A 62,019-nucleotide genomic window follows, 5' to 3' on the forward strand; every position below is an offset into this window, starting at 1 on the left:
TCTCATAGGGCGGCGCACAATTGGTCCACCGTCTTCTGGGTTAGGGGAGGTTTTGTGAATGTATGAAAGTTAAATATTTCAAATAAGTGTTTTTTAATTTCACACTCTGCCATTTCACCGGATGTTGTCAAATCAATCCCGCTAACGGGATTTGATCCATAAGAATTGAAATAATGATGGACTGTCGTTTCTCTTTGCTTATTTGAGATGTTCTTGCCATAATATGGACTTGTTCTTTTACCAAATAGGGCTAACTTTTGTATACCATCCTTACTTTGTCAACACTGCTGATAGACTCAAACTCATTAAGAAGGAAATAAATTCCACAAATTAACTTTTAACAAGGCACGCTTAATTGAAATGCATTCCAGGTGACTTCCTCATGAAACTGGTTGGCTACTTTGAAGAATCTAAAATCTGTTTTGATTTGTTTAACACTTTTTTGGCTACTACATGATCCCATATGTGTTATTTCATAGTTTTGATGTCTTCACTATTATTCTACAGTGTAGAAAATAGTAAAAAATAAAGAAAAACCTTTGAATAAGTAGGTGTGTCCAAACTTTTGACTGGTACTGTTTGTAATGAGTATTTGCTTGTCTGTCAAGACTGATTTATCTTTGCTAAGTAAATACCGGAGGAAAGTGAAAATCCTACTTGAGCGCGTGTGAAAAACTGCGCTGCATCTACCTCTCACTTTGATCTAACTTTTAATGGATGATGCGATGGAAGCTATTAAATCATTCTGAATTGATTTCGACATCCCAGAAAAGTTCCATATGTTCAGCAAGTGAAGCATCGTAATGTGCAATTACCTCTGCAAACTCCTTGTAGTTCCACTTGTTAGAGAAACTTTCCCTCTTGTTGTGTCTTCTAAAAGCCAATTATTGCATACCCAAAAACGCAGTGGTGTAGATTTGTCGCTTGAGAACATCTCTGTTTCTTCTTACTTTCTCGTTGTGTTGCGCAGTTTGAAATCGCAGACCTTCGTCATGATTGATGTGGCTTTTTCTCAGAAGCTTGAATCTGACGTGGGCATTTATATGCTCCCTGCTTTTGCCGTTTAGCTGAACAATCAATGTTCTTCAGGTCACTTCTTCATGAAACTGATCTCAGGTAGAGGTCGATCCTCGGTTTTAATTCAAACCTTTTCCGTGTACCCCAGAGAATGAAAGTGGTTCTGCAACAAAAAGTCATCAACATTTGCGATAGCATTGGTGGTGAAAGGTGCACACTCGAGCTGGTAGCTCGAAGTTGGCAAGGCAAATTTGTCACATTCTGACCTCTATTTCTGTTGTTTTGTATTTATTTAGTATGGTCAGGGCGTGAGTTGGGTGGGCAGTCTATGTTTGTTTTTCTATGTTTTAGGGCATTTCTATGTTTTCGGCCTAGTATGGTTCTCAATCAGAGGCAGGTGTCATTAGTTGTCTCTGATTGAGAATCATACTTAGGTAGCCTGGGTTTCACTGTGTGTTTGTGGGTGATTGTCTATGTTAGTGGCTTGTGTCAGCACAGGTCTCATTTTTTGTAGCTTCACGGTCGTATTTGGTTTATTGTTTTCGTTACTCTTTTGCATAGTGTTCAGTCTTTCTTTATTAAAGATTCACCATGGACACTTACCACGCCGCATATTGGTCCTCTGATCCTTCTCGCCTCTCCTCTTCAGACGAAGAGGAGGACGATCGTGACAGAATCACCCACCAACCAAGGACCAAGCGGCGTGGTAGAAAACAGCGACGACAGCAGCAGCAGCAGCAACAACAACAGCGGCCGGTATCACAGGACTCCTGGACATGGGAGGAGATACTGAACGGAGAGGGACCCTGGGCACAGGCTGGGGAATATCGCCGCCCCAAAGCAGAGCTGGAGGCAGCGAAAGCTGAGCGGCGGCGATATGAGGAGGCAGCACGGCAGTGCGACAGGTACGAGAGACAGCCCCAAATTTTTTTGGGGGGGGGCACACGAGGGGTGGAGCTAAGCCAGGTAGCAGACCTGCGCTCACCCCTCGTGCTTATTATAAACAGCGCGATACTGGGCAGGCACCGTGTTATGCGGTTAAGCGCACGGTGTCGCCAGTACGTGTCCATAGCCCGGTGCGCTATAGGACAGCCCCCCGAGAGTGTCATGCGAGTGCGGGCATCGAGCCAGGGCGTATGGTGCCTGCTCAGCGGGTCTGGTCGCCGGTACGCAGTTTTGGCCCAGGGTATCCTGCGCCGGCTCTGCGTGCTGTGTCTCCGGGGCGCTGGGAGGGTGCAGTGCGTCCTCTGCCCGCGCTCCGCTCGTACCGGGCGACTGTGGGAATGGAGCCGAAGGGAGAGGTGCGTGTAGTAAGCACTAGATCTCCCGTGCTTACCCACAGCCCGGTTCAACCTGTGACTGCACTCTGGACGGTCCGGGCTAGAGTGGTTATCCAGCCTGGGGAAGTGGTGCCAAGGTTGCGCACCAGAGCTCCAGTGCTCCCCCACAGCCCGGTCTTTCAGGTGCCTCCTCTTAACCCCAAGCCTCCTGAAGGTCTTCCCAGCCTGGTGGTTCCTGTGGCAGCCCCACGCACCAGGCTGTCTCTCTGTCTCCTCCCTGCAGGTGGTCCTGTCTGTCCGGCGCCGCTGCCGGAGTCTCCCGCCTGTCCGGCGCCTCTGCCGGAGCCTCCCGCCTGTCCGGAACCTCTGCCGGAGCCTCCCGCCTGTCCGGCGCCTCTGCCGGAGCCTCCCGCCTGTCCGGCGCCTCTGCCGGAGCCTCCCGCCTGTCCGGCGCCTCTGCCGGAGCCTCCCGCCTGTCCGGCGCCTCTGCCGGAGCCTCCCGCCTGTCCGGCGCCGCTGCCGGAGCCCCTCTGCCCAGAGCAGCTGTCTCTCTGTCCCGAGCAGCTGTCTCTCTGTCCCGAGCAGCTGTCTCTCTGTCCCGAGCAGCTGTCTCTCTGTCCCGAGCAGCTGTCTCTCTGTCCCGAGCAGCTATCGCCCCTCTGTCCCGAGCAGCTATCGCCCCTCTGTCCCGAGCAGCTATCGCCCCTCTGTCCCGAGCAGCTATCGCCCCTCTGTCCCGAGCTGCTATCGCCCCTCTGTCCCGAGCTGCTATCGCCCCTCTGTCCCGAGCTGCTATCGCCCCTCTGTCCCGAGCTGCTATCGCCCCTCTGTCCCGAGCTGCTATCGCCCCTCTGTCCCGAGCTGCTATCGCCCCTCTGTCCCGAGCAGCTGCCCCTCTGTCCCGAGCAGTTGTCCCTCTGTCCCGAACAGCTGCTTCACCTCTGTCCCGAGCTGCCCCTCTGTCCCGAGCAGCCCCTCTGTCCAGTGGGGTCATTGAGAGGGGTGGCCATGGTGAGTAAGCCAGGGAGGCGGACAATAAGGCGGACTAAGACAATGGTGAAGTGGGGTCCGCGTCCCGCGCCAGAGCCGCCACCGCGGACAGACGCCCACCCAGACCCTCCCCTATAGGTCAAGGTTTTGCCGCCGGAGTCCGCACCTTTGGGGGGGGGTACTGTCACGTTCTGACCTCTATTTCTGTTGTTTTGTATTTATTTAGTATGGTCAGGGCGTGAGTTGGGTGGGCAGTCTGTTTGTTTTTCTATGTTTTAGGGCATTTCTATGTTTTCGGCCTAGTATGGTTCTCAATCAGAGGCAGGTGTCATTAGTTGTCTCTGATTGAGAATCATACTTAGGTAGCCTGGGTTTCACTGTGTGTTTGTGGGTGATTGTCTATGTTAGTGGCTTGTGTCAGCACAGGTCTCATTTTTTGTAGCTTCACGGTCGTATTTGGTTTATTGTTTTCGTTACTCTTTTGCATAGTGTTCAGTCTTTCTTTATTAAAGATTCACCATGGACACTTACCACGCCGCATATTGGTCCTCTGATCCTTCTCGCCTCTCCTCTTCAGACGAAGAGGAGGACGATCGTGACAAAATTGAAATAAATTGCACTAAATGGACACAAAAATAAAGTTATAAAACCAAGAAAACGATTTAAATCTACCTCCTCCGTCTCCTGTAATTTGAAGAAACAAATTTAAATCCCCCCACAATGCTCTGCGGACAACCCCAATACAACACACTAGTTATATTCTCTGATTCTAATGCTATGATTGGATGGACAACATGTCAGTTCATACTGAAAAAGCTTTGATTGGTTGGAGCTCGTCCTCCGGAAGTGGTCATAATTACCTTGTAGGTCTATGGAAGGGGGTGAGGCCTACGAGGCTCCCAGGTTATGTATTGAAGTCAATGTACCCAGAGGAGGACAGAAGCTAGCTGTCCTCCGGCACAATGGTGCTTCCCCAGAGAGTGAAGTTACTTTAGACCTTCATTGCAAAACACTGTGTTTTAATCAATTGTTTGGTGGCATATGAACATATTTAGTATAGTTTTATCTAAAAATGATAACTTTAAGTGTTTCACAATTTTGTTTTCCATGACATTTCACTGATGGGAATATAGGAGCAACTTAATGTAAAGTGTTACCAGTAAATCAGCTTTAATTTTTTTTTGTGCTTTTCATGTGGAATGATCTATAAAAGTCTTTAAAGTTGGTGGATTTGGTGCCTCTAGGGCTTGCGCAAAACAAAAAAACTAATAGCAGATTTACTCAAAAATACTTTACGTTGTGACTTGGGGGCAGTATTTTCATTTTTGGAAAAATAACGTACCCAAAGTAAACGGGATATTTTGTCAGGACAAGATGCTAGAATATGCATATAATTGCCAGCTTAGGATAGAAAACACTCTAAAGTTTCCAAAACTGTAAAAATATTGTCTGTGAGTACAACATAACTGATATTGCAGGCGAAAGCCTGAGAAAAATCCAATCCGGAAGTGCCTCATGTATTGAATGCGCCGCGTTCCAATGTGTCCCTATTGAGCAGTGAATGGGCTATCAACCAGATTACTTTTTCTACGTATTCCCCAAGGTGTCTACAGCATTGTGACGTAGTTTTACGCATTTATGTTGAAGAATACCCATAAGCGGCTACATTGTGTAAGTGGTCACCTGATGGCTCTCAGAGTGATTCTCACATAAAATACAGAGGTAGCCATTTTTCCAATCGGTCCTACTGAAAAACCAATTGTCCCGGTGGATAGATTATCGAATAGATATTTGAAAAACACCTTGAGGATTGATTATAAACAGCGTTTGCCATGTTTCTGTCGATATTATGGAGCTAATTTGGAATATTTTTCAGCATTTTCGTGACTGCAATTTCCAGGCGATTTCTCAGCCAAACGTGAAGAACAAACGGAGCTATTTCACCTACAAAAATAATATTTTTGGAAAAAAGGAACATTGGCTATCTAACTGGGAGTCTCGTGAGTGAAAACATCAGAAGCTCATCAAAGATAAACAATTTAATTTGATCGCTTTTCTGATTTCCGTGACCAAGTTACCTGCTGCTAGCTGGACAATATGCTATGCTAGGCTATCAATAAACTTACACAAATGCTTGTCTAGCTTTGGCTGTAAAGCATATTTTGAAAATCTGAGATGACAGGGTGATTAACAAAAGGCTAAGCTGTGTCTCAGTATATTTCACTTGTGATTTTCATGAATAGGAATATTTTCGAGTACTATTTATGTCCGTTGCGTTATGCTAATAAATGTCAGTCGATGATTACGCTCCCGGATCCAGGATGGGGAGTATCAAGAGGCGCATGTTAGAGAACCTTTATACTGAAGTATGTATTTGTTTCTTATGATTGTGTTTTGCTCTTCGTGTTTTGTTTGCTTTTCAAGTATTGTGTAATTGATGTATATATAGATATGTATTGTGTAATGGTTGTTTATGGTGCTTATTGATGTATTGGATAGGTAGTCATTGTAAATAAGTATTTGTTGTGCCAAATAAAGTAACAGGGTTGTCGATTTGTTCTTAAATCACCCATAAATCCCATTGAGACAGGGGGAATGGAAGCTTGTTGTGTGCAGCAGGAAGTGGCAATTGAAAGCAAGCTTCACTAAAACATCTTTCTTGTTGAAAAATGTCTGTCCTGTCTATCTACGGGTAACAGAGTTGACATGTTATGCTCGACCCGCTCAGTTTTCCACCACTAAACACCAGAAAATGGGTAAAAAGAGTATAATCAGATCACCTGATTTTACTCTATGATTTGACTATTAGATGTTCAATGTTTGTATTGAAATAAATATTTTAAAAAGGAATAGTTTCACCATATTAATACGAGAGTTCAGTTCACAACAGGCTTGACCTTAAAATGAGGGCCAGACGTAAATGAATTATTAATCATATGAAATAAATAATTATCTTCAGGAATTACTTTGTCAAGCAACAAAATAACTAGGGCTTTACAATGATGGTGAAACTTAGAGACATTTTGGGGATTAAGTGGGTTAAAATCTTCCTAGAAGTGACACAGGGTTGGCGGAAGGACGTGTCAAAATGCTGAATATTGGCACTTTAGCATGCCTTTTTTCGTATTTAAAATTTGATTTATTGAATTCTCCATCTGGACTATGTTAAAGGGCACTTTATTTAATTTAACAGGACTTTAAAATTCAATATTGGTGTACAATTTCTACTTAAAATATCAAAAGGAACTCATTTCGTGGAATGACCCTACAACCACTTAGAGAAAGAAAGTTGTGGTAGAGGTTTATCAGATGAAAACTGAATCAGATGAGCAGCATGGAACTGGAGAGCTTGACATCGAAATAAGTGAGTATACACTGAAGTGAGTTTTGTCAGATGAGGCAAATATTGGAGGGTTCAGGCTTACCACTAAACCAGGCTTACTTACAGTGCCTTGCGAAAGTATTCGGCCCCCTTGAACTTTGCGACCTTTTGCCACATTTCAGGCTTCAAACATAAAGATATAAAACTGTATTTTTTTGTGAAGAATCAACAACAAGTGGGACACAATCATGAAGTGGAACGACATTTATTGGATATTTCAAACTTTTTTAACAAATCAAAAACTGAAAAATTGGGCGTGCACAATTATTCAGCCCCCTTAAGTTAATACTTTGTAGCGCCACCTTTTGCTGCGATTACAGCTGTAAGTCGCTTGGGGTATGTCTATCAGTTTTGCACATCGAGAGACTGACATTTTTTACCATTCCTCCTTGCAAAACAGCTCGAGCTCAGTGAGGTTGGATGGAGAGCATTTGTGAACAGCAGTTTTCAGTTCTTTCCACAGATTCTCGATTGGATTCAGGTCTGGACTTTGACTTGGCCATTCTAACACCTGGATATGTTTATTTTTGAACCATTCCATTGTAGATTTTGCTTTATGTTTTGGATCATTGTCTTGTTGGAAGACAAATCTCCGTCCCAGTCTCAGGTCTTTTGCAGACTCCATCAGGTTTTCTTCCAGAATGGTCCTGTATTTGGCTCCATCCATCTTCCCATCAATTTTTACCATCTTCCCTGTCCCTGCTGAAGAAAAGCAGGCCCAAACCATGATGCTGCCACCACCATGTTTGACAGTGGGGATGGTGTGTTCAGCTGTGTTGCTTTTACGCCAAACATAACGTTTTGCATTATTGCCAAAAAGTTCAATTTTGGTTTCATCTGACCAGAGCACCTTCTTCCACATGTTTGGTGTGTCTCCCAGGTGGCTTGTGGCAAACTTTAAACGACACTTTTTATGGATATCTTTAAGAAATGGCTTTCTTCTTGCCACTCTTCCATAAAGGCCAGATTTGTGCAATATACGACTGATTGTTGTCCTATGGACAGAGTCTCCCACCTCAGCTGTAGATCTCTGCAGTTCATCCAGAGTGATCATGGGCCTCTTGGCTGCATCTCTGATCAGTCTTCTCCTTGTATGAGCTGAAAGTTTAGAGGGACGGCCAGGTCTTGGTAGATTTTCAGTGGTCTGATACTCCTTCCATTTCAATACTATCGCTTGCACAGTGCTCATTGGGATGTTTAAAGCTTGGGAAATCTTTTTGTATCCAAATCCGGCTTTAAACTTCTTCACAACAGTATCTCGGACCTGCCTGGTGTGTTCCTTGTTCTTCATGATGCTCTCTGCGCTTTTAACGGACCTCTGAGACCATCACAGTGCAGGTGCATTTATACGGAGACTTGATTACACACAGGTGGATTGTATTTATCATCATTAGTCATTTAGGTCAACATTGGATCATTCAGAGATCCTCACTGAACTTCTGGAGAGAGTTTGCTGCACTGAAAGTAAAGGGGCTGAATAATTTTGCACGCCCAATTTTTCAGTTTTTGATTTGTTAAAAAAGTTTGAAATATCCAATAAATGTCGTTCCACTTCATGATTGTGTCCCACTTGTTGTTGATTCTTCACAAAAAAATACAGTTTTATATCTTTATGTTTGAAGCCTGAAATGTGGCAAAAGGTGGCAAAGTTCAAGGGGGCCAAATACTTTCGCAAGGCACTGTACCACTTACTTCTACATATCCTACAGAGTAATTCCAACCCCACTTTAACTTTGTACTTTTATATATTTTTCTCTCAAAGCCAATATGTAAACCAATATGTAATTCATAGGCCTATAGTGTGTTGCATTGCAGTGAATGGAATGGGTGGAGTAGAATGTGTTGCTGGGTATTTAGACCTAAGTCCTCCATGAAAAAACACCATATATAGATTCTACAGACACTACTGAGTATTCCCAATGCCACATTTACATCAGCACATTGAATAGTTCTCTCTATAAGCCAATATATAGTTTATAGGCTTCCAGTGTTTTATTGGGACCAATTGAACTGGTGCAGTGGAACGTGTTGCTGGGTATTTAGACCTCAAGTCCCCTATGAAAAAGAACCATATATAGACTCTAGTGCTAGATCAGTAGGGTCTGAATATTATGCTCTTAACTTTCATTTACTTCAGATCCAACCATTTCTCAATATGCTGCACTTAAAATGTTATTTATCTCACAAAAAGTATTAATTATCTTTAGTTTAGATTTACCCCCGAAGTAGATAATTTTGTAACAGCATTTTCGTATAATATCGTTTTGTCGCAGACTTTTATTTTGAAGGCAAAATCGGAAAACCAGAAGTCTTAATGTTGCTGCAGGGACGCTAATGTTGCCGTCGTGACGCTAATCTAGACTGATTTGCAAAAGCACAAAGGCTTCTTCTGACATGGGGAGCTGACGAATCGTAGCCTGCTATTTTCCGTTAGTGCTAACTGGAATGTTTGGGACGTCCCAAGGATCTCTTTTAGACTTTACCATTTTCCTCCGGGTTACCGGAGGGTACAGTTTAGAAGATCCGTTTTCCTCTTCGAGATAGTTTTCTTTTAGTTTGAGTTTATTTAAGATTGTCAGTGACAATTGCATGCATTTAAATAGTGAAATCTATGTAAACAAGTGCTTGTTATGGGAAACTTCACTTTGAACAAAAATGCTGGACCATATTCAATCAAAACCGGTAAGTGGCATTCAGGTGTATAACATTTAAATTATAATCGATATAGTTACACACATTACACTGTTGCATACAGCACCAATTCTACTTTTTCTGTTATGTTAGTTTCCCTCTGTGCAGCCTAGATTTTGGTTGGGATAGCCTGAGAGGATTTAAATAGACCAGCTTGTAAATGGGTGTAAATATGTGCATAAAAGGTAGTCTTTTGATGATGTCATTTGTTTTATTTAAAAATGTTTTTATTTATGATAATTGATATATATTGATATCATCATATATCATGATTATAAAGTACATTCAGTCTGGTTTTAGACAATCCCATTCTGCCGAAACTTGTTAACTATACTTGACAGATTTATCAAATAAGAAATTGACAAGGGCATCTTCTGTGGTATGGTCATGCTTGACCTACAAAATAATTTGATACTGTGAACCATGTATATTTTATTGTAGGCCTACCAAATGAAAGCAATTGGTTTTTGCACCAACTCCTTATTATGGGTGACGTCATACCTAACTGATAGGGTCCAAAGGGTGGATGTGGGCGGGAAACTGTCTGATGCAAAGGGGATAAAATGTGGTGTCCCCCAGGGGAGCATTTTGGTGTCTTTGCTTTTTTTGCTCTACATAAATTACATCGATTCTGCCTGTTCATGCCCTCTGTTCCAGTATGTGAATGATTCTGCCCTCTTGGTATCATATAAGAATAAGGAGACCATTGAAAAGGCATCCTGAGTGACGCACTGATCGGGAGTCCCATAGGGTGGCCCACAATTGGCTCAGCGTCATCCGGCTTAGGGGAGTGTTTGGCCGGGGTATGCCGTCATTGCAAATAAGAATTTGTTCTTAACTGACTTTCCTAGTTAAATAAATAAAAAAAAATATGAAAAAGACCCTAAGCAGTGAACTGACTAAAGTCAGTAAGTGGTTAACCGATAACAAACTGTCTCTGCATTTAGGCAAGACTTAATCTATCCTATTTGGTTCCAAACACAAAGTGAGAAACTCTTACAACTTCAGTCAAGTGTAGTAGTGTGGCAGTGAAGGAAAAACACTCTGTTACATACTTGGGATGTGAACTGGACCAACACATGACAGGTCAGCTCATGGCTTTGAATGTCATTGGGAAGGTTCACTCCAAGACAAAGTTCCTGGCAAGGGTAACCAAGTTCATGGATACAGAGACTATGAGGACCCTGGAAACATTATGATGCAGTGCTGCAATGACTATGCTTGCATCTCATGGGTCAGGGGTATAACCAAAAATGTAATTAGGCAAGTCAGGTAAGAACACATTCTTATTAACAATGACGGACTTCCCCGTCCAAATGCAGGCAATGCTGGGCCAATTGTGCACCGCCCTATGGGACTCCCAATCACAGCCAGATATGATGCAGCATGGATTTGAACCATGGACTAGAGTAACACCTCTTAGACCGCTGCGCCACACGGGGGCCCCATTCAGTCCTTGTCCAATTCTGAGGCACACATTGACGATATATTGGAAGAACTGTCCACATGTACTTTTCATCAGCCAACAAGATATTTATTTCTCACACAGAATAGAATATGCCAACTTTTGTACTATGGGGGATCCCCAAATTAATACTACCACTAGTCTCAAAAAAGCGGCTGACGCAACAGATCAAAACATTTAGCTTAAAATGTTGATGAAATATTAGACGATTTCTTCAAATTATGAGCGCAGAAATACGCACATTGCAGTAGACTATGAGCGTGAATGTTCCGAAGTGCAATCAATTAGTGGGAAAACACCATTCTCAAAAGTGACCGCCAGTGCGATTTATGCATGCAAAGCTTTTATTATAAAGGTGCATTTTTATGGTGTAAATTATCTTCCCCAGACTTGTGCTGTGTATGTATGCCAGTTAGGTTCTACACCTGTTGCGAAGTGGATTAATGTGCTTAATTTTAAGAAGTTATTTGGCTACTTTAGTTGTGATACAAACCTTATCAAAACATACATCATTCACCAGTGATAATATATAATTCACAAGTGATAGGCTAATATTGTCAGCCAACAATTGGCCCAGTTCTTGATTTAATCTCGTCTTTACATATACTAAATAATATATGTGTGAAATTTGTTTTGATTTTGAATGGACCATTATCATGCACCTGTCACAAAATACATGTCATCCATGGACTTTGATGGCCACATGAAAAATGTTGTGCAACATGAGCACATGGGCTCTCATGTGTTTGATTGGATTTTCAATGACCGGGACAATAGAGTACTGAGTACCAGGCAGATATCAATTTTGGTTGGCTACTATTGTCCATTAGCAGCATCAGAGCTTGGAGAAGCCTAATTACCGTGACTAAACAGTCACCTGGAATTTGACTGCCATCATTACTCGTGACCACCTGTGTGGCGGTAATACGGTACCAGCCCTAGGTGTACCAAGCCATGTAACATCCATCCCTAAGCTAGGGAGTTTTAAGATAATCTTAAGAAATGGTTGATGGGAAAAATGCTTTTAAACTGCACAGGTTTAAATAAAGTATAATTGTTGAACATTACATAGTAATATATTTTATTCCTTTTACAGTTTCCATGTTATAATCTGTAAATGTTGAAGGCATGGATGTATTTTCATGACGACCACAATGTAAATATGTTTTTAAACTTGTTTGGGTCATCATTGATGATTTTAATGCCATTTTACTGTATCCGCATGTGTGGTTGTATTATGTTTTGAAATGGTCAAATAAATAAAATAAAAAATCTATTTAGCATATTAATCCTTCAAGGATGAAGGTTAGGGAGTGAACACTATTTATAATAAGGGTTACATGGAGAAAATCGGACCTCTCTGAAATGAAAATGGATGGCCTTCCCTTCAGCAAAATATACACTGAACAAAAATATAAACGCAACATGTGAAGTATTGGTCCCATGTTTCACGAGCTGAAATAAAAGATCCCAGAAATGTTCCATACGCACAAAGTTTATTTGTGCACAATTTTGTTAACATCCCTGTCAGTGAGCATTTTTCCTTTGCCAAGATAATGCATCCACATCACAGGTGTGGGATATCAAGAAGCTGATTAAACGTCATGATCATTACACAGGTGCACCTTGTGCTGATGACAATAAAAGGCCAGTCTAAAATGTGCAGTTTAGTCACAGCACAATGCCAAAGATGTCTCAAGTTGAGGGAGCGTGCAATTGGCATGCTGACAGCAGGAATGTCCACCAGAGCTGTTGCCAGAGAATTGAATGTTCAACGTTGTTTCAGAGCTTGTTTCTAGCATAAAGCATTGAGGACCAAAGCGCTGTTATGGATAACTTTATATAATCAGATCAGTTTTATTTTCTTCCTAATCTTAAACTAACAAGGGGTTTGCCTGTGCTTTTTGCCATTATCTTTCATAAGAAAGAAACCCCCTCAATTCGAGTCTTGGTTTTAACTTAACATCCCTTCACTGACATGAGGTAGGCTATTTAAAAAGTGAATGGTGGGTGGAGAAATTGACCGACAAAGCTATGGATATAGCCGCCTACAGCCTAATTTTGTCTGTCAAACACGGCCTACCCCTTATTTCTTAAATAGGCTCCAACACAACACCGTATTGTTGTTAGTAAAGTCTAATTAAAATGAAGATGGTTTAAATGAATTATGCCTACACGAATTGACCTACTTTCAGAACCATGAGCTGTCCATTTCCGATAGATGGTGCTGCTGCTTTAAGTTTCAGCATCACAATGTAAGTTACTTGAATCTGGCTTATTGTGAGGGTAATAACTGATAAATACATCATAGGCAAGAACTTATTTTTTTAATAATATAAATTATAGTGGTATTCAGCTATCAAAGTTGACTTCTGGTCCTCCTTCTCATCTTCAACTCTCCTTCTCAAACTGAACAGAACATAGGCTATAGGCTAGTCTGTGTGCAACAGTCCTCATAAAAACATTTTGGCGGAAGAAACCTTTAACTCTACTCCTGAACTGCCACCATAGCCCAACACAGGTTTTTGATCCACAAGAGCAGAGCCCTAACCAGCACAGCCATTGGTTAAGCAGTGCACTAAACACTTTTTGATCAGCAATAGCAGAGCATTCCGGGGCTCAGGGTTGGAATGTTCACTGTAGTGTGTAGTGCAGCCTAGTTTTATTCACACCATCCCAGCAGCTATCTTTGGGCTCCCGAGTGGCATGGGGGTCTAAGGCACTACATCTCAGTGCTTGAGGTGTCACTACAGACACCCTGGTTCAAATCCATACTGTATCACAACCAGTCATGATTGGGAATCCCATAGGGCAGCGCACAATTGGGCTAGCGTTGTAAATAAGCATTTGCCCAGCAACAGCCCCAAAACATCACTGCTCTAGAGGAGACCTGCATGGAGGAATGGGCGAAAATACCAGCAACAGTGTGTGAAAACCTTGTAAAGACTTATAGAAAACATTTGACCTCTGTTATATACCCTTTGTTGGCAATGATAAAGTATTGAGATAAACTTTTGTTATTGACCAAATACTTATTTTCCACCATAATTTGCAAATAAATTCCTTAAAAATCCTACAATGTGATTTTCTGGATTTTTTTCTTCTAATTTTGTCTGTCATAGTTGAAGTGTACCTATGATGAAAATTACAGGCCTCATCTTTTTAAGTGGGAGTACTTGCACAATTGGTGGCTGTCTAAATACTTTTTTGCCCCACTGTATATCAATCACACATTGAGTATTAAACATCTATATATCAATCACACATTGATATATAGCCTAATAAGCAACTAATTCTAAAACACTGAGAAGCGTTGACATTTCATCAATTACAAATTTCATGATCCTCCCCTGAACTAGATTTTAAAATACTAAAAACTCTTGTCTGAATTTGAAAAAGCATGACTCTCCCCCATTTTCCTCCAGGTAGTCATTCTGTAAATGTCTATCCATCCCTAAGGAGAGAGAGGAAGAATGCCAGAGAGTTCAGCAGCCAGCAGCTATACAATGTTCTCCACATGTTGTCTTTGTGTTTCCTTCTTTGACATATACAGTGAACGTATGTATGAATGTACTCTGACAGTGACAATTGTTTTTGTTGTTTTGGGTCTGTACTCCAGCACTTTGAATTTTATGACTGAGGTTAAAGTGCAGACTGTCACCTTTAATTAATCCATATTGGGTGAACCGTTTAGAAATGACAGCACTTTTTTTTTTTTGAGTCCCCCCCATTTTAGGGGACCAAAAGTATTGGGGGAAATTCACTTATGTGTATTAAAGTAGTAAAAAGTTAAGTATTTGGTCTCATATTCATAGCAAGCAATGACTACATCAAGCTTGTGACTCTACAAATTTGTTGGATGCATTTGCTGTTTGTTTTTGGTGGTGTTTCAGGTTATTTCGTGTCCAACAGAAATTAAGGGTAAATAATGTAGTGTCATTTGAGTCACTTTAATTGTAAATAAGAATAAAATATGTTTCTGAATACTAATACATTAAATGTGGATGCTACCATGATTACAGATACTCCTGAATGAATCACGAATAATTATGAGTGAGAAAGTTAGAGGCAAAAATATCATACCCACCCATCACATTCCCAGTGGGTCAGAAGTTTACATACACTCAATTAGTATTTTGCCTTTAAATTGTTTAACTTAGGTCAAATGTTTTGGGTAGCCTTCCACAAGCTTCCCACAATAAGTTGAGTGAATTTCAACCCATTCCTCCTGACAAGGCTGGTGTAACTGAGTCAGGTTTGTAAGGCCTCCTTACGAGCACACGCTTTTTCAGTTCTTCACACATTTTCTGCAGGTTTGAGGTCAGGGCTTTGTGATGGCCACTCCAATACTTTGACTTTGTTGTCCTTAAGCCATTTTGCCACAACTTTGGAAGTATGCTTGCGGTCATCATCCATTTGGAAGACCCATTTGCGACCAAGCTTTAACTTCCTGACTGATGTCTTGAGATGTTGCTTCATTATATCCACATAATTTCCCTTTGGTCATGACACCATCTATTTTGTGAAGCGCACCAGTCCCTCCTGCAGCAAAGCACCCCCACAACATGATGCTGCCACCCCCGTGCTTCATGTTTGGGATGGTGTTCTTCGGCTTGCAAGCTTCCCCCCCCTTTTCCTCCAAACGTAACAATGGCCATTATGGCCAAACAGTTCTATTTTTGTTTCATCAGACTAGAGAACATTTCTACAAAAAGTACAATATTTGTCCCCATGTGCAGTTATAAACCGTAGTCTGGCTTTTTTATGGCGGTTTTGGAGCAGTGTCTTCTTCCTTGCTGAGTGACCTTTCAGGTTATGTCAATATAGGACTCATTTTACTGTGGATACAGATACTTTTGTACCTGTTTCCTCCAGCATCTTCACAAGGTCCTTTGCTGTTGTTCTGGAATTGATTTGCACTTTTCGCACCAAAGTACGTTCATCTCTCGGAGACAGAACGCGTCTCCTTCCTGAGCGGTATGATGGCTGCGTGGTCCCATGGTGTTTATACTTGTGTACTATTGTTTGTACAGATGAACTGTAACGGTTATCTTCCTGGGAGGGAGAGGCGGACCAAAACGCAGCGTGGTTATTTGTAAACATCTTTAATGAAAGATGAAAACGTGAACACTATACAAAATAAGAAAACGTGGAAAAACCGAAAGTACTAACTAGTGCAAAACACAGCGACAGGAACAATCACCCACAAAATACCTTAAGAATATAGTTGCCTAAATATGGTTCCCAATCAGAGACAACGATAAACACCTGCCTCTGATTGAGAACCACTCCAGGCAACCATAGACTTACCTAGAACACTCAACTGAACACAACCCCATAGACTACAAAACCCCTAGACAAAACAAGACACATAAACCACCCATGTCACACCCTGGCCTAACCAAAATAATAAAGAAAACAGAATACTAAGGCCAGGGCGTGACATGAACATGGTACCTTCAGGCGGTTGGAAATTGCTTCCAAGGATGAACCAGGTCTTGGCTGATTTATTTTGATGTCCCCATGATGTCAAGGCAAGAGGCACGGAGTTTGACAGTAGGCCTTGAAATACATCCACAGGTACATCTCCAATTGACTCAAATTATGTCAATTAGCCTATGAGAAGCTTCTAAAGCCATGACATAATTTTCTGGAATTTTCCAAGCTGTTTAAAGGCACAGTCAACTTAATGTATGTAAACTTCTGACTCTCTGGAATTGTGATACCATGAATTGTAAGTGAAATAATCTGTCTATAAACAATTGTTGGAAATATTACTTGTGTCATGCACAAAGTAGATGTCCTAACCGACTTAACAAAACTATAGTTTGTTAACAAGACATTTGTGGAGTGGTTGAAAAACAAGTTTTAATGACTCCAACATAAGTGTATGTAAACTTCCGACTTCAACTGTAAACACTTCCATACATTTTTTCAACTGGTACCAGGGGACCTTCAAATGAGTGCTGTGAGGCCTGTGGGCGTCCGAGAGCAAAACAACGTATGTAACTTTCATCAAATGCTCCTCCATTTCACAGGTTCCTAAATAGGGTGTAGTAAGCTCACTAAACAAATTGTGGAAGAAAGGTTTAGAATTTAAGTTGTAATATTTTACACAGAATGTTATCAGTGCAAGATCAAATTAAACCAAAATATTTTCTGCAATGGTATTTTCCGGCTTTGTTATAAAATAAAAATGTCTAAGTGCTTATCGAAGACTCACTTAATATATGTATACCAGCATAAACATTCCACGATTTAAAATCCAAAGAAGAAAGCAATTTGATATAAATATGTCAACATTTATTTGAATAGGCCTATTACCAAAAACTCTCAAGAATATTGATGGCAAACTCACCTGTTGCACTGAGGAGACTAAACATTTCTTTGATTATCCACTCTGCCGATGTCGGCTGAAACAAAAGATTGTCTATTATATTGACAAGATATTCCAGCGACTCCTTTCACAATGGAAATACATGTCCTCAAAGATGGAAGGCAGGTGGGAGGAGGCGAGATCAGGTTGGACCACACTAGCCAATGAAAGGACAGATACACGTGTTAACAACAGGCAATAGAGATAGATAGAGGACTCATCTTTGTCTGTGCTATTATAGCAACTGTCAAAGCATGGGCAGCGCCATTGAGGCTCTCCATTTGAAAATAGCCCATTTTCTTCTTAAATGGCTGATTTGCTCCCAAGTCATAGTAATCCCCACGCAGTTGACTACTTTTAAATGGTGGAAGCCCTCAATGGCTATGTCCATGCTAAAACGGGTTATATCCATGATGAGTTATCTATCTCAGTGACAACTCCGATATAATTCTATTTTTTTCGAAGTTTTCAAAATGCCACGAGTCCACTTATATCAGTGCATTCTTAACCACCTAAGATTACAAAACTTCTATTCAATCAAATAAGCCTCACGTAGGTAATACCTATTCAATGTTTGTTGACCAAATTCGACACTCTCTTGTTGACCTCCATACAAAAATTCCTTACTTCGTGTGCTTATTTTTGTGGACAGATTTTGGGCAGAGTAAAACCTTTCACTTTGCCTCTTCCTCTCTGCTGAAACTCCTATGCTAATATTGGTTGCGTTCCCAATATGCGTTGCCCTGCTCAGACATTGTATGCATCATCAATGGTTGCGTGCCATGTCATCGACTGTGTCATCGACTGACAGATTGCTTAAACATAATGAGTCGGCCCGAGAATTGAACCCTGTGGCACCCCCATAGAGACTGGCATTCCAAAGGTGAGGGGCAGTAGAGGAAAAGGTCCTTTCGCCCATGGTGCGAACCCTGGTCTTTGGGACCAATTTTCAAAGCGTGGAAATAAATATTATGAAAATTCCAAAAATATATATTTTACCTTAAATGTAATTTTCTAGCTCAAATGTACTGAACAAAAATATAAATGCAACATGCAACAATTTATGAATTCCTATAAGCAAATCAGTCAGTTTAAATAAATTCATTAGGCCCTAATCTATGGATTTCACATGACTGGGCAGGGGTGCAGCCATGGGTGGGCCTCGGATGGCATAGGCCCACCCACTTGGGGCCCAGGCCCAGGCCCAGGCCCAGCCAATCAGAATTAGTTTTCCCTAACAAAAGGGCTTTAATGAAGACAGAAATACTCCTCAGTTTCATCAGCTGTCCGGGTGGCTGGTCTTAGACGATCCCACAGGTGAAGAAGCCGGATGTGGAAGTCCTGGGCTGGCGTCGTTACACGTGGCCTGCGGTTGTGAGGCCAGTTAGACGTACTGCCATATTCTCTAAAATGACGTTGGAGGCAGCTTATGGTAGAGAAATGAACAATTCAATTTTGTTGGACCATTTTGCATTCTCGTTCCCATTGTTGTGATAAGAGCAAGCACGTGCCTGCTCGCACACAGAATTGTATCGCTTGAGTACAACAAAATTGCATATAATGTTGTGGATAAAGTTAGGAATTATACAATTTAATATGTAAAACATCTAAAGACCTGCGTCACTATACTGAGAGCTTTGCAGTTTCTAAAAGGACATATTTACGTTTTTTTGGAGCCTTTGTTAATTTTTATCCGTGGCCCGTATACTGCAGAATGAGCAATGAAGAAGTCTTGCTGGTGCAGTTAGTTTTTCAAAACCGAGTGAAATTGTGTCTGGATACATCTATATGATAGTAAAAAAAATGGAACGACTCCTTTAACATGTGTGTCTCTCGCTCTAGCTGAATCCATTATTCCAGTCCATGACTTTGTTGTATTCGCTGATCTTGTGTTTTATGTGGGACAGTTTGCACTTCAGGTACTCGCAACGCTCCCTATTCTCCGGGAATGTGGGGTCCTGACAACAGGGACGGGAGAACAAGAGAATGAGTGACATTCTTACTTTTGTGAACTGCCTCCAACTCTCCATTTTGCTGTCTGCCACACACCATCACACGCACAAACACCCTCCTAAGACATCAGTAGAAAAAAGTCCCATATCATGTCTTGCAGTTTCATGTGTTAAAAGCTGCATTTGATCTTTCATCTAGCAAATTTCCTAGTCTGTGATGTTTGTGTGTGTGTAGATGGGACAGAGATTTTGCTTAAAACAAACAGGAAGTCTGAGGAATGAGTGGAGAGAAGAAGAGCTTTTACCTGCTATCAGTCTGTCGCACATCATTGGTTTGGCTGAAAGGGAAACTATGTGAAACTCCCATCCTACGCAAACAGGTTCTACAGTACAACTTCTAATGGGGATCTTCCACAAACATATTCTATAACAAAAACTATTTTAACAGATCATTATTGAAGCTCTGGAGTGTGTCCAGATCCTATACATATTTCTCAAATCCAGCAGATTTAAAAACCCTTACCACGTTCTTCCTCTGGTACTCCAGTGCTATGGTATTCATGCATTCCTTCTCTAGAAAGATAGAAAACATATTTTAACTTTGAACAAGTCATTGCTAAAACGCACTATGATGGGCATTAGGCTATGTTACGGTCGCTTTGTGTTTGTTAATATGATCGGTGTGTGTGTGTGTGTGAATTTGAAATGTGTGTGTGTGTGTGTGTGTGCGTGCACATGTGAGAGGTGTGTGCATGTGACAGGCGTGTGTGTGACATGCTTGTGTGTGTGTCTCTCTCTTTGTCTCAGTACCAGTTGGCTGGAGGGCCGAGGAGGCAGGTTCTTGTCGAACCTCTTGGCCATGGCCTGGACCTCAGCGTGCAGCTTCTTGTACTCAGAATACTGGTCTTTGAACACAGCCTTGTACTGGTCCCTCTCCTCCTCCGTACGGATGGTCGGGTACTCTGTTGACACAGGAAATAGGAAGTAAAGGTCATCAATAACAATGGGTGCATCTCAATAGTCTCAAATGGCTTCTTTGTCCCTTATACACTCATCTGCACATTTATGTAGTAGGGATGCTTTTATGTAGAAACGTATTTCTACCTCCTGGGCAGAGAGAGAGAGAAAGAAAAACAACAGGACTTTGGCTGTGACCCTGGTGGACTGGAGTTCTGCACCGTATAACCATAGATAGATAGTAGTTTAGTGAGAAGCAGACGGTCACAGTCAGCTACCCTTTAGTACTAAAGATCCATACATTTATTCATGCAGGGAAGTTCCATTGATACCGAAGTATATTTTTCCAAAGGAGCCCTTCACAAAATTGCAGAAAATGCAAAGTACATCATAAGGAACCAGAGATACAAATGACAACAAACAAATGCAGGAGCATGATATATAAAAAAACATGTACATCAGTCTGAGAACAGGTGGTTAGTACTCACACCACATAGTCTGCGATGACCACCGGTTTGGGGATGTGTCCTGCAGGGATGTGTCCTCATCATCTCTGGCTCCATCATCAGAGGGACGGCTGGAGAGGCAACGTGGCTGTCCAACACCTCTGGGATCATCTGGAGGGTGGGGAGAGAGGTCTGCTCTGAGGCCCTGGATTTGCCCAGCCAGCTGTGGAAGGATGGGGAAGGGAGGTATGGTTACTGTGTTGTCAGCAGGGTTGGGGTCCATTCCATTTAATTCAGAAAGTAAACCAAATCATTCCAATTCTCATTGAAAAGCTTCAAAGAGAGTTGGAATTTTAGAGTACATCCTGAGTTGACTGGAAATGGAATTGACCCTAACCTTCGTTTTCATTATGCATGATCAGTTTAATGGAATGAAGAGTGACATTTGCCCTTGGGGATTATAATATTTTCTACTACTGTACTAAGTGACTTCACCTCAGATATTGTCAGGGAAGATCTACTGGTTTTCATCTTAGAACAAAGAAGACACATGGGAAAGGGTGAGGCAAAGTATGTCATATAACACAAGAATTGTGTGTCCCATCCCGCCCTCACCTCTTGTGCCAGCCCATCCCACCTCAGCCCTACCTTGTGGCGCCACAGCTTCAGACACGCTGGCGCCCACAAAATAGATCAAGATGTTAACAAACAGAAAGATAATGGCGGCGGTCTGGCCGGGCTCTGAGCGGCAAAACGCCCCGTTAACACCATTATTGAAGACGGGGTAGTTAGACTACCCCTGCTGCCTTGTAGAGCACCCCCAAGGTCAGGTTAATCACACACTCGGTCAGGGGCCCCTAGGACAAGTCTAGGACTATCCAGGCCAGCCCGGCCACCACTAGAACGAAGGGGGACTTAGGTCCAGTGTAGCTAACCGATCCACTGCCCCCGAAGGCTGCCACGCCACCCGCTAACCCCCGAACTTCAGTGACTGGGAGTAGCCAAACATGTTGAACCACTCATTGTCCTTGTGCACGTCCTTGTGCACGCATGCTCAGGCATAGACGGCAGCACCCAGTAAGAGTTCCACACAGCGCAGAATGCGCAGTAACCCCACCCAGGACTTCATATAGGCATAGCGCTGGTGGTATTCCTCTGCCCGCTCGCTGTAGGTCATGACCGAGCAGAAGGTGTGATCCGAGATGGTCTCGATGGCTTCGGCTCCTAGCAACATGGCGTCACGTTATTTTCTGGAGTTGTAGCTGCCACCAGAGCCTCTGTACGGGTCCAGGTAAGAGCCGGGGAGGGGAGGGGAGCAGCAGACACCTCTAGTGGTTCCTGATTTGAGGTAATCTTTTTCCATCACAGGCGGGGAGGGAGGCGGGGGCTTGCTGTTACCGCGGATACTATTGCCACGGAATAAGTTATTGACGAAGTGGGGAATGAATCGGTGGACAGGTTTGATGTCCATGGCCGTGGTGACGTTGTCCAGGAATTTTGAGGCGCCATCGCTAGGGGGGTAGAAGGCCCACAGCAGGCTGGTCCAGGAGGGTGCAGGGGTTCAGAGCTCACAGCCAGGTCTGCCCCCCTGAGGCCCCCAAGAGGTTGTGGAGGAGAGGGCAGGGGTTCCGATCTCACAGCCAGATCTGCCCCCTTGAGGCCCCCAAGAGATTGTGGAGGAGGAGGTGGGCTCTGGTCCCTCCATAAGGAGCCCACAGGGACCTGGTCGTAGTGAGGTTCTGCATCTTGGACCAGGTCGAAGCGGCCGGAAGAGTCACCTTCAGCAGACATGGGGACTCACTGGTCTCTGCCCTAGTACAGACAGACATACAAAGAGAGGCTGCTATTAGAACATGCTGGTATAAATATATTACCAAAAGATGAGCCATTAGGTTCACCCCACCAGCACTAGCAGCATGGAATGTGATACCCCATTTCAACTTGTAAGCCAGGCATGTAGAACTACAGCAATCTAACACCAATGACAATTGGTCCCTTTTCTTTGAGATAAGACCTTTTTCCTTGATGACAATATTAGCATGTATGTGTGTGTGTACAGTAGTTGCATGCAAACTACCTTGAATTATGTATGCTTGAATGCTTGAGATTCCTGGGTGTTGAACGTAGAAACCATGGCAAGAGAACAATAGGCCTACCAGATAAGCTGTTAACACACAGATCACACAAATAACCTCTAATTCACCCAAACCTCATGCGGAATTGAGATTCACTGATTTATTGTTGTTTCTGATCCATATACTCCCAGTCGATGTGCATGTAAATAAGGAATTCCCTCGACCACTCCCACAAATTGGGGGAAACAAACATTCTTTCCATTTATCCCCGTTGTAAAAGAGACAATTTCTTTGCGATTTTTTTGTTACACAGAAATAACAACAACATGCCGAAAAGTTGTTGTTCAATGTACATGTAACCAGGTCAAAAATCCTGACCTATGGATCGCAATGCTTCCATGTAGGAAAATAGAGCCTGCGAGAAAAGACATGTGGCATCAAGCTATTCAACGTGGGAGAGTGGGAAATGTAGGGACCCTGTGTCCAAATAGGCTTTGTGTGTAGAAAACATTTAATCACAGGTAAGACATTTAACTTGTTTACTATAGTCCATGTGTAACTCCATTCACCACTTGTAGCTGTATAGTCTATTTGTTTGTGTTGGTCTTGGTTAGCTTAATGTTCCGGTCGTTCGATAGTCAGCAGCCACGTGAAAAGGGGCATGAAAAGTGGCATGAGGGAAGCCCTACAATATTACATGTTTTTAGTGAGTAGTGAGAACGGTCTGGAGCAGGCAATGTTTAAAAGGAATCTTTAAACATGTTGTACTTTTCTTAAATGTAGTTTTGTAATTGACTAAAACAAGCAGACAATAAGGAAATTGAGTTTAAAAAGGGTCACATTTTTGCTGTGAGCCAATGGGGTAATCTAGGCAAGCACAGAACCGATCTACTACCGACTGGGACTATGAGCCTGATTGTATCAGGTTATCGTTCAGCATTGACAATTGTTAGTGAGTGGACTATCCTGGTGGTTAAATCAATAAAAATTAAACTTTCCTCCCAAAACTCATCTACTGTATAAAAAAAATCACTTTATTTTTACAAACTGTGCCTGATGTGGGAAAGATCTGTAAGTTTAGTGTTCTGTAAAAAACATCTGACATTATCTTCCTTTACCAAATGACCATAACATCTTTACAACATTTTGGCAAGAGACAACAGTAATTTTGCAGGAATAATAATTTTAACAAAACAACAAGAGTGGTGGAAATATAATACCTCTTTCACATGCAGTCACTGGGTCAGACTTAAATGGTCTTGCTGTTCAGCTTGAACATGTTTGGATGTCTTCTCTCACTGTCACTCAGGTTAGGTGTTTTGGTCTTTGATCATATTTTTTTTCTTAACATTATTTCTGTCTTATCTGGTTATCAACTCTTGAGTACACTAAAAACAAAATCCATGTATTTTCGTCTGATTGTTAAAATAATTCAAAAATAATTCTGGTATGCAGTCCACCATATGGCCACTTTGGACGAGAGGAGGTAGGCTAAGTTCGGTAACATTCGGGATAAACACACACGTCATTTCCATCCTGATAATCTATCTCCTGATCAATAACAGATATTGGCCCAACCTGTCTATCAAAATGAAACAATTTGACTTCTACGGATTGATGGTTGTTTCTGAGCCTGATTGTACCAGGTTGCAGTTTAACATCACTAAAAGTAGGCTATTTCCATCAGATGTATCATATTACACACATCCGCAGTAGCACATTTATTGACACATCTGGATCTATTCCTAAATGTGACAATTCAGTTGATGTTGTATTATGAAATGGTTTCAATCCACCTGTTTCTTTCTGCCAATTACCTTATCACCAACTTCTCTCTCCCTGTAGTCGTCTGACAGAAACCCACCTGGGAGGTCGAACTAGACTGGTGAGTTGGGTACGACTGGTGCTTTCTCAAAACTGGGATCGAAACTGATATCCGACACCTCCCTGGCCCCTAGGACTTCTAATTGCTACTTTTTACCGTTACTCTAATTTGCATTTCACTCATAAAATGTAGACTAGACTTGTTCCTCCAACTAGCTATTTCAGCTTATACAGTTTAGGCAAAAGCATCAACATCAGAAATATAAGCCATTTGCCACACACACAACCTCTGCACAAAATGAAATGCCCTTTTATATTGTTATACTTTTTGAAAATCATGTGGAATTATATTTATCTCTGATCAGTGTCAGTATTGTGGACTAGTCTGTTGTATAAAACAATTAAAAGGGGCAGTGCAGTCCAACATGTTCCTGTGTTTTATATATATTTCCACACTATGAGGATTGAATAATACTTTAAAATTGTGAAAATGAAATGCACCTTTAAGAGAAGAAAAGACAGCCTGAAATTTCAGGCTGGGGTTTTTGGACCTCCTATATAAGTTAATAGACCAATAGCCAATAGCAGGTTGTTTTCAGGTTACACATCCTTTCCATTAAGCGTCTCCAATAAGACCCCTCTCTCAGACCACTCTGACAGTCCTATTTATTTATTTTACCTTTATTTAACCAGGCAAGTCAGTTAAGAACAAATTCTTATTTTCAATGACAGCCTGGGAACAGTGGGTTAACTGCCTGTTCAGGGGCAGAACGACAGATTTGTACCTTGTCAGCTCGGGGGTTTGAACTCGCAACCTTCCGGTTACTAGTCCAAACACTCTAACCACTAGGCTACCCTGCCACCCCTAGCAAAATCCTTGCTTGCGAAATGGAGAAGAAGCTATTTTTTCTTTCTTTTTGACCATTTTAATTTAAAACAATCACAGTAAGGTACTTAATTGCTACCTATAAATTATTTGATATTGAGATGAAAATGGCTGCATTGGACCTTTAACTCATGCAAAGTCAATCTGGATCATGGATCATACACAGCCAGTGGAGTTCAGTATGGTATCATCGACTAAAGCTGAAGGCTGCAAGGAAACTTCAGTTGATAGGTCGACACCATGACAAATGGATGGAAAGTAGCATAGGCCTATGGCTTTACGGAAAACCTAACAATCACCAGTTGATCGTAAATACATTTATCTTCCTTATTATGTGGTTTCGCCATCATTCCTTGTACAGTATAAAGCTTTAGCCATACAAAACTACCACTGTCTACTGTTACAACCTGTGAGTATTTAATGGAAATACTTTAGCTGTATGAGGCCAAACATGACTGTGTATCACTATCAATGTTTACAATAAATTATGTATATATCAGAAGATTATACATCTTCAAAATAACATTTTAAACAAAAACACTTAACAAAAGGCAATAGATTAAGGGGGTGTGGACGTACAGTTGAAGTCGGAAGTTTACATACACCTTAGCCAAATACATTTAAACTCAGTTTTTTACAATTCCTGACATTTAATCCAAGAAACAATTCCCTGTTTTAGGTCAATTAGGATCACCACTTTATTTTAAGAATGTGAAATGTCAGAATAATAGTAGAGAGGGATTTATTTCAGCTTTTCTTTCTTTCATCACATTCCCAGTGGGTCAGAAGTTTACATACACTCAATTAGTATTTGGTAGCATTGCCTTTAAATTGTTTAACTTGGGTCAAATGTTTCGGGTAACCTTTCACAAGCTTCCCACAATAAATTGGGTGAATTTCAGCAAAGAAAAGGAAGAGAGAGACACAGGCGAGTCAAACATTTCCTAGTGTCTTCTTTGTCGTCGGATCGAGGTGCTTATCATACTCACTCCGGTTCTTCTAAGGTCTAGGCGTACCCTCTGCATGTCTGCCCAAGTGTCTGAGTGACTGGTGGAACAGGTGGGACCAATTCCTGGTGCCAATTGGTTGCAGCACCTGGAGTGGGTAATATTGGCGTTGAATCACCAGCCCCAGTTGGTGCCTGTAGAGCTGTCCATGGTGCTGACTCACCTTGGCCTCTCTAGGGTCTTGAGCTGACCAAGGTCCTGCTTCTTCGTTGAAGCTAGGGTTGCAAAGGGTCCAAACTTTCCGGTAAATTTCTATACATTTTCCTGAGATATTCCATGGGAAGTTAAGTCAGAGAATTTTGCTTAAATTCATCAAAAATGTTAGCTTATAACAGTGAACCTTTTTTGTGGGATACACATAAGGCAATGCTAGGTCTTGTGGCATAATTTGGTTAAACTATCCCCAATTCAATGGAATTGCAACCCTCTGCATGCACAGCGCATTCTTCCATCACATGTGCAGTGCACTCTTCCATCACATGTACAGCTGATTCTCAAGATCTTGCACACTAATGAGATGCTATTGAGCCCACACTACTACACTGCCTGAGCCAAGAACTACATGCTTTCTGGTGAGTTTTGATGACAATACTGGGTGGGGTGAATATATTTTATATGACAGACATAATATTTTGTTAACTAGTAAATAGTAGCCTACAGAAAAGTGTGTTTAACTTCTTTGGGGTAGGGGGCAGTATTTTCACGTCTGGATGAAAAGTGTGACAAGAGTAAATTGCCTGCTACTCAGGCCCAGATGCTATGATATGCATATTATTAGTTGATTTGGATAGAAAACACTCTGAAGTTTCTAAAACAGTTTGAACGATGTCTGTGAGTATAATAGAACTCATATGGCAGGCAAAAACTTGACAAGAAATTCCAACCAGGAAGTGGGAAATCTGAGGTTTGTAGGTTTTCAAGTCTTAGCCTATCCAATATACAGTGTCTATGGGGTCATATTGCACTTCCTAAGGCTTCCACTAGATGCCAACAGTCTTTAGAACCTTGTTTCAGGCTTCTACTGTGAAGTGGGAGAGAATGAGAGCTGATTGAGTCATGGGTCTGCCAGAAGGTCATGTGCTCAGTCAGGCGCACGCTCCGTTCCCTTTCATTTCTAAAGACAAAGGAATTCTCCGGTTGAAACATTTATTGAAGATTCATGATAAAAACATCCTAAAGATTGATTATAAACATAATTTGAAATGTTTCTACGAATTGTAATGGAACCTTTTTGACTTTGTCTGGACCTAGTGCCTGCGCATTTGGATTACTGTCCTAAATGCGCGAACAAAAAGGAAGTATTTTGACATAAAGATGAACTTTATCGAACAAATCAAACATTTATTGTGGAACTGGGATTCCTGGGAGTGCATTCTGATGAAGATCATCAAAGGTAAGTGAATATTTACAATGGTATTTCTGACTTTTGTTGACCCCATAACATGGTGGGTATGTGTATTGCTTGTTTTGGTCTCTGAGCGCTGTACTCAGATTATTCCATGGTGTGCTTTTTCCGTAAAGCTTTTTAAAAATCTGACACAGCGTTTGCATTAACTTCTTAAGGTATAGGGGGCAGCATTTTCACTTTTGGATAAATAGCATGCCCAATTTCAACTTCCTGCTACTCATGCCAAGAATATAAGGTATGCATATTATTAGTAGATTTGGATAGAAAACACTCAGTTTCTAAAACTGTTTGAATCATGTCTGTGAGTATAACAGAACTTAAGTAGCAGGCTAAACCCCAAGGACCGTTCAGAATTGATTTTTTTGAGGTCTCTGTCTGTTCAGTGTGTTCTCATTGAGAAACAATATTTCTTAGGCACTTGTTTTCAGTTCCTACCGCTTCCACTGGATGTCACCAGTCTTTGGAATTTGGTTAAGGTTATTCCTTTGTGCAATGAAGAAGTACGGCCATCGAGAAAATGGATAGCACTGTTGAGAGTTGCGCAAGACTTGAAAAGTAGCGTTAGTTTCCTCTCGTCCTCTATTGAAAACAGATAGACCAGTCTTCAATTTGATCGATTATTAACGTTTAAAAATACCTAAAGTTGTATTTCAAATGGTAGTTTGAAATGTTTTGGCAAAGTTTACAGGCAACTCTTAAAATATTTTGTAGTGACGTTGCACAATTTGGAAGCTGTTTTTTTTTCTGGATCAAACGCGCCAAATAAATTGACATTTTGGATATATATGGACGGAATTAAATTGAACAAAAGTACCAATTGCAATGTTTATGGGACATATTGGAGTGCCAACAAAATAAGTTGTATTTGCATTAACATTTATGATGAGTATTTCTGTAAATTGACGTAGCTCTCTACACTTTCACCGGATGTTTTGGTTTGGAGGCAAAACATAACTCGCCAATGTAAAAAAATATTTTTGGATATAAATATGAACTTTATCAAACAAAACATACATATATTGTGTAACAAAGTCCTATGAGTGCCATCTGATGAAGATCATCAAAAGTTAGTGATTAATTTGATCTCTATTTCTTATTTTTTTATGACTCCTCTCTTTGGCTGTAAAAATGGCTGTGTTTTTTGCGTCTAGGTGCAGACCTAGCATGGTATGCTTTTGTCGTAAAGCCTTTTTGAAATCAGACACTGTGGTTGGATTAACAACAAGTTTATCTTTAAAATGGTGTATAATACATGTATGTTTGAGGAATTTTAATTATGAGATTTCTGTTGTTTGAATTTGGTGCCCTGCACTTTCACTGGATGTTGGTCAGGTGGGACATTTGCGTCCAACATTCTCACAGAGCTTCCGCTTTCAATGTGCGGGTCTCTAACCCGGAAGCTTACAAGAAATCCCGCTATGCCCTGCGACGAACCATCAAACAGTCAAAGCGTCAATACAGGGCTAAGATTGAATCATACTACACCGGCTCCGATGCTCGTCGGATGTGGCAGGGCTTGCAAACTATTACAGACTACAAAGGGAAGCACAGCCGCGAGCTGCCCAGTGACACAAGCATAACAGACAACCTAAATCACTTCTATGCTCGTTTTGAGGCAAGCAACACTGAGGCATGCATGAGAGCATCAGCTGTTCCGGACGACTGTGTGATCCTGTTCTCTGTAGCCGACGCGAGTAAGACCTTAAAACAGATCAACATACACAAGGCTGCGGGGCCAGACGGATTACCAAGATGTGTGCTCCGGGCATGTGCTGACCAACTGGCAGGTGTCTTCACTAACATTTTCAACATGTCCCTGATTGAGTCTGTAATACCAACATGCTTCAAGCAAACCACCATAGTCCCTGTGGACTAAAAACACGAAGGCAACCTGCCTAAATGACTACCGACCTGTAGAACTCACGTCCGTAGCCATGAAGTGCTTTGAAAGGCTGGTAATGGCTCACATCAACACCATTATCCCAAAAACCCTAGACCCACTCCAATTTGCATACCGCCCAAACAGATCCACAGGTGATGCAATCTTTATTGCACTCCACACTGCCCTATCCCTCCTGGACAAAAGGAACAACTATGTGAAAATGCTATTCATTGACTACAGCTCAGTGTTCAACACCATAGTACCCTCAAAGCTCATCACTAAGCTAAGGAACCCGGGACTAAACACCTCCCTCTGCAACTGGATCCTGGACTTCCTGACGGGCTGCCCCCAGGTGGTGAGGGTAGTTAGCATAACATCTGCCACGCTGATCCTCAACACTGGAGCTCCCCAGGGGTGCGTGCTCAGTCCCCTCCTGTACTCCCTGTTCACCCACGACTGCATGGCCAGGCACGACTCCAACACCATCATTAAGTTTGCTGACGACACAACAGTGGCCTGATCACCGACAATGACGAGACAGCCTATAGGGAGGAGGTCAGAAACTTGGTGGTGCCAGAATAACAACCTATCCCTCAACGTAACTAAGACTAAGGAGATGATTGTGGACTACAGGAAAAGGTGCACCGAGCACGTCCCCATTCTCATCGACGGAGCTGTAGTGGAGCAGGTTGAGAGCTTCAAATTCCTTGGTGTCCACATCAACAACAAAGTACATCCACACCAAGACAGTCGTGAAGAGGGCACGACAAAGCCTATTCCCCCTCAGGAAACTAAACAGATTTGGCATTGTTCCTGAGATCCTCAAAAGGATCTTCTACAGCTGCAACATTGAGAGCATCCTGACCGGTTACATCACTGCCTGGTACGGCAATTGCTCGGCCTCCGACAGCAAGGCACTTCAGAGGGTAGCGCGTACGTACATCACTGGGGCAAAGATGCCTGCCATCCAAGACCTCTACACCAGGCTGTGTCAGAGGAATGCCCTGAAAATTGTCAAAGACCTCATCCACCCCAGTCATAGACTGTTCTCTCTACTATCGCATGGCAAGTGGTTCCGGAGTCCCAAGTCTAGGACAAAAAGGCTTCTCAACAGTTTTTAGCCCCAAGCCATAAGACTCCTGAACAGGTAACCAAGTGGTTACCTGGACAATTTGCAGTGTGTGCCCACCTCCAACCCCTCTTTTACGCTGCTGCTACTCTCTGTTTATCTAATATGCTTAGTCACTTTAACTATACATTCATGTACATACTACCTCAATTGGCCCGACCAACCAGTGCTCCCGCACATTGGCTAACCGGGCTATCTGCATTCTGTCCCACCACCCGCCAACCCCTCTTCTTACGCTACTGCTACTCTCTGTTCATCATACAGTGGGGCAAAAAAAGTATTTCGTCAGCCACCAATTGTGCAAGTTCTCCCACTTAAAAAGATGAGAGAGGCCTGTAATTTTCATCATAGGTACACTTCAACTATGACAGACAAAATGAGAAAAAATCCAGAAAATCACATTGTAGGATTTTTTATGAATTTATTTGCAAATTATGGTGGAAAATAAGTATTTGGTCACCTACAAACAAGCAAGATTTCCGGCTCTCACAGACCTGTAACTTCTTCTTTAAGAGGCTCCTCTGTCCTCCACTCGTTACCTGTAATGGCACCTGTTTGAACGTATTATCAGTATAAAAGACACCTGTCCACAACCTCAAACAGTCACACTCCAAACTCCACTATGGCCAAGACCAAAGAGCTGTCAAAGGACACCAGAAACAAAATTGTAGACCTGCACCAGGCTGGGAAGACTGAATCTGCAATAGGTAAGCAGCTTGGTTTGAAGAAATCAACTGTGGGAGCAATTATTAGGAAATGAAAGACATACAAGACCACTGATAATCTCCCTCGATCTGGGGCTCCATGCAAGATCTCACCCCGTGGGGTCAAAATGATCACAAGAACGGTGAGCAAAAATCCCAGAACCACATGGGGGGACCTAGTGAATGACCTGCAGGGAGCTGGGACCAAGGTAACAAAGCCTACCATCAGTAACACACTACGCTGCCAGGGACTCAAATCCTTCAGTGCCAGACGTGTCCCCCTGCTTAAGCCAGTACATGTCCAGGCCCGTCTGAAGTTTGTTAGAGAGCATTTGGATAATCAAGAAGAAGATTGGGAGAATGTCATATGGTCAGATCAAACCAAAATATAACTTTTTGGTAAAAACTCAACTCGTCGTGTTTGGAGGACAAAGAATGCTGAGTTGCATCCAAAGAACACCATACCTACTGTGAAGCATGGGGGTGGAAACATCATGCTTTGGGGCTGTTTTTCTGCAAAGGGACCAGGACAACTGATCAGTGTAAAGGAAAGAATGAATGGGGCCATGTATCGTGAGATTTTGAGTGAAAACCTCCTTCTATCAGCAAGGGCATTGAACATGAAAGTGGCTGGGTCTTTCAGCATGACAATGATCCCAAACACACCGCCCGGGCAACGAAGGAGTGGCTTCGTAAGAAACATTTCAAGGTCCTGCTGTGGCCTAGCCAGTCTCCAGATCTCAACCCCATAGAAAAATCTTTGGAGGGAGTTGAAAGTCCGTGTTGCCCAGCAACAGCCCCAAAACATCACTGCTCTAGAGGAGATCTGCATGGATGAATGGGCCAAAATACCAGCAACAGTGTATGAAAAACTTGTGAAGACTTACAGAAAACGTTTGACCTCTGTCATTGCCAACAAAGAGTATATAGCAAAGTATTAAGAAACTTTTGTTATTGACCAAATACTTATTTTCATCCATAATTATAATTAATTATATATCCTACAATGTGATTTTCTGGATATTTTTCTAATTTTGTCTGTCATAGTTAAAGTGTACCTATGATGAAAATTACAGGCCTCTCTCATCTTTTTAAGTGGGAGAACTTGCACAATTGGTGGCTGACTAAATACTTGTTTGCCCCACTGTATATGCATAGTCACTTTAACCATACCCACATGTACATACTACCTCAATAAGCCTGACTAACCGGTGTCTGTATATAGCCTTGCTACTGTTATTTTCAAATGTATTTTTACTGTTGTTTTATTTCTTTTACTTACCTACACACACACTTTTTTTCTCGCAGTATTGGTTAGAGCCTGTAAGTAAGCATTTGACTGCATTCGGCGCACGTGACAAATAAACTTTGATTTGATATGTGAAGAGTCATCAAGTTATTGCAGCAATCTACCTCACCAGTCAAAGTGAGAAGAGTAAGAGCACCACATTGAAGCTGCCCAACAACACCCTTTGGGGTGGTGTTGTCATCATGTTTGACAGTCTCCTGGAGTGGAAAGAGTCTCTCCAAGAAATGGCCATAACATTCTGCCGATATGGACAGCCCCATCAAGAGGATAATCCTGCATGATGTATTTTCGGAGAGTGGTAAGCAGCATGAAACTCCTGAAACCTATAGCAGTAGCCATTGCCCGGATTGAAGGAGACAATGCCATCCTGCCTGATGTTCAGAATCTGCTTACAGATGTAAGAGAAGAAATCCGTACTGCCCTGCCCACTTCACTGTTGCTCCAAGCAGAGGAAACTGCAGTTCTGAAATACATCAAAGTGTGAAGACTTCTGCCTGAAGCCCATACACGCCGCAGAGTACATGTAGGACACCAAGTATGCTGGCAAGAGCATCCTGTCTGGTGCAGAAATCAACAAGGTCTATGGTGTCCTCACTACCGTGTTTCGCCACTTTGGCCTGGATGAGGGCCAGGTTCTTGGCAGTCTGGCAAAGTACTCTTCCAAGCAAGGACTTTGGGATGGAGATGCAATAGGGCAGCCATGCCAACATATCTAATGAGCCACCTGTTGGAAGGGACTTTGGATCTGAGGCTCTTTCCCCTGTTGCCTCCATCATCATCATCCAAATCCCACCAACATCAGCCACCTCAGAGCACAACTCGTCCTTGTTTGGGAACACACACACCAAAGTACGCAACAGGCTGACCAATACAAGGGTTGAAAAATTGGCCAATTGGGCAAATTTGAGGCTTTTTGAGCCTGACAACGAGCCACCCTCAACATGGTTGGAAAGTGACATTGAAGATGAGGCCTCAGAGTTTGATGTTCTCAGTCTGATGTTCAAGAGGTGGACATTGAGGAGGTCCAGGGAGAAGAAGACATGGAGCCTGAGAGGAAGACAGCCAAAGCTTTAGTTTCTAGACTATCATTTTACAGATGTTGAAAACGTTTTCGGGAGATGCGATGGATCATTCAATATTCCCTTTATTTTGTTGTTCAGTGAAATCATCCCATGTGAAGAGTCAACTCATTTAATTAAAGTTCAATTTGTAAACAAACCAAAAAAATTCAATTGGAACTATTTAATAATTTGCAATTATGTCTACTTATGATAAGGTAAAAGGTTTATGTTTCTGTGTCCATATGATATGGTAAATACCTGTATATCCAATGCAAAAAACATCTACATTTAAATGGTATTCATAGTAATTTATTTCCGTTAATTCCCACGGAGTTTCCACCTCTAAATATTTGTGTGTGTGTGTGTGAGAGGGAGGGAGGGAGGGAGGGAGAATGTGTGTGCTGTGCTCAAGTGTTAAACTTCAAGAACATTGATAGGAGGGAGTAAGCCTACTTAAACATTGGGAGCATTAATAGCTGTATGTTAAGGAGACTTTTGTGTTGTTTATGGTGAACATTTTAATAAGCATTCTGATGTAGACAATTTTGTGTTTTCTGACCCTTACAATCAATTCATAGTATGTCTAACTCAATGCACTGCTTTTTAATTTGAAAAATCTCTCTTTGTGGGCAAATATGAGCAATTTTATTTTTAATCTAATGTCATTAACTCAAATGTATTTTAATCGTTTGACAACCCTAATATATTTATATACAAATCCCTGATTGGTGGATAGGATCGTCTAGATCATGTATTCCCAAACCCCCAGGGGTACGCACAATGCCGTCGGGGGTTCGCCAAATAAAAATGTGATCACATTTTTATCACATTTTCAGCAAAAACAATTCTCACCTGAGTAGCCTTGTTTCACTGCCAAATATTAAATGAAATACAAATACAGGTAGCCTAGTCAAATAATTAACATCCAATCACATTAACCGTTACTCTCTCGTGGGAATTCCACTAACTGTCTGTATGTATCCAAACATAGCTTCTGCTGATTCCGTTTGCTTGAAAATTGATAAATGGTTAAAAAAAAGTAAGGCCCTCGTCCATAGAGAGACATGCCAGCTCTACTGGTAGTACTTCTACTACCAGCAGTACTACATCTGCACCTGTCAACGACACAAGTTGTTCTGCTTCCACGATCACATCCAATGCTAGCATCAGTAATTCAACATTTGTTGTTATCCCAGCTAGCATGGACACTGACAGTTGTGAGTCTGATGGGCCTGGCACAGCTCCTGGTATATGTCCGTTACGTTTATGGGGTGTCAATTAAGGAAGACATCCTCTTCTGCAAACCACTGGAAACCAGGACAACAGGAGATTATATTTTTAAGGTACTGGACAGCTTTTTGACATCAAATGGACTTTGGTGGTCAAGATGTACTGAAGGCGCAAAAGCCATGACTAGGAGACATAGTGGAGTGGTAACACACGTGCAGGCATATCCCTTTCATGCCCTGCCTCCAGTCCACTTACCAATATCTGAACAAGAGAGCCTCTTTCTGAATTTAATCAGAAGCCACTGCCAGATTTCTGGATTGGGCTGCGCTCGGAGTATCCGGCCTTGGCAAATCACGCTGTTAAGACACTGATGTGCTTTGCAACCACGTACCTATGTGAGAGTGGATTCTCGGCCCTCACTAGCATGAAAACTAAATACAGGCACAGACTGTGTGTGGAAAATGATTTAAGCCTGAGACTCTCTCCAGTACAACTCAACATTGCAGAGTTAAGTGCATCTTTTCGAGCACACCCTTGTCATTAACCTGTGGTGAGTTATTCACAAATTTCAATGAACAAATAAGGTTTTATATGTAAGATGGTTAAATAAAGAGCAAAATGATTGATTATTCTAATATTATTATTTGTACCCTGGTCCTATAAGAGCTTTTTGTCACTTCCCACGAGCCGGGCTGTGACAAAAACTCACACTCATTCTTATGTTTAATAAATGTATGTATCGGCTTACAATGATGGAAAGAAAGAACATTTGACAGTGCACTGAACCTGGTGTTAGAGGTACGCAGTCGGAGGTTGAATGTTTGAAGGGGTACGGGACTATAGAAAGTTTGGGAACCACTAGTCTAGACTGTAGAGCGTACCACGCTTACCTCTTTTTAAAGTAGAAGGATACATACGTAAATAAAAGATGACTGGTCATTGGTCAGAATAATCAGATCAGATTGTGATGTCATGCTGTGGGCCAGAAACTCCAACCCACCTGAACAGGCTGAAACTCCAGGGGTAAAAAAAATACAATAAAACTCTTACACTAAAAGGGCATAATAATTTTCACAATTTCACGGTGTTATTTCAACCTCATAGTGTGGAAATATGTATTTAAAAAATTTTTAAAATCTAGTTTTTGACTGCACTGTCTCGACTTCCGCTGAAGTCGGCCCTTCTCCTTGTTCGGGTGGTGTTCGGCGGTCGACGTCACCGGCTTTCTAGTCACTACCGATCCATTTTTCTGTTTCGTTCTGTTTTGTCTGATTACATACACACCTGTTTTACATTCCCTCATTACATTCCCTATTTAACCATCTGACATGCATTTCTGTTCTGTCCGTGATTGTTCATGTCGTAGTGGTTGTGTTTGTGTTAGAGTTGTGTTGTATGGTCCTATTTGGAATTTTGCTTTATTCTTTGAGTAAACTCAGTTGGATTACTCTATACCTGAGTCCTGCGCCTGACTCCACTTTCACACTGCACCCAATCGCTGACAGTCCCTTTAACTAATTTGGCCAATGCATCTTCACAACCAGATAAATATCTGAATTCATCTCTGTTTTAAATTAAATTACACAAGTGATATAAGGCTGGTTTCGCTCATTGGTTTTATTGGACAAGAAGTACGAGATGGACAAGAAATACTGTAGAACTATTTATTATATATATTGTAGCTATCAGAGAGGTACAGTATGGTCAGTATCTTTGTAACTATCATAATTCAGCATTTAGCTAGTTTAATTAAATCTACCCCCACCTTTTTTGAAAATTCTGTTAAAAATCGCGCAACTTTTCAGCGTCCTGCTACTCATGCCAGGAATATAGTATATGCATATGATTAGTATGTGTGGATAGAAAACACTCTGAAGTTTATAAAACTGGTTAAATCACGGCTGTGACTATAACAGAGCGTGTGTTTCATTGAAAAACGCAAGAAAAACTGCTCTCTGAAAGCAAAAAATAATTTCCATAAGTCACTTCCACCAGTTGTTAAAGGAGAACAGAATTTAATGGAAATTTGCCTGCACTTCATACAAATTCCGCACGATGGCGCCATTGTACTAATTTTCAATCGAATTAATTGTTGGAAAATCCATCTGTCTGACCCCAAGTTTTCCAGTCTTCACCCGGATGCAGTTCAAGGAGAGATCAGATTGCATTGTTTTTGAAGTGAGGACCTATTGAAGAGACATCGCCCTGTAATCGTTTTGATAGATTATAAACGTTTACTAATACCTAAAGTTGGATTACAAAAGGATTTCGAAGTGTTTTGTGAAAGTTTATCGTCGACTTTTTTAATTTTAAAAAATTACGCAGCGTTTAAAAACGATGAATTTTTCTGAATGACACTACTTCTATACAAAGCTATTTTGGGTATATATGGACCGATTTAAACGAAAAAAAGACCCAATAGTGATGTTTATGGGGCATATAGGAGTGCCAAGAAAGAAGCTCGTCTAAGGTAATGAATGTTTTATATTTTATTTCTGCGTTTTGGGTAGCGCCGTCTATCGCAAAATCTGTTGTTTACGTGTCGAGCTGGCATTTTGGGGGGTGCATGCTATCAGATAATAGCTTCTGATGCTTTCGCCGAAAAGCATTTTAAAAATCTGACTTGCTGGCTAGGTTCACAACGAGTGTAGCTTTAATTTAATACCCTGCTTGTGAATTTTGATCAAGGTTTGAGTTTTAACGAGTACATTTAGCATTTAGCGTAGCGCATTTGCATTTCCAGGTGCCTACTTGGGACATGTGCGTCTCAAGTAGATTCAAGAAGTTAACTAACATATCACATCAAATATGACAATGTGTAATTGTCATGCTGGACATTCTGGTTGGCATGTGCAATCATAGTCAGAGAGCACCACGGTTTTAGCACAGTTTCTAAACCCAGAGGCTCAACATTGCAAGGCTTCTGGGAATGCTTGTGAAATAGACCAAGCAGACCAGGCCGGGGACTGGGTTTGAGAAGTCAATGAGAGACATGAAAAAATCTTTGATAGTTGTTCATTTTAGCTAAATCTAAAGGCACAATCTAGATTTGAGTCAATGTAATAAGTATAATGAAACTAAATATACATGCAACATGCAACAATTTCAATGATTTTACTGAGTTACAGTTCATATAAGGAAATCAGTCAATTGAAATATATTCATTAGGCCCTAATCTATGGATTTCACATGACTGGGCAGGGGCATATTCATGGGTGGGCCTGGGACGGCATAGGCCCACCCACTGGGGAGCCAGATCCAGCCAATCAGAATGAGTTGTTTCCCACAAAGGGGCTTTATTTCAGACAGCAATACTCCTCAGGTTCATCACCTGTTCGGCTGGCTGGTCTCAGATGATCCTGTAGGTAAAGAAGCCGGACGTGGAGGTTCTAGGCTGGCGTGGTTTCAGATGGTCTGCAGTTGTGAGGCCAGTTGGACATACTGCCAAATTCTCTAAAACAACATTAAAGGTGGCTTATGGTAGAGAAATGAACATTAAATTATCTGGCAACAACTCTGGTGGACATTCCTGCAGTCAGCATGCCAGTTGTGCGCTCCCTCAAAATCTGTGGCATTGTGTTGTGTGGCAAAACTGCACATTTAAGAGTGGCCTTTTAATATCTCCAGCACAAGGTGCACCTGTATAATGATCACGATGTTTAGTCGTCTTATTGAGATGCCACACCTGTCAGGTGGATGGATTATCTTGGAAAAGGAGAAATGCTCACTAACAGGGATATAAACACAGTTGTGCACACAATTTGAGAGAAATGTTTTTTGTGAGTATTGACAATTTCTAGGATTTTTATTTCTGCTCATGAAACATGGGACCAACACTTAACGTGTTGCGTGTATATTTTTGTTCAGTATAGTTGGACATGTTATTACACCAACCTTGTGAAAGTGACAAAATTACACATTTTCATTTGAGTCAAAAACAACTTTAAATTGAAGGAGTGCCTTTGATTTGATGGCCTGCACATGCACAGTTCGGGGTGAGACGACCTTGAGACCCGATGATGTGTTTCTGCGCATGAGCTTAGCTAGCCAATGCCACCATGATATTGCCTACAAGTGTGATCAAGGATTTATTTTGGAGAAGCAGTTTCTGCCTATCTTCATACTGTACTGTCTTTGGTTTTAGCATATTCTATCGTTAGCATGTGAATGGTAGACTAAATATGGATATCTCTGGTGTTTTAGATTTCAAATTCCAGACAACACACAATACAAATCTTCCAATCAAAATAAGAGCAATTACTTGTGCACAAACTAAATGCGTGTTAAACTTTGGCTATTTAAAACACCAATTGTGTATGTGAAGTACAGCAGTCCTAATGCTGATTTATTCTAAAGTGTACTTCAGTGTTTTGTCTACTTCTTTTTGGAATTTGGTTGGTGGAGCACATCCAACTTGTAGGTGCATACACCGCCACCTACTGTACTGGAGTGTGAGGCCAGTCACAGCCTAACTAAATTAAATTCTCTTCATTAGTAATGTTACTCTAAGAAAGTTAAATATAGCCCAGACACCACCACCTACACTAGCTAAAAACACACCACCCCATTCCACTACTTTGACCCTATCTGTTTCTGCACCATGCCAACGGCCTGGGAGGACGGGACACCACCCCTCAACACCCTGTAACTCTTTTGAAGTCAAATCTCGTATACCCAAATACATCTCTGCAGCTGCCACCACAACATTTACTGTGATTTACCTTCCATTTCTGCAGTACAGTTGATAACCATTGCTCTGAACGCTAAGAAGCCAACCTTACTGAAGCATAAATCACTCGCTGGCCTATCCTTCTGTGCTGGCACAAATCTACTACTCACCCTGGAATCCTTTCATTATTTCGTGTTTTGTCATATTGGATTGTGTGATTTGTAGTTCAGTGTTTCATAGCTTGATTTATCAGTCTCCAATGCACACAAAAAACGCAGAGGCAGACATATTTGTAATATACTGTAAATAAATACATTGAGTAATCAGTGTCATCAACATTGCAACATACATTTGATATTTATTTTGTTTTACAATTCTACACAGAGCAACATAACAGTAAACAACTCCACATTCGATTATCATAAAATTACATTGGTGGGGTGAGGCACATTAAAATATATTAGCTCAGGAAATATTGAAAGCTTAAAGAGGTTCAGTTAAACTTCATACATTCTGTGATTGTTTTATAATGTATCAAATTGTTACTGCTTTAGAATTTCAATAGAAAGTGACTAAGGTTACACAGAGGCTGATACATTCATGTAAAAGCAGGCTTAAAGAAAGAGCAGCAGAGCTGTTCAAGAACAGTTAGATGCTATTGCAGTCTGCACAGCAGAAAAAAAGCCTGGTTTGGTCACTGTATGCCTCCCAAATGGCATCCTATTTCCTAAAAGCCCAAATTTAGTGCACTTAATATGGAATAGGGTGCCACTTGGGACGCATACAAGATGAGCAGATCATTCACTTATAGGGCCCTCTATTCCACCCCCCTCGTCAACTCCCTTTCTCTCTTTGGGGTGCTGACCCAGAGATAGGCTTCTGTCTCAGCCTCTTGGACCAAGGAGAGCTGAATGTCTGTAGAGTCTGATGATTCTGGTGATGCCCCATGATGACACTTGTCCTCTACTGCACTCTACTGGACAAGGTTGGAACTGCAGCTGCCTGTGTACGCATGGTTGGTCTTGTTTCAATGTTTATTCACCACGTGCCCATGGCACAACAGGTATAGTGTGTCAGTATAGTGAAATTCTTTCATTGAGAGCTCTTTCCAACAATGTAGTGATAATAACAAATCTACAAATTGTGAACAATGGACATCAGCATAATGGAGTAATACATCTCATCAATAATCATTTTAGCAGCAGAGTAGGTTGACTGAGTGGGTGGATGGGCAGAGTCAGTGTGGATAGTCTGTGGGAGAGGGAGAGCAGTAGTTGTTAGCCATTTAACAGTCATATGGCCAGGGGATAGAAGCTGTTTAGAAGTATATTTGTCTGAGCCATGATGCACTGGTAGCGCCTGCCGGACAGGAGCATGGAGAACAGTCCAAGTCTGGGGTGGCTGGAGTCTTTGGCAATTTTTCGGGCCTTTCTCAGACATGTATGCACGTCTTGGATGGCTGGGAGCTCACCCCCAGTGATGAGCTGAGCCGTCTGCACCACCGTCTGTAGGGCCTTCCGGTCATGGGCCTTGCAGTTGCTATACCAGATGGTGATAGTACAGCTGTAAAAGTGCCTGAGTATCTGAGGGGCCATGCAACATCGTTTCAGCCTGTTGAGGGAGAATAGGCATTGCTGTGCCTTCTTCACGACTGTTCTGGTGTGAGAAGACCATGTTAAGTCTTCAGTGATGTGGACACCGAGGAACTTGAAGCTCTTTATCCCCCCCCCCCCCCGTTTCTGTAGTCACGATCAGCTTCTTGTTCTTGCTGACGTGAAGGGAGAGGTTGTTGTCCTGGTACCACACTGCTACTTCTCTGACTTCCTCCCTGTAGGCTGTCTCATCGCCGTTGGTGATTAGGCCTACCAACCTTGATGTTGGAGTCATGCGTGGCCACACAGTCGTGGATCATTAGGAAGTACACGAGGGGTCTAAGCACACACCCCTGGGCAACCCCTGTGTTGAGTGTCAGCGTGGCGAGGCTGTTGTCAAGACTACCTGGACTGACAACTTCTGGCTGTCCCCATTTCTCCTTGTCGTGCTGCTGATCCAGTTTCTACTGTTCTGCCTGTGTTGACCTAAACCTACTGTTTTGACCCTCTCTCTCTCACTCTCCCTCTTTCCCCCTCTCCCTCCTGCACCTGCTTTCTTGACCTCTGAATTGGTCGGCTATGAAAAGACAACTGACATTTACTCCTGATTATTATTTAACCCTGCTGTTCATCTATGAATATTGGAACATCTTGAAGAACGATCGAGCCTCACAGTTTTCCATAGTTTTTGTATTGTATTTCTGAGTCAAATGCGTGGTAAGAAATCAATTAGCAATGATCATTGAAATTGTTACAAGGTTGTAAAAACAATTCTAATAAATGCAGTTGGACAACGGATGAACATACTCGCCAATTTAAAAAAATATATATAATCCATCAGATGTTGACTGAAATATAGCACATATATTTTTAGTTCAGGGATTTTGGTTGGGAATTATATAATGAATTAATATTTTTTTCTTAGAATGCACTTAAATACATTTTCTCATTGTAGCAGGTATTTAAAATAAATATTTTGTGTTAAAATAAAGAAAATTATACATGCCTCATTTGCATAAACGCACAGGGTGTATTTTCATATATGAATGAATGAACATAAAAGTGTGAGACAGGGTTACAACCGCCAAACACTTGCTCTATCTACCCTACCTGTGCATTGTCTAGACTGCCTCATTAATTACGGTTGTGGTCACGTTGTCTTGCATAAACAAGTGTGTCAATAGCAGGATACCATCAGATTAAACATCAACATGTTTGGCTCGAGGTTACACCTATCTAAACATACTTTACATTGTTTGCAACACCAGACATAATATCACTAGATTCTAACACTAGAGTGTTTATTTTTGGAAATTGCAAACATTTCAGGTCACACACACACACACACACACACACACACACACACACACACACACACACACTTAATTCAGCGAATCATCAAGACCTAGATTAGCTGAATCAGATGTTTCAGTGCTGGACTGGAATAAAACCAGTAAAACCAACCCTGTATCTCTCCAAGATGAGGGATTTGTAACCAAACAAAGGAGGGTCCCCTACCTTTCGTCTGAGCTGGACCATCCGTTCTCTACTGGCAGCAGCACTCCTGGAACACGGGCAGGCCTCGATTACATTGGGACCCTGGCATGCCCCCAACACAGTCAGCTTTAGGGTACAGATAGAGAATTTCAACACATCTCTATGGCTAGGGCACAGACAGTATAAAGCCAGCTAGGACACAGACAGAGGATTAGAACATAACTATAATAACATAATAGATGATATAGTTGTGATGGAGATGTTCTTGTGAAATGACTGCCCAAAGGAGTAAACCACACTATCACTCATAAGTCATTTGGCAGTACGCCCAGAACTTTGCTCAGGGAACTAGAAGGAGTGATTCAATATCTCAGTTTCAAGGTAAGAAGCCTCTATGTGGTGTTAGTCAACCACATACAGGAACCAACCATACTTATACAGTTGCAAGAAAAAGTTTGAATCCTTTGGAATTACCTGGATTTCTGCAAACAAATGTGATATGTGGTATGATCTTCCTCTAAGTCCCCACAATAGACAAACACAGTGTGCAAATAACACAAATTATTGTATTTTTCTTGTCTACATTGAATACATAATTTAAACATTAAAAATGTAGGTTGGAAAAAGTATGTGAACCCCTAGGCTAACGACTTCTCCAAAAGCTAATTGGAGTCAGGAATGTTACCAGTTGATGTTATTCTTCAATAACACAAACCCCAAAGCAAATCAGCGGGAGAAAAATAGATTTATTTGAAAAGGACAAATCATAGATGTTATGCTGGGAGGTAGATGTACAGTCTCCCCTGTCCTCAGCTTTTCTCCACAGAACAAAGGAACAGGATACTTTTTCAGTTCTGCCCACAAATGTTCTATAGGATTGAGGTCAGGGCTTTGTGATGGCCACTCCAATACCTTGACTTTGTTGTCCTTAAGCCATTTTGCTTGGCTAATTTCTTTTGATTTTCCCGTGATGTCAAGCAAAGAGGCACTGAGTTTGACAGTAGGCCTTGAAATACATCCACAGGTACACCTCCAATTGACTCAAATTATGTCAATTAGCCTATTAGAAGCTTCTAAAGCCATGACATCATTTTCTGGAATTTTCCAAGCTGTTTAAAGGCACAGTCAACTTAGTATATGTACACTTCTGACCAACTGAATTTGTGATATAGTGAATTATAAGTGAAATAATCTGTCTGTAAACAATTGTTGGAAAAATGTCTTGTGTCATGCACAAAGTAGATGTCCTAACCGACTTGCCAAAACTATAGTTTGTTAACAAGAAATTTGTGGAGTGGTTTAAAAACTAGTTTTAATGACTCCAACCTAAGTGTATGTAAACTTCTGACTTCAACTGTACCTCTTCCTGACCATGGCCAGAGTGTTTAGATTTACTCAATCTAATATTAGAACCAATACTATAACGTCTGCCAATTTACTACTGGAGAATATGTGTTCCTTTATTCGATCACACATAATATGTCCATAATATAAATCTCTCGTCAACACACACACTCAGGAAACAAAAACAAACACACAAAACAAACTGTGTTTGGTTAGGAACGTCTTCCTTCCTTATAATTTGAAAAGAGTAATATATTCTCCATCAAAATCATTTTGAGTTACTCTATGCAATTTTCAATGTTGTAACCACATGGGAGTTCCTCCTAAGCACATTTCCATGTAAGGTTTAAATGTATGGTTTATGTAGGGTTTAAATGTATGTATGTAGGGTTTAAATGTATGGTTTAAATGCTGGTTTCCCAATCATAACCAACTGTATTACCAGTACACTGATTAATACATTTTTATCTTACAATGTTTATTCATTTATTTATTTTTTCCATATTTTTTAAAACTTTTTTTAAAAGTTATTTTTTATTTTTGCAGGAATATTTTTTTTTATCTCAGGATTGTGCCCTGGAATCACATAACTCATAACCGTGTCATATCATCCCATGGCTGCTTCTCCGCTTCACCTGAGTAACACAACCACTGTCTCTAACCAGGATACTTCTGCTTCAACAAAAAGATCCCAATCGGAGATGTTCCCTGCTCCTACAGGGCCACCCTGCTTCAACAGAATGGTTGCCCTAGAATTACTCCTACTAATTCCTCTTTTTAGAAATAACCCCTAGTTAGTAATAAAGTTTCTAACTAGGGGTGTCTTTGCTACAACAAAGACATAATGTGCTCAACCTGTTCTTAGAACAGGGTTTTCTATGATGTTTAAAAGAAAATCAGTCTCACACTGAATTTATCTTATCTGTCCGTAATGACATACTGTATCCACTCACTGACACTCTCAGCAGGTCTGAGGCATGTCCCTCTCTGCTCCGTTTTAGTCCGTGTGTGGTAACCTGACTCACGTTTAACAGAGCCACTGCGAGCAGTTTACCCTCAGTCTCCCGGGAACAATCAGGAAGAGGAGTTGGCATCCCACCGTTGTCACCAATTTGTCATGGAATATCTAATCAAAGGGAAGAGAGACTGCAGATTCTTTCAAACTACACTTTGTTATAAGATTTGCAAAAATGGAGAATCAACTATCAACTCAAGAGTGCGTAGTTGAAAAGCTCAACGAATAGTGCCGGTTCAAAACTTTTATAGAGAAGCACATCCTTTTTGAATACGTGACAGTCAGCAGATAGTGTGTAAAAGGTGTTTAGTTGTGTGTGCAGACTCAAGATAGCACAAGGTTGATAGCATGAGGGATCAACCGTCTAACTGCATTCACAACAGCAAAACACTATAATGTGCTCCTTTCTGCAAGTTTCCGTATGTGACTTTCTGTAGGCAGTAAACCCACGGGATGTCACATGCTGCGGCCTCACTCAAGCGGACCTTAGCTATACGCCCAGTCTTATGACTAAGTCCCACAAAGACAAGATTGTATCAGGTTAGACGGTAAAACACAGGATATCATGATTAATTGTCATTTTCCACGATAGTCCCCAAATCCAGAGCAAATTCAAGAAAGCGTACAGTATTATATAGAGCCATTATTGCATGGAATACAATATGTATATATAGGCTAAGTGTGCATTTAAAAAAAAATAATGTAGTTCTGTTCTTGTTTATTAATGTTCTGTATTATGTAATGTTTTGTATGGACCCCAGAAAGAGTAGCTGCTGGTTTTGCAGCAGCTAATGGGGATCCTAATAAAATACCAACAAAAACAGGCACAACTTTACACTTTTTAGACGTTTGTCGGTATTGAAAATTGGTTACCATTGACATAATTCTACGGTTGAAATGTCACACCTCAAAACAGTTAACACCAATGACATGTGCCAGGTCTATGCAGGTAAATGAGAACTTACTCAAAGCCTTGCTATACATGGAATGTCCAGTCAAATAAGACAGAGGCGTGAAATTATTAGGTTACGGTACCGATATTCCAGAGGAGCTTTCAAATGGGATATAGAACACATAACTACCCCTGGACAAATGAACTCAATGACATATTTAATTTAAACTGGTAATGAGTGAGTCGTCCATGACCCCGGGCTTCCCCTGCTTCTTGTGTTGTTTATATACAGTGCCTTGCAAAAGTATTCACCCCCCCTCAGCGTTTTTCCTATTTTTGTTGCATTACAACCAGTAATTTAAATGGATTTTTATTTGGATTTCATCTAATGGACACACACAAAATAGTCCAAATCGCTGAAGTGAAATGAAAAAAATGACTTGTTTCAAAACATTCTAAAAAGTAAAAAACGAGTGGTGCGTGCGTATGTATTCACCCACCTTTGCTACGAAGCCCCTAAATAAGATCTGGTGCAACCAATTACCTTCATAAGTCACATAATTAATTAAATAAAGTCCACCTATGTGCAATCTAAGTGTCACGTGATCTGTCACTTGATCACAGTATATATACACACCTGTTCTAAAAGGCCCCAGAGTCTACAACACCATTAAGTGAGGGGCACCACCAAGCAAGCAGCACTATGAACACCAAGGCGCTCTCCAAACAGGTCAGGGACAAAGTTGTGGAGAAGTACAGATCAGGGTTGGGTTATAAAAAAATATACTAAACTTTGAACATCCCATGGAGCACCATTAAATCCATTATTTCAAAATGGAAATATGGCACCACAACTAACCTGCCAAGAGAGGGCCGCCCACCAAAACTCACGGACCGGGCAAGGAGGGCGTTAAATCAGAGAGGCAACGAAAAGACCAAAGATAACCCTGAAGGAGCTGCATATGGAAGAAGGTACTCTGATCAGATAAGACTAAAATGTATCTTTTTGGCCATCAAGGAAAACTCTGTCTGGCGCAAACCCAACATTTCTCATCAATCTGAGAACACCATCCCACAGTGAAGCATGGTGGTGGCAGCATCATGCTGTGGGGATGTTTTTCATAGGCAGGGACTGGGAAACTGGTCAGAATTGAAGGAATGATGGATGGCGCTAAATAGAGTGAAATTCTTGAGGAGGAACCTGTTTCAGTCCTCCAGAGTTTTGAGACTGGGACAGAGGTTCTTCCAGCAGGACAATGACCCTAAGCATACTGCTAAAAAAAACACTCAAGTGGTTTAAGGGGAACCATTTAAATGTCTTGGAATGGCCTAGTCAAAGCCCAGACCTCAATCCAATTGAGAATCTGTGGTATGACGTAAAGATTGCTGTACAACAGCGGAAACCATCCAACCTGAAGAATCTGGAGCAGTTTTGCCTTGAAGAATGGGCAAAAATCCCAGTGACTAGATGTGCCAAGCTTGTAGAGACATACCCCAAGAGACATGCAGCTGTAATTGCTGCAAAAGGTGGCTCTACAAAGTATTGACTTTGGGTGAATAGTTATGCATGGACAAAAAAAAAAACTGTCAATGGAGATTCAGGACTAGGCTTAATCTGTTTCTTGATTAATTCACTAAAAGGTTTTATTATTTTTTATTTCACCTTTATTTAACCAGGTAGGCCAGTTGAGAAAAAGTTCTCATTTACAACTGTGACCTGGCCAAGATAAAGCAGAGCGACAAAAACAACAGTTACACATGGGATAAACAAACGTACTGTCAATAACACAATAGAAAAAGCAATATACAGTGTGTGCAAATGTAGTAAGATTAGGGAGTTAAGGCAATAAATTGTCCTTAGAGGCAAAACATTACAATTTAGCATTAACACTGGAGTGATAGATATGCAGAAGATGATGTGCAATTAGAGATACTGGGGTGCAAAAGATAAAAAAAATAACAATATGGGGATGAGGTAGTTGGGTTGGCTATTTACAGATGGGCTGTGTACAGGTTCAGTGATCGGTAAGCTGCTATGACAGCTGATGCTTAAAAATTATTGAGGGAGATATGTCTCCAGCTTCAGTGAATTTTGCAATTCGTTCCAGTCATTGGCAACAGAGACCTTGAAGGAGCGGCAGCCAAACGAGGAGTTGGCTTTGGGGATGACCAGTGAAATATACCTGCTGGAGCGTGTGCTATGGGTGGGTGTTGCCACGGTGACCAGAGAGCTGAGATAAGGCGGGGTTTACCTAGCAAAGATTTATAGATGACCTGGAGCCAGTGGGTTTGGCAACGAATTTGAAGCGAGGGCCTGCCAACGAGAGCATACAGGTTGCAGTGGTGGGTAGTATATGGGGCTTTGGTGACAAAACGGATGGCACTGTGATAGACTGCATCCAATTTGCTGAGTAGAGTGTTGGAGGCTATTTTGTAAATGACGTCTCCAAAGTGAATGATTGATAGGATAGTCAGTTTTACGAGGGTATGTTTAGCAGCATGAGTGAAGGAGGGTTTTGTTACGGATTTCTTCTGGTGAAGGAGAGGAGGACCAAAATGCAGCGTGGTTATTCATAAACATCTTTAATGAAAGATGACACTACGAACAATATACAAAAACAATAAACGTGAAAAACCAAAACAGCCCTATCTGGTGCAACAAACACAGAGACAGGAACAATCACCCACGAAATACCCAAAGAATATGGCTGCCTAAATATGGTTCCCAATCAGAGACAACGATAAACACCTGCCTCTGATTGAGAACCACTCTAGGCAACCATATACTTTCCTAGACAACTCCACTAACCACAATCCCATAACCTACAAAAAAACCCTAGACAAAACACACCACATAAATACCCATGTCACACCCTGGCCTGACCAAAATAATAAAGAAAACACAAAATACTAAGGCCAGGGCGTGACAGGTTTGTTGCGAAATAGGAAGCCGATTCTAGATTTAATTTTGGATTGGAGATGCTTAATGTGAGTCTGGAAGGAGAGTTAAGAGTCTAACCAGACACCTAGGTATTTGTAGTTGTCCAAATATTCTAAGTCAGAACTATCCAGAGTAGTGTTGCTAGTCGGGTGCGGGCAGCAATCGGTTGAAGAGCATGCATTTAGTTTTACTAGCATTTAAGAGCAGTTGAAGGCCATGGAAGGAGTGTTGTATGTCATTGAAGCTCATCTGGAGGTTTGTTAAAAATTAACACAGTGTCCAAAGAAGGGCCAGAAGGATACAGAATGGTGATGTCTGCGTAGAGGTTGATCAGAGAATCACCAGCAGCAAGAGCAACATCATTGATGTATACAGAGAAGAGAGTCGGCCCGAGAATTGAACCCTGTGGCACCCCCATAGAGACTGCAAGAGGTCCAGACAACAGGACCTCCGATTTGACACACTGAAGGTTCCTCTTTGTATCATCCCTTGGTATTCAACCTAATCCATGATGTTACAACACAATGTTCTGTCTGAGCTGCGTGGTCCTTTGTGGATCAACACTGACATCCTACCAGGTCACGGAGGCAAGGCCACACCCCTTGACCCCAATGACTTCCTGGCAGCCGCGGTGACCTCTGTGTTGCAGATACGGACAACCCATGTAAGTTAGCCTGAACACATTCGCAGGTTCAACCCTTAACCCAAGTTGTGGTGCAACGAATCAAAGGATTGTTTATTCTGTGTGTTTGCATTTATGCCTATTGAAACAAACCTAACATGAATACATTGACTGTCATCTGCAAAACAGCCAGTGATTATCGTGTAGGTTAGACTACCATGCTAGTGTGCCTGTCCCTTACCATCTCACTTTTTTTCTGTAGGCAAGCAACATGGTCTTGTAGTTGATGCGAGCTTTGACTGGAAGCCAATGGAGTTTACAGAGGAGCAGGGTGACATTGGAAAACAAGGGAAGGTTGTACACCAGATGAGCTGCAACGTTGTGGATAAGTAGGAAGGGTTTTGAAGGCACAAGTGGGGAGCCCAGCCAACCTCTGTTGCAGTAGTCCAGATGGGATATGATGAATTGGATTAGTACCTGCACCACTTCCTGTGTGATGAAAGGTCGTACTCTATGGATGTTGTCTATGCAACACTCGGTTGGCTGGGCTCCCCACTTGTGCCTTCAAATCGCTTCCAACTTATCCACAACGGCAGGGTGTTGTCCAGGGTTATGCCAAGGTTCTTAGCACTCTGGGAGGTGGAAACCAAGGAGGCCTTCCCCGGGAGAAAGAGCACTCCATCTTGTCGAGGTTGAGCTTGAGGTGGTGGGCTGACATCCAAGCTGAGATATTGTCCAGGTTTCAAACAATGAAGGGACAGGAAAATAAGGCGATGCTACAGTAATTAGAGGCCTAACCGTATTCTGGTATATGGAAAGGCTTTCCCAAAAACCTTCTCAGTTAACTATGTTATGTAGCTACAAAGTAGCCATAACCTGGCAGAATGATGTCATGATTATTTGCATCAATCCAATGGCCATTTGTTTTGCAAACTCCATCTCATGTGCTACAGACCAAGCAACAGTGCTAGGTGCCTGCACACTTGAATTAAGGTTAACTACGACCCAGTAGTGGTCTCCTGATGTGGTTTAAGCATTGTTATGTACTTACAACATCAAATTGTGTTGTTTTTCTATTAAGAAAGAGTGACTTTGAAAGCAAAAAACTGAACAAAATAATGTGAATTCTATCTGTTTCAATAGTAGGCCTACTTGCACGGTACAGCTTGGGTTGGACTGACTGAAAGGCCAATATGGGATTGATCATTTTTAAGGGTTCAGGATGTAATCTACTGTTTCTCAGATTATTTTTACACAGGGCACCTTTCCTTTGCCGGTCGGGCTGTTTGGGACATTTTGGGCAACATTAGAGTATACCCACTTTTCCAGGCACCACTACACCACTGATGGAGCCCAGTGACTTGGTGTATAGAGAAAAGAGGAGAGGGCAGTAAAGCAGTTTATTAGCAGTGAAGGAGCACAACAGAACAAGTGGAAGGCAATACAACAACTACCTCGTCAAATGGTGTACAAAACAGCAGTGTCGAATAAATACTCAGCAAATGTAATGCTCTGACATTCTTACTTTGTGTTCAAGAATCCTGATGGTCTTACTTACATTTTTTGGTGTTTGTTTTTCCCACTGACAAATATGAATATTTTCCTTAGTGACTTAGATCTTCCACAGTCAGAGGAGTTAGCCTGAGTCCCAGATGTATTTGTGCTGTGTTGCCAATCCATTGCTTTCAGTCTGTCATTGATTTAGTCAGAATGACTCAGTCCCCCTTCCCTTTGAATAGTCAATTATTTTGTCATAGGATTCAAGGCCTCAGATTCCTTCATTCCATGTGTTAAAAGCATCTCTGTCTGTTGTTAGATGTCCTGAGGAGGAGTACCATGAGATTTCTGCTCTCAGATTTCAAACGGATATAAATGTATCAATTGATCAAAGAAGAGCTGTTGCGTTACCGATGGTTCTGATGCGCCGATCGTAATTCCTCTATTCCTTCCTGGGCTTGATGGAATTGCAAGTCTGGTTGTCAAAGGAAGTGTAATTAAGCACATTGAAAAAGCTGGGATGAGCAATAATAAACTTCTGGTAAGAAGGCACAAGTTCTTTGTTAACAATGTTATGGTCACACAGCAGCAACAGAGCTTGAGGAAGCTATATATATTGAGGAAGCTATATATAGGAAGCGGCGCACACAGTAGTCAGACACACAAAGAAAATGCAGTGTTCTAGTCTGGTCCCAAAACTGTTTGTGCAGTTTTGCCAAGGCGTGACAATGACTATAGGGCTGGGGTTAGCAAGACGGCACGAACAAACCTGGGACCGGGCTAGCATTGTTCGTCTTAGTGGATGAAGAGCTCCTCGAAGTTGACAAGCTGTTTAATCTGCTCAGTCTGCATGGAGTGTCTTCTCAGCAATGTCTTAAACTTCCGATCCCTGTGGAAGGAAGGTGCACAAGGGACGAGAGGCTTTGACCCCGGCCCTGCTACAACACCCCCATTCAGATTCAGTGCTTTGGTGCTCCCACTCAGGCTGGGGCAGGTTGAGGTGGGGCTGACCCCAATGTCGGGTATGGGTGCGTGGGGGTTAAGAGGAGGCAGGTATCCCGGCCGGGTGTGGGAGATATGATCCAGGAGCAGGGCCCCCGAGCCTCTTCTCTCCAGGTTTGCGGGTCCCCTTCTCTGGGCAGTGCTCTCCAGGGACTCCCTGGAGCCTGACAGGGTGGATGACCGGCTGGTGACCAGCTTACGCTTCTCAGTTCCCCCTACACCACCCCCTATGCCTCTGTGGGATTCATTACACTCTGGGTGGCTGCTGTGGCCGAACTGGGGCAACTGGGAGTCAGAGCTATAGTGGTCCATGCCGATGTTGCGGCGGCGGACTACATTCTTTAGGCTGGACACGGCCAGGTTAGGGAGGCAGCAGTCTAGGGAGGTTTTGTCCACTGGGAGGACTGGTTCATGAACACCACAGGGACAGTTGGGGCAGCCTCCTCCGTCCCCCCGGTGCAAGAGGTTGGGGTGGGAAAAAGCTGCAGCGCTGTCATAAGACATCTTCCTACTCAGGCCTCTCCTTCGTCCTCCGCCACCTCCCTCGCTTCCAGCCACCTGAGATACAAAAAATATACGTAAAAATGTATTATGATATAGACACATGATAAGTTATTATCATTATTACCTGCTCCAAGGCCCTTAGCAGCCCCGTGGCGTCTTTGGCGTCGATGCTCTGGTGACGGGCGAGGGTTGGATGTACCCCGGGCCCTGCCCTTCCGGACCCAGAGAAGGCCAAGCTGTTGACCCAGAAGGAGAGCTCCTCCTCTGGGGTAATGTCCAGCAGCTCCTCGGTCAGGCTGAAACAACCCACACACATACAAAAAAATACACATTTGGCTGGAGCAATTGGCAGTTACTAGTGCAGTGCCATGTTAGCAGTTTAGGGGTAAAGTGCCTTCAAGGGCACCTACTCTGAACCTATTTTTTTTCCTGACAGACATGGGATTTGAACCCCTGCTTCTCTTGGCTACCTACCTAGAGGCCTTGCTCTGCTGCAGCAGCAGGGATGGAGGGATCTTCAGCCAAGGCTCCGAGTGGAGCCGCTGGACATGGAGCAGCTTCCCCACCCCAGGACTGGGGCCTCGTAACAGGTTAGGGTCCCTGGTTGGGGAGCCTGGCTGAGAAGAATCAGAACCAGTAGAACCAGAGATGGTGGTTCCCCTTCCACCACCCTGGTGGTGCTGGTGCTCCCTGAGGCCCAAGAGGGGGCTCCATGGGTGGGGGGAGGTGATGGCGGGGGAACCCTGTGGAGGGGTGCAGAGCTGTATGTCTGAGGGGGACATGCAGCAGGTGGCCGAGCCAGGGGTGCAGTGCATGCGCTCTTCCAGGTCGGGCGGTGGAGGCACGCTCAAATACTGCTTGGTCATCTGGCATCCCGAAGGTAGCTTGTCCGTGGTGATGATGATGACCTATAATGTAATATGATATAAATAATATAAAACATAATCAAATTTAATACGTGCCATTTAGCAGACGCTTTAATCCAAAGGTGACTTATAGTAGAGCATGCAAACATTTGGTCCCAGAGTAGGGTTGCAAAAATTCAGCAACTTTCTCAAAGTTCCCAGGTTTTCCAGAAATCCTGGTTGGAATACTCCAGCAATCATAAGTTCATAAGCACAAAATCTGGAATCCTCCAACCAGAAGTTCTGGAAAACTTTTTTGCAAACCTACCCAAGCGGGAATCAAACCCACATCCCCACCTCCTTGCCCTTGGCCTTGCAGGCATCCAGTAGGACTCTCAGGGCCTCCTTGTCCCCTGCATTGACAGCATAGACCAAAGTTGAGGAGCCAGAGTGGTCGTTCAGACTGGGGTCGGCTCCACTCCCCAGCAGCAGAGAGAGGACATCCACTCCGGCCTGCTCCAGACACGCATGCATCAGAGCAGTCTTACCGGCCTTATCCTGGATGTTTGGGTCAGCACCACTCTCCAGCAAGTACCTGTGGGGGGACATGGATGTCATGTTGATCAATACTCTGTGGATCATTGAACTCCCGAAGAGGAGGTAAAGTGTATTTTTACTTGGAAACTCTATGGTAGGGCAGGGGTGGCCAATATTATTCATGAAGAGCAGGTGTTGGTGCAGGATTTGGTCTTCAATGTATTATTTAAGCCAGGTGTGTAATTGTTTTGGCTGGAGTGAAAGTCTGTACACACACTGACCCATTGGGGATACAATTGGGCCACCCCTGCTCTGTGGTGTTTACCTCCTACTCCTTAACACTAACCCAACCCATACGAGGTGTCATGGACTAGTGACTTACTTACCGAACCATCTTGTGTTTGGGCACGCTTTGTGCGTCCGTGTGGCGTGTCCGGCACGACACCATGAGGGGCGTCTCACCGCGCTCGTTGCTCTCGTTGATGTAAGCCCCTCCCTCCAGCAGCAGGCGTGTCAGACGCAGTCGACTCAGGAACACGGCCTTGAGTAGAGAGTTCCCATCCGTACGCACCTCCGTCGCGTCCTCCATGCCAGGATCAAAGGTATAGTGGCTCTCTAATGCAGGTACTGGTACTGTGTCTTATAGAGTCATCGTTAGTGTAGAGGCAAGTCTGTCAATGCCCTGTGGAATGTCAGATGGACAGAAAATGTGTCTTAGTGTTACTACAGCATTACAGCAGAATAAAAGGTGAAAGGTCATGCTAATGCAGGTAGTGTTACTGTGGTTTATAGGGTCATCTGTGAGATTCTAGATGTAACTTTGTCATGGCCCTGTGGGAACATATATAGACAGATGTGTTCATAGAAATATAATTACTAGAGTATTACTAGAGTAGATTATATAAGGATTCCCCATTCAAGTCAGTGTGCTGTGATGGGTAGACCGGTGGCCATATTGAGTGTACCTATAACTGAGGGGGTCTGAGTTTTTGTTTCCGCTGCTTGAATATTTTGATGTGATGGCTTTTTTGGATTTTCTAAAGTTTGAGGATAGATTATGGTAATAGTATGAAGTCATAGATTATGGAACCATCTTGGACCACACAGCATTTCCTGCTCCTAACACCTAGGATATCTTCACTTTATTCTCAGAGAAAGTGAGGACTAAGGAGGATCAGAGAGACAGGCTATATCCCAAATGCTACCCTGTATAGGGAGCTGTGACACCCTGATCTGTTTCAGCTGTCTTGTGCTCATCTCCACCCCCCATCAGGTGTCCCCTATTATTTTTACCCATTATCCCCTGTGTATTTATACCTGCATTTTTGTCTGTTCGTCTTGTTTTGTCAACTCTTACCAGCATGTTTCCCATTTCTCCAGTTCCCTAGTTTTTTTCCCCTAGTTGTTTTCTAGTCTTCCCTGTTCCACCTTCTCTGCCTGGCCTGACCCTGAGCCTGCCACTCTGTCCCTGGTTGACTGCCTTGGATTACAAACCTCTGCCTGCCCTCAACCTGCCCTTTGCCTGCCCCTTTGTTTATAATACATATTCTGAGTGCAGAACTATCCGCCTCCTGTGTCTGCATCTGAGTCATATCCTGAGTCGTGATAGGAATAGGGTGTCATTTGGGACACAGACCTGCTTAATTTCAAGGTGTGGTGATATTTTAATAGTTCTTCAAATCAGAGGTTATGTAATAAAACACCCACTTAGTAATCAAGTGATGCATTTACTTCTGTGGTTCTGTACTAATCCTTGTCCTTGTTGAGGAGCTCTGTGTATGTGTTTTGTGCCTAACCTTGTCCTTGGTACGTGGACGTCAAGCATACACTCAATATACAGACGCAGTATGTTACACAACTCTCACTCACACACACACACACACACACACACACACACACACACACACACACACACACACACACACACACACACACACACACACGCCTCTCTCGCCTCTCTCGCCCAAGACAGCTTGAGTACATACAAAGGGACATCTCTTTCTTCAAGACATGTACTGTAAAGGAAGAAAACTTAGTCCTCTCTGACCCTCTGCTCCTAGAGTGACTGTATGACGGTATGCAGCACTAAATTCCATTGTCTGCTTGGCCTTGTGTTTTTGTTGCTGCCATCCAATGGACTTTTATAGAGAGAGAGAGAAAGACAGAGAAAAATATTGTTTGTGTGCGTATTCATCATCGCTGTGTGTGTTTGGTCATTTCAAAAGGTAAGATATGCGTAGGAAGGTGGATAACATGAGGCATTCTGAAAGCTATGCCGCTTTCAAATAACCAGAGTCCAATCCATTCAGCTGCCTTTTGTATTGGAGGGGTAAGGGTCTGCTTCAATAGTCTGCTGCAGTAACCAGTATCACTGTACTTGGATAGTTCCAAGTAGATGGTTTGTAGATAATCAGTAGTTGTTCAAAAAACTGTCAACAGCAGTTTAACTAACCATCCACTAGCCCTAACCTTAACACTTATCCTAACCGTAACATTAACCCTGATTCTAAAGCGAATCCTAACCACATACTTTAGCAGCAGACATTTTGATCTGTAGACCAGCATTTCAAACTATCCAAATAAAGTGTAACCCAGTATCAGACAGAGGCATAGCCACAGAACTATTGTAAACATTAAAAAAATGTACATATATTTTTTTCACTCTGATTTTTAAGGGGATGTTGCAGCACCCTTAGCACCCCTACTTCCCACGGCTATGGTGAGAGTACAGTGAATTAAGTTTGTGATAGAAAAATGTCAGCTCTAAGGACCAAGAACTTGTGTTTAATGACCAAAAGGATTGTCCTTTTATTTCATGCAATGTCAGGTGATTTATAGTCAACCCCAAACATGTGTAGTATTAAATAGTTCCCCTCAAGCCGCTGACCAGATTGATTATATGATAACCTCTCTAAAGTCTATGCAATAGAATGTTTGCAGGCTGATGTTAATCTATGGATAAAGCAATGTTAAAACAAAATGTAATGTTCACATGCTCATCGACTATCAAACAACAAAATAAAAAGGCCTATAGGGAGGAGGTCAGAGACCTGGCAGTGTGGTGCCAGGACAACGACCTCTCCCTCAACGTGATCAAGACAAAGGAGATGAACGTGGACTACAGGAAAAGGAGGGCTGAGCCACGCCCCCATTCACATCGACGGGGCTGTAGTGAAGCAGGTCGAGAGCTTCAAGTTCCGTGGTGTCTACATCACCAACAAACTATCATGGTCCAAACACATCAAGACAGTCGTGAAGATGACACGACAACGCCTATTCCCCCTCAGGAGACTGAAAAGATTTGGCTTGAGTCCTCAGATCCTCAAAAAGTTCTACAGCTGCACCATCGAGAGCATCTTGACTGGTTGCATCACCGCCTGGAATGGCAACTGCTCGGCATCCAACCGCAAGGCCAAGCTTCCTGCCATCCAGGACCTATATACCAGGCGGTGTCAGAGGAAGGCTACCTGGACTATTTGCATTGACCCCCCCACATGCTTTTTTTTTACGCTGTTGCTACTCGCTGTTTATTATCTACAGATAGTCACTTTACTACTTGATGTATTCGGTGCTTGTGACAAGTAAAATCAGAAAAGTTGAGGTTGACTTTAGAGTGCACAGAGAGAGAGAGCGTGGCACAAAATATTGCATGTGAGATTACAGATCCTTTTAAAATTCTAGAAGATTCGTTCTAGGATTACTTTTAAATTCAGAAAGGATTTTTGCCCAAAATACACTATGACACCTTTGTTTCCTCAATGACATTCAATTCAGCATGAAAAAAGGTGCAAGTTTAAGTTTTTTCCATCTGAGCGAGTCTGACGACCACAAGTCAGAGACCACTGATGATACACCAAATGCATTTAATGGATGCTTTTAGTCTTCTTCTAATGCCTCTTAAGGGGAAAGTAATCAGAAAGTAACTGAAAGCAATCCGACTCGTTACTGTGTTTGGGTAATCCAAAATGTACTGATTCCCATTTTGAACAGGTAACTAGTAACTAACAGATTACATTTAGAAAGTAACCTACCCAACCCTTACACACTCAGGTTGTACAACGACGCACAACACAACATTTGATGCAATGATATTTTGTGATACAACATCTGTTGTATATGTTTGCAACATAACAACTTTAAGACAACCATTATGCAGTTTCTTCTCAACACTTGTGTAATTATTGTTGTGAAAAAATACTCTGTTGTATCACAACTGTTGTGCCAAATACATTCTACATCAGTACAACATGAGTGTGTACAGGGCCAGAGAGTGTGGCTGCATGTGTTTACAGACAGGAGGAGGTGTGTGCCATCCACAGTCAGGGCCTGTCCCAAATGCACCCTATTCCCTATAGCCCAGGGTCAAAAGTAGTGGACTATATAGGGAATTGGGTGCCATTTTGGATACAACCTCGGAGGCAGCAGAACTTGTGATGAGGGCCGTCTCTATGGGGTGGCATTTAAACCTCAGTCAGCACTTTGCTTTGAGAGCCCGGCCCTGCCCTTCAAACTGCCTGAGTACAGAGAGAATACCTGATGAGACAGTTTGAGTCACAAATAGCATCCTATTCCCTATATAGTGCACAACGTTTGACCAGGTCCTATAGGGCTCTGGTCAAACGTAGTGCACTATGAAGAGAATAGGGTGCCATTTGGGGCCCAAACAGTTCTCTGTGGCACGGGGGGAAAAATAACAATTTCCAACTGTTTTGGTTTGAGAGTGAGTTATTATTATATATTAGTTATATTATTAATGAATTCAATTTCCAAAGTACACTTTGGCAATATGCACATTGCTAAGTCATAAGTCACAGAACCAAGGTTGGGGTTAAATGCGCTTACATTTTCGAAATTAATTCAAACATTCAATTCATGAATTAGAAGTCATCCATTAGGGATTAGTACTACTTGTATAATTAATTAGAATTATGGATGACTTAATTCATGAACTGAACATTTGAATTAATTTCAAAATGAAAACGCATTTAACCCCAACCCTGATCCATGTTGTTGAAAGAAGGTTCTTGTCACAAAATGAAAATGAAATCAGATGGGAAATATGTCAAGTTAAATGTAAAAATTATTAGCTCAATCAAAATGCCATCAATACGTTTCTGAGAAATGTACTGTCTTAAAAGTACATTCTAAGTCATTTAAATGAAATTGTAGATTGTTTTCCATGCTAGTTAGTTTGATACCAGGATACCTTAAGATTCAGTCTTGGAGATGGAAAGTGTGTGGGTGAGTGAGTGGTCAGGTCACACCCATCACAACTAGCATAATGTTTAATTTATGTGATATGCAATTTTCAGAGTGTAGGGCAAACTGACCTCATCTTATTCAGCATGTACACACACACACACACAAAACACCAGAACTACAGATGGACAACAAAACACAATGTAGCTTACAGTCATTTGAGATTGTTTATCAAAAGAAAGTCTTTGAGGAAGCTTAGCTGGCTCAGTGGGATAAAACAAACACCTCACACCTGCTTTGCTCTTTACACACACACACACACACACACACACACACACACACACACACACACACACACACACACACACACACACACACACACACACACACACACACACACACAGTAGAGTAACAGTCACAGTCAAATAAATAACCAGGTGGCTGGTTCTTACTGTATGTATAGAAATAATACAAATATAGAAATTTGATGGTGATGGTAGAAAAGCACTCTCTGAATGAGACTCAACTGAACACTAGGGAAGATACATTTCATCCCTAGATGCTGCACGGCTGAGATTATCCTGTACAATAATCTGAGTAATGTGATTTGTGAGTTGTTGTTTTTACAATAAGGTTCAAATTAGGGTTACTGTGTATGTATTCTTAGTTGAGCATTTAAATATGGAATACATTGGTTCTTTAATATGCCTCAATGCAATCATAAACAGATATCTACTAGACCATGTGAAGTTAATTGTTTTTCTACTCTACAGTTCAATCTCCCCTCCAAAAGACTGCAAGCAACTTCAAGGGGGGATTTTTTGTGTGTATTTGCTTAGCTGGGTGTGTATGTGTTTGCACTGAATTTATTTTTTTATTATATAGAAAAGGTGGTTATTGTAAACAATATTTCCCATAATGACCAGAAACCTTATTAGAAAGCAATCATAGAACGTGGTTGGGAGATGTTGAAGAGTCTACTACTCTCCACTATACTTTCCTATGATTACATTTGATTTGTGCATTAGTAATTTTGATTAAAGTAATACTTAGAGGGATGCCCATATATCTCACACAGATTTTCCAGGAAATGCTTTACACAATTCAGCGTAGTGAACTATCAGCTCGCAAACAACAGACATTGGCAAAATTTATAAGCAACAAATTATACAATGATGCTGTATGAGTGAGTTTTAAAAAGCTTTATGACATAGAGAAAATGTTATTCTTATGTAAACAACAATCTATTATTTTCACTATCACACACAAGACTTACATGCTCATTACTAGTTTTAATTAAATGTGTGAAACTTATTTTTTCTGTCACAGGACTCACCCTCATAACACTTTTCAGTTATTCACTCGTCTAATTTTTTTTGTTTGATCTTTAAACACATGTATTCACAGCATATACATAAGATATTTCAACTGAATGACTTACCTTGAGTTATGTGCTCATGAACTCCTCAAATCACCTGTGATTCTCTTCTGTTTTTTTTTATATCCTGGTCAAACAGTTGATAATTCACCAAAAGATGCCCACTGAGGAATGAAAGAGGGAAGGAAGGAGGAAAGGATAGCGATATAATGTTACGACCAATAAGAGCGATATCTAGTCAATTGTACAACTGAAATGCCTTCTGCATTTAACCCAACCGCTCTGAATCAGAGAGGTGCAGGGGGCTGACATAATTGACATCTACATCTTCAGTGCACAGGGAACAGTGGGTTAACCACCTTGCTCAGGGGCAGATGTTTACCTTGTCAGCTCGGTGATTCGATCCAGCAACCTTTTGGTTACTGGCCCAATGCTCTAACCACTAGGCTATCTGCTGAAATGTTGTGGCCTGTGATTGAAAGGCCATTTGAGTAAGAGAAAGAGAGAGCAGGACAACTATAGCAGAGAGAGAAAACATAAAAGCAGATGTGACAGTTGTAATGGCTAGCTAGAGAGAGAGAACGATTTACATTTTAAAGTAAGAGAGACAGGGAGGGTAGGAGAAGAGAGAGTGTGACACAGGGATGTAGAGCAAAGAGTGTGGTGACTGGAGAGGAGGAGAATGTTGGTAGAGAGCCAGAGACGAGTTAATAGGGCATGACGGTCTCTGCAAATTAAATAACACAGGAGACAGACAGCCAATGAGAACTCATTCTATTATTCCCATTCTGACGGTGCAGACCATGGGTCTGAGGTAGATGTTATGCGCAGGTAGAAAGGCACATACCCATTTTCTGTCTTTGTTGTATTAAAAAATTGTGTTTGTGAGTGTGAGAGAGAGTGTGAGTGTCTGTTTGTGTGCGTGGGTGCACACGTGTGTGGCAGTATGTCATATCCCTTGTTTGAGTATCCCAGGTATTGAACTGTCTGTTTAAGTCTTCATAGATCTGTGTGATGACTCGGCAGACAGACAGCGTCAGATCCTGACACTCAAGGCTAAGGTAATGAAGCCAGCCTTTTGAACAACTCTAAAACAGCAAACACTGTTTAAGCGTCAGCACAGCATTCAGCCTGCGTAGACAGGAAGACAACAAGCTACATAGCTAGCCCTATGTCAAAGAATCAAAATAACCAAACTTTTTATAGTCCCGTACCCCTTCAAACATTCAACCTGCAGCTGCGTACCCCCTCTAGCACCAGGGTCGGCGCACTCTCAAATGTTGTTTTTTGCCATCATTGTACGCGTGCAACACACACAAGATACAGTGGGGCAAAAAAAGTATTTAGTCAGCCACCAATTGTGCAAGTTCTCCCACTTAAAAAGATGAGAGGCCTGTACTTCTCATCATAGGTA

The 62,019-nt window shown here is 42.1% G+C and overlaps 1 protein-coding gene and 1 pseudogene across 1 annotated transcript; both read right to left on the reverse strand.

Moving 5' to 3' along the window:
- Positions 1-19,039: 19,039 nt before the first annotated feature.
- Positions 19,040-41,335, reverse strand: LOC110526921 (annotated as a pseudogene).
- A 9,061-nt stretch (positions 41,336-50,396) lies between these two features.
- On the reverse strand, positions 50,397-54,422 carry LOC110526922 (ankyrin repeat domain-containing protein 34B-like). The gene is made up of 5 exons (XM_036981762.1): positions 54,415-54,422; positions 53,849-54,086; positions 53,121-53,554; positions 52,771-52,942; positions 50,397-52,700 (listed from the first exon to the last, which is right to left on the reverse strand). The coding sequence occupies exons 1-5, from the start codon at positions 54,420-54,422 to the stop codon at positions 51,936-51,938; spliced, it is 1,617 nt and encodes a 538-aa protein (XP_036837657.1). The 3' UTR covers positions 50,397-51,935.
- Between the last annotated feature and the right edge of the window lie 7,597 nt (positions 54,423-62,019).

Source organism: Oncorhynchus mykiss, chromosome 6 (assembly GCF_013265735.2).
Source record: "Oncorhynchus mykiss isolate Arlee chromosome 6, USDA_OmykA_1.1, whole genome shotgun sequence".
Lineage (NCBI taxonomy): Eukaryota > Metazoa > Chordata > Actinopteri > Salmoniformes > Salmonidae > Oncorhynchus > Oncorhynchus mykiss.

Bases quoted from the DNA above. Each gene is read 5' to 3' on its own strand.
- LOC110526922 (XM_036981762.1), bottom strand. The intron at 53,555-53,848 runs GTGGGGATGTGG...ATTACATTATAG, and splicing joins GCAAGGCCAAGGGCAAGGAG to GTCATCATCATCACCACGGA. The intron at 52,943-53,120 runs GTAGGTAGCCAA...GGGTTGTTTCAG, and splicing joins CAGCAGAGCAAGGCCTCTAG to CCTGACCGAGGAGCTGCTGG.